The 71,815-nt window shown below is 37.7% G+C and overlaps 5 protein-coding genes and 1 pseudogene across 6 annotated transcripts in view; 1 reads left to right on the plus strand and 5 right to left on the minus strand.

Annotated features, from left to right (window-relative positions):
• Positions 1–1,441: 1,441 nt before the first annotated feature.
• On the minus strand, positions 1,442–7,857 carry LOC116260466 (transcription termination factor MTERF5, chloroplastic). Of its 2 annotated transcripts, none has more exons than XM_031638833.2 (4): positions 7,464–7,857; positions 4,355–4,404; positions 3,047–3,265; positions 1,442–2,960 (listed from the first exon to the last, which is right to left on the minus strand). In XM_031638833.2, the coding sequence occupies exons 1-4, from the start codon at positions 7,553–7,555 to the stop codon at positions 1,879–1,881; spliced, it is 1,443 nt and encodes a 480-aa protein (XP_031494693.1). In that variant the 5' UTR covers positions 7,556–7,857; the 3' UTR covers positions 1,442–1,878. The 2 variants fall into 2 exon arrangements, with proteins under 2 accessions (XP_031494693.1, XP_031494694.1); XM_031638834.2 differs by having other exon boundaries at positions 3,047–3,247; positions 7,464–7,856.
• Positions 7,858–9,043: 1,186 nt separating this feature from the next.
• Positions 9,044–15,115, minus strand: LOC116260465 (beta-galactosidase 15-like). The gene is made up of 19 exons (XM_031638832.2): positions 14,914–15,115; positions 14,203–14,298; positions 13,774–13,886; positions 13,497–13,563; positions 13,200–13,292; positions 12,960–13,103; positions 12,773–12,861; positions 12,573–12,678; positions 12,340–12,427; positions 12,142–12,260; positions 11,861–12,025; positions 11,556–11,743; positions 11,235–11,341; positions 11,042–11,142; positions 10,732–10,845; positions 10,531–10,629; positions 10,168–10,379; positions 9,766–10,060; positions 9,044–9,342 (listed from the first exon to the last, which is right to left on the minus strand). The coding sequence occupies exons 1-19, from the start codon at positions 15,088–15,090 to the stop codon at positions 9,238–9,240; spliced, it is 2,478 nt and encodes an 825-aa protein (XP_031494692.2). The 5' UTR covers positions 15,091–15,115; the 3' UTR covers positions 9,044–9,237.
• A 23,213-nt stretch (positions 15,116–38,328) lies between these two features.
• LOC116260322 (UPF0496 protein At1g20180-like) lies at positions 38,329–45,585 on the minus strand (annotated as a pseudogene).
• On the minus strand, positions 45,215–47,037 carry LOC126409203 (uncharacterized). The gene is made up of 3 exons (XM_050079468.1): positions 46,972–47,037; positions 45,532–46,314; positions 45,215–45,366 (listed from the first exon to the last, which is right to left on the minus strand). Exons 1-2 carry the CDS (start codon positions 47,035–47,037, stop codon positions 45,658–45,660), a joined length of 723 nt encoding a protein of 240 aa, XP_049935425.1. The 3' UTR covers positions 45,215–45,366; positions 45,532–45,657.
• Positions 47,038–52,394: 5,357 nt separating this feature from the next.
• On the minus strand, positions 52,395–57,984 carry LOC116260321 (nucleolar protein 56-like). The gene is made up of 8 exons (XM_031638567.2): positions 57,593–57,984; positions 56,736–56,950; positions 56,488–56,645; positions 55,752–55,939; positions 55,403–55,655; positions 54,143–54,291; positions 53,867–54,019; positions 52,395–52,887 (listed from the first exon to the last, which is right to left on the minus strand). The coding sequence occupies exons 1-8, from the start codon at positions 57,795–57,797 to the stop codon at positions 52,508–52,510; spliced, it is 1,701 nt and encodes a 566-aa protein (XP_031494427.1). The 5' UTR covers positions 57,798–57,984; the 3' UTR covers positions 52,395–52,507.
• A 7,576-nt stretch (positions 57,985–65,560) lies between these two features.
• Positions 65,561–71,815, plus strand: part of LOC116260991 (uncharacterized) — an 8,431-nt gene continuing 2,176 nt past the window's right edge. The window contains exons 1-2 of the mRNA XM_031639560.2: positions 65,561–65,806; positions 68,816–69,020. Of these exons, the coding sequence (XP_031495420.1) occupies positions 65,660–65,806; positions 68,816–69,020 (352 nt within the window). The 5' untranslated portion in view covers positions 65,561–65,659. The remainder of the gene's footprint in view (positions 65,807–68,815; positions 69,021–71,815) is intronic.

Consider the following 71,815-nt stretch of genomic DNA (forward strand, 5'->3'; position numbering starts at 1 on the left):
ATTCACGGGCTGGATACTCGGATTTACTGAATGTTAAGACCTCTTTTTAGTTGGGCATGGTAAAGAAACTAGGACGGCCCAAACAATAATCGGGTTCAGGCTCGGCATGCAATTTTGTTTCTGAGAAGCCTTAGCTTGAAACAAAGGCTCATGATATTTATGGAGCTCTGGCCTATAATAGCAATAGTTTGGGACTTTTTATTTCATTTGACTGTACATAAACTACTGCGTTTATGTAGGCTAAATATGCACCGACTAGTAATCCAAGCAGGTGTAACGTAGGCAACTTTTTAATTTTTGAGATTTTTTTCTTCAAAGTTTAACTCTAATCTAGAGCTAGTAGCGCATAATTATTTGCATTGTTGTGACTGACAGATCCATCCCTAACATAAGCTCTTCCAAGATATATTCATCATATGCTGCTTTAAGCAAAATTCACAGCGTACGATTTGAAAAGCATTCGGTTATCTTCCTATTATTAATTCACCACTTTTTTAAGGGCAATGTTATCACTTTAATTGATGTTACTCTCAATAATTAAATTGAAACACTTGAATGTTAAGGCAGGAACAGGCTTGTTAATAGCATACTTCTTCTACAGATCTGGAAGGGAGTTGGAACAATATCTTGTTCCTAAAACCTCTATTTTCTATTGGCTTCATAGACTGGTTGAAATGGGGATGTGGGTAGGCTGGATGTACCAGTGAATGTTCCTAAAAGTAAAATCGCCAAAAGAGCTCTAGTAAGTGAGAGATGGTCTATCAATAGCTAGACAAATGAAGATGCCATGATCTCAACTACCAAAACTTTTTTTGGAGGTTTCTTGCTTTTCCCTTCAACCTATCGCAAGAGAGGTAGTGTTTGGGCTCCATCCTTCTGCTTCAATCACCTTGCCAAAAGATTCTTGCACCAGTGGAAAGACTTCATTCGATTCGTGGGTACCAAACCTATCTCTCTGTATAGTAATCTTGTGTGGCTGGTTTACCCCCTTCTGCAATAAGTTCAACACTTTCTAAATCTTTTCATCCTTAGCTCCGAATCCTCCATCCTTTGATGAAAAGATACACACTGAGTGCATCGGTGCATTGGTCATTGCACCTTTCCACAAATTTGACCTCTTGCAGCACTTGCAGAAGAATAGAGCTGCGCTTCACCTTTCTGTCTTCCCCATCAAGACCAAGGACGGCCCTTAAATTGGTTGGACTAGGATAGGGAGTCCACTGTGGAACTGAAGGCTCCTTTTAGTCTAACCTCACACTCGGCAAGCATTATATCCTTCTCTCCGGCTCAAGACTTTTTCATGAAATAAGTGGATCCTTTTTTATCACTCAAACAAAGTTAGTCCGTTTGCCTCTAAATGCCATAAGAGACGAAGCACAGTCCAACACAGTCAAGGTTACAGCTTCGCTGACCATAATATTGCATGTACGAGAGACAAAGATTCAAACACAAGCAAAGGTGAATAGCTAATGTACCTCACAATCAATGCAAGAAAGTTTCTATACAGACAAAGAGTTCTAACACAAGAAAGAAAAATCAAAGATTCCAAAAACAAGATCCGGCTGCAAAATAATATCACCAAAAACTCAATTTGTTGCATATGTGATAAGGAGGGAGGAGGACCTCCAAGGAGCCTTGCACTTTTGAGTTTCTAAAATCATAAAGATATGAGGTTGTGCAAGTGCGCTAGCAGACCAGCCATAACAGATTTGCAAGTCTACGAATGCCTGGTACTCTGCCAGCATTGAAGGGAACGGACTACTGTTCCCAATTGTAGGGACCACTTTTTTAGGCTTGCAGGCATGTGTACATGAATATACAAACAACACAATAATGTTCCACCCATGCTTAATCCTTCATCCCAGTATCAACTCAAGGCTACCTTTCATCAACCAGCTTCTTCAACTTTTTCTGCACTATTTTCTCAAATTCAGCATCCGATGTTGAGAGCAGCTGATTAAGTAACAGTCTTACTCCTAACTCTTTCATGTGTTTATATCTTGGTTTAATCCTCTGTTCCAATCTGTAGCCAAAATACTGAGGAAACTTGACAAGATCGGATTTTTTATAATCTGTTGTCAGAAAGAATTCCCATTTTGGATGCAAATTCTCAGCCAAACTAAAGGTATATAATGTTCCGTATCTTGATACAATCGTTGTTACCTCCTCCATAGCAAAACCTTTCTCCAGAAAAAAATCAGTTACAGGTTTCAAGTTAGCCTCTATGCTTAGACCAAATGCCTGAGGTGCTCGTTGAAGCAAAACCGCAGCATTGACCCCCAAGGATTCAAAGTATTCGCCTGTGGGTCTCAGCTTATCTTCCACACTGTAACTGACAATATGTGGACACCTTGTCAATATCTTCCCAATGACTTCTGCTGAAATACCCAGTTCTGCTAGATAGTCTACCGATGCTTTTACTTTCTGTCTGCTATAAGTAAGCAATGCAGGGAACCTATATATAACCTTTGCCCATTGCCTTTTATCAACACCCAAGCTTTCTAAGTATTTCATCATAGGCATCAAGTTTTCTGAGAAGCTAATACCACACAGTTGAGGCCTTTTAAAAATAATGCTGGGTATGTCCGATTCCGGTACCCCAAGTTGAATAAGGAGCTCGACTACTGGCTTGATTTTTCCATCCAAGCTGTAGTATGCAAACGATGGAAACCTTCGAACCATATCCTTGATCTGGCCATGATCCAAGCCAATCCCCAGGAGGTAGCGCACTTGCATTGGGAGTTGGCCATCAGAGTCCAAGTTACTAACCTTGGAGAGGGCCTTTTTTTTCTTCATGTCAATCTTTACACTTGGAGGTGACAATTGGGATGATCTCTCTTTCCCAGGAGGATTTGGGAAGTTCTCAACAATGTCTACCAGAACCTCGCCATGTTCTTCAAGTAGGGATTCAAGGTAGGGAACTAGAGCTTCTCTGATTTCAAGAGTGGTCAATTCTCTTCCTGAAATGATGAGGATGTGGCAGTCATAAGCCATGATTACATCCACAAGAATAAGATAGAAAAAACCGAGTGAAGGAAATCCCAACCTACTAGATAGCGTGATTTATGGACTGAGTGCAGTCTAGAGATTAGATGCCGAATGAAACAATCTGATTTGTTAATTGTTCTTGCTGTAGTTGCATAGCTCAAACCCAATTTCCGCAAGAATAGGGATAAAACAGCCTTTGCCTCTTCTTTTTCTGCTGCCAGGAGACTTGAAGAGACTGCTGTAAAGGTGCTGGATCCATCTAAGTCATGATCAGCAACTATATCATACAAAATGCCATTGCATTATTGAATATGACAAGATGAAATTGCAAAAACCAATATGACTTGCATTTGATAGAAGCTAAAATAGGCAAGAATATGCATTAAACTTAATAGCTTCAATACCAAGTTTGCTGACATTAGTGGCCCCCAAGTTCATTGACTTCAGGCTAAACAAGTATCAGCGAGAAACACCATGATAATGTGAATGTCACGACATTTTGAAAATTTCAAAAAAAAAGTGCTATTTTCCTTTAAAAAATCATTCATGTCATCATGCGTGATGTAGAAAGAAAGGAAGAAAAGAACAGAGAGAAGAAAGCAAGAAATAAGACAGGAAAGAAAGAAAGAAATGAGCAAGGAAATAAAAGGAGATAAAAAAGAAAGAAAAGAAGGAGAAAAGAAGGAGAAAAGAAGAAAATAAATGAAGAGAAGAGAGAAAGGAAGAAAGGAGGAAAAGGGGAGAGGAATCAAGGAAGAAAGAAAGAAGAAAATAATGAAAGAGGAAAGAGAGACAGAAAGAACCAATTTTTAAGATTTGTCTCAATTTCTGTGAAAGTTATCAATATTTTCCCGAGAAAAAACACTTCTTTCAAAGGAACTCTTGACACAACCTTGCCAAGAAATTGCTGAGAAGTCAGAACTATACTTGTGACTATGATTCAGTTGACATTATTCATTAAAGTCACTACACATGCAATGAACATGTCTTCTGGCTGATAAACTCAAACAAAAGTTGATATGAAATGGCAGCTACAAGAATGCAGATGTAACGCAAGGAGTTCAGAAGCCAATCTAGCAGGTGGAAAACATGACTGCCATACAGAATGCTTAGGAAGTGATGTTAACAGAAGCATACGGAAGTGGGAAGCACCAAATAAGCAATGCAAAAAAGGAGAAGGAAATACATGTGGGACTTAAGAAATATCCATTTCTTCAGGTAAAAGAATAAAAGAAGCCAGAAAAGTATGTTTTTTTCAGAAAGTGATTTCAGTAATAATAAGTTTTTCCAGCATGCACAACCTTTTGAACTTTGTTTGTTGCTCAGTATAAAGCTAACGGCCAAAGTACTAAGTAAAGCCTAATACCTGATTTTGCTTGGCAGGCAGTGGGCTGCCTAAAAAATTTCACTCTCAACCTGCAAAACCAAAATAAAGTAGCATTAGATTTTCTTAAACTAAATACTGAAAATCCCAAAAATATGTTTGACATAATGGGAGAGACTCTAGAAAAACAATTTGTATTTTCTGCAGCACCACCTCCATGACAAGAATATGAATTGTGATACACGATAGAGTCACATACTGGATACTGTATTAAAATGCCTCCAAATATGAAGTCATAGGTATGGCATAGACATATGAACAATAACACCGAGGGATATAAGCATTTTTTCTACCTCCCATCAGTCTCTGATTCTGCTGTTACACTATAAGTTAAACATAGCATGCTGTCCGAAGCCCCTCATATTCACAAGGGCAAATGTAGATTTATCTTCCAGCTCTTAATTTAGTACCCATTGTATTTTTTCTGAAATGAGATGTTTCCGAAATATAACTCATGTTCTTAATTCAATAAAAGCTGAAAACAGACAAAGCAAAACACAGATAAGGTATAGTATACATCTATTATGTACAAACTACTTTTGGCTCCCTCTATACCATTACATACATGTATAAACATGAACTTTCAGAATTGTTATGTATTATCTACTTAGTAGAACATATATTTCAGGCATGTTGTAAAGCAATCAAAATCAACAGCTGACACAAACACATCAAAACTTGATAAGGAAAATAAAAAATTCCGTCATCATTGATTTGGTCCAAATTATCAGTTTCAGAAATTAACAACATTAATATATGGATATAGTGTAACACCCGAGAAGTTTAGTCCTGTATCGAAGATTGTGAGGGATCTTCAAAGGCTTATAAAGGGAGGCCATTAATGAGATGATTGTCCTGGTTCCTAGCCTTTTTAGGATTGAAACCGAAACTGCTAGGAGGCGGTTTGGGATCCGTCGAACCAGGGGCCCGAGCCCGAGAGTGGGTTGGGTTGTTACAGTGGTATCAGAGCCGGTTCAACACTCGGACCTAGGATCCCACACGCGCGGACGCATGTGCCTTAAGGGGGGTGGATTGTAACACCCGGGAAGTTTAGTCCTGTATCGAAGATTGTGAAGGATCTTCAAGGGCTTATAAAGGGAGACCATTAATGAGACAATTGTCCTGGTTCGGAACCGAAACTGCTAGGGGGCGGGTTGGGATCTGTCGAACCAGGGGCTCGAGCCCGGGAGTGGGTCGGGTTGTTACATATAGCTTTTCAATCAGGCAAAAAGTGCATGTAGCTTGCTTCTCTCATGCGAATAAGGTGTTTAAAGGAATTTTTTCCAGTGATAAAAAGGAGACAAAATCAGGCACAAATACTTGTGTCTATACACAGGGATATAGACCAAATATACCATGCCAAGCAATTTGTATCCTTTAGTTTCCACATGAGATGTGATCAACATGATTGATTTTGTAAGGATAGATCTTGGACTGTTCATAGGATGCATATAATGTCTATGTACAAAGGTCTGAAAAGCAAAGGTCAAACAACTTCATAAATATATTACTCTCAAATATCATGTTTTTCAGTTGAATAACATGGTTCAAGTATCTATTCTTAGCAAAAGGTTCACAATGAAAATGACTATGGTTCTAGATTTCTAAAGTAATTATTTGAAATTTCACTAAAATATGTGTATGTTTGTGCGCATGCATGAATGAGTTCAGCCACTCCTAACTTGGAACTGGTTTTTTCACCCCCTGTATTCTCTCTCACTCTCTCCCCTATTTTTCGTCTCCCCCTTCCCTTTCTTAATTTTTCCATCTACACAACTATCATCCCTGCCCTAGGATTGGTGGATCCTAGGGAAAGCAGGGGACCTGAGAAGCCAGTCGCATAATGGAACCGGTTTTAATCATTTTCCATCATGAGTGCTTTACTCAAGTGCCTGTAGCAATAACATAGTCTGAATGTCACATCTGTGAAAATCACATTAAGGTTATAGTTTCTGTTCATTTAGTTTGACATTGAAGCAGAATTTCTGAGACCAGTGATTAGGTTTAAAATTTTGGGGTTTAACTGTTGAGGTTGTAGAAGGTTTACAGCCATCTAAATAATTTTTCGAGGCAAAAGCTGTTGAATAGGTGGGTTCAGCAAAACAACATACACCCAATGAAGGTACTGGCATCTTTCCGCATGTGCCAGATGGGATGGGAACTTCCTAAGTGTTCTTTATGATACAGGAAATATTACAGCTTCCGATTTTATATAACCAGTTTTCCTCGTTGCAGTATTAAGGCACTTTGAGTAATGTTAGTCAGTGAATTTGAAGGCTCCGTGTGGAGTTGATCCATCAGATGTCAAGTTTGGCTGCCAGTATGAAGTGGATGCACGGATAACCGACAATGGCAATCTCTATAAGGCAAAACTCAGGTGATGCTAATTTCTATAAGACAAACAAGCAATTTACAGCGATCCACAGCCCCTTTCGGATCCCCAGATGACCAAACCATTTCCCCTACAGCACACTATTTATGGAATTAACTATGTATAGTAAGCTACATGTTTTTGCCTTTTCCGTTTCATAAATAGGTAACTGATAATGCAGCAGGAGAAAGGAGAATATCTATTGCTTAGTTGTACATCGTCAGGGCTTTCACAGTACGATTTTTAAATTCAGTTCCAGAGATTCTCTTGTTCTCCCCCTGCATCACACTCAACCAATCAACCTTCACTAACCACGAAAACTCATCACAAAGAAAAGAATCCCTATAGTGCCCATAAACTAATCACCGACCAGCAAATGAAACCGGCACCTAGAGCTTTCAGCACAAACACATATCGCAACTTGCAACTATTTCTCTTCGAACTCAACAGTAACAACATTGGTGTCATTATAAACTGAAAAAAGAATCACCCAGCTCTTCAATTCGACGCCAATTGCATGTCTCAACTAAAATGGTGCTCCCCAAACCCCCAAAGTTGAAAAATAAAGGAAAGGAGATAAACCCAATTAGGCTAACAGCTTAAAGCACAAGCTAACAGAGAGATATTTCCTTAGAATAAACGGCAGACAGGAAAACAAAAAAAAACTAAAAAACTAAAAGAAGAGAAGGAGGGGGTTGTGAAAAAAAGGTGGGAAAGCACCTTATCACGGAAGTGGGGGGAACCAGTATAGGCATGGTTGGGAGCTCAAACACTAGTTGCTTTGGAGCATGAAGTACAGAGAAAGCTTCCATCTCTTCTTCTTCTTCTTCTCCACTCTTTGGCTGCCTCTAATCGACAAGTATAAAAAAGGCACAAAGGGAAGGGTGGGGTTCTTCCCGTCGCTCGCTCCTATTGGACTGCGTTACCGCGCCTTCTCTGACATATTGACATCCAAGATTCTAGTTCTTCTGCAAATAGATAGGCCTGTTCTGCTACCCCTCTCCATGCTCTCGGGCGGGATCGGATATTTGAAAAGACCCGATCGATCGCACAAATCCAGATTCAGCAGCAGCCCATGCTTCCGTTGTGGACGAGCGGCCGAGCCCGTGGGACTATCCTTCAACATGCCGACCACTCTTTTTTTTTTTTATCTCCCTTGCATTGTCCGGTGGAGATTCTACCGGGCAAATTTGATCGTGTTGTTTCATCATACTGTGGAGATTTTATTAGGGTAAGTTTAATTGTCAAGAAATTTACTTTTTAGTGGGTTAATTTGAAATTAGAAGTTCTGGGTTTTCAGTTGGATGCTTTCCCATAATCTTGAGAGCCAGTATAACTCAACCTAGTCTCTAGGGTCTCTAGGTGTATAGCATAGTTGGTTGATAGGTTAGTGAGAGCTAGTTGTTAGTTTGATTTCTATAAGTTTTACTCCTTTCATTCCTTAGTAACCTAACAAGGCTGTCAAGTCAAAGTATTCAAATGAATGACAAAGTTCCTTGTTGGCCCAAAAGAAAGCACATTGAACGGGCCCAACCGACCCTAGAGTGCTTCTATTTTGGTGCTCAGGCTTAAAGCAGGACTCATGATAGTGATCCATGAACCTCAAGTATACATTGATCATCAATCTTTTTTTTAAGATTTCAGATGTATCCATGTTCCCAAATCATTGCTAGTTTGAACCTCACTCAACAGACTGGTATCGGATTGAGAGGATCACTGCTCATGCATTTGCTCAAGCTCATTCAGATAACTAAGCCATTTCAAGCATGATATTGCTAATTAGGTAGTCTTGGTTCAAATAGAGAAAATATTTGAACATGTGGCAAGTAAACTTAAGAATGTAATCAAATATTCCCATTCATCTCTTAGTCAAGCCCAGACTACTTCGACTAGTTTTCTCTCTTATCCTCCAAATTTCCTTCAAACATATTTGAAGTATGAGTAAAATCAAGTTGGTTCCGTTTAGGCTCGTGCAAAGATTGGTTCATTGAAGCTCGATCCACGCGCAAGTCAAATGAAGAAGCCATGCTTAAGCCGTGCTTCAGTTTAATGTGTATAAAGATGGCCATGGAAACATGTATTGTACCAAGACGGACCATGAGCTGACTTTTAAGACCATTGGCCTTAAACCAGGCTAAAAACAAGCTGCCCAATAAGTGTTTGTATTGCAGCGGCCCTTCTTATCCCCAAACCAAATTGTCAGAAACTCAAAAGAATGCCAAAATGGAAAAGGATCACATGGAAGTGCAAAGATTGGAACTTGATTTCAAAAATGCGTCTTACATTTCTCAACAGTTTTATGACATGCGTTTCCTGATCTACAAACTTGAATTAGACATCAGAAAACACTACTGAATCAAACTGAACCAAGCGTCAACTATGACCAATCCTGCTAACAAGTGGGTGTGCAAAATTTAGAAATATAAACAGCAGCTAACTTTAAATAAAACTAGCCTAGACTAATGGAGCTCCTCCATTGCTTTTCGCCCTCTGGTTAACACAGAGCTTCAACGGCCAAACTCATTGTGGGGAGACGGCAACTGCTCTTAAAATCTTCTTCAGAGACGGATACCGAGCAGCTCTCACGACCCAGGCATGCCTGCATAAACAGCAATAGTACTTCCTCTTAGTCTCTGACATACTATAGGCATCGGGTTGTCATTAAGGTGCAGACTCAGTGGATTCGGAGCCTACTCCATTAACACCTTATACAAATTCAAAGACAAAACTCTAGCGGAATCTTGTTCATGCTACCAATCCGCTAGGAGCTACTAGAAAGGATCTAACAGAAAGTTGCAAGAGTTTGCAGCCTGATGTATACTCGAGTTTGAATCCAGTCTGCTCTCAATTATATCCAATATTTCAATTTTGAATTCAATCTGAACTCTGAAGTGCATTCAGAATTCAGATCGTATTTTAATCATCCGAATGTTGAGATAGATGGATTGAACAGTTTCATTTTTAATTAAAACAAAAATGAGTTCAGGCCCCTCGTTAAAAGAGGGAGAGGGAGACAGCATACCTTCTCCAAGATTGATTGGGAGTCGGGGGCATGGCAGCTTCCGATTTTAAAGGCACCACAAGACCCTTGCGGGTCACCAAAGGATGCGAATTTGATGGATGATATGGTTCTTCCAGATGGGCATTGCAGGTGCACCAACTGCTTATCATCCCCACTTCCCTTAGAAGAAGCAGAGGAACACAATCTGTCATTGTGAACTGTCTTGAAAGACACACCAGAGGGTTCCCCTCCCACTTCCTCGAACAGCACCAAAGTGTTGCTACCTTCTTGGAGCCATGATCTCGGAACATGGTACCTATCAAGCATAGGAACGGAAACATAAAATTTATACCAGATTCACAAAATGATTCACATTTATCCACGTAGGCTTGTGCTTTGAAACGTGATAAGATCAGAGCTTACCGTCTTTGAGTTGGTTCATCACAGCCAGTAGTGCACTTGCTTGGGCCATATGCTCCTTTGTAGTCACATGGCGTCGAGCACTCATTCTTAGGAGCCGTATACAGAGGCCAGTATCGACCAATGTTCTTCCCATTGACCCAAGCATACCCCTTCCCCATGCTTCCAAGATCAACAACTACAGCATCCTCACCTTCTGGTGCTTCAAACTCGGCCTGTCACAAATAAATGAAGTAAATCTGAGTCCCAGAAGTGCAGAAGGTTGGACATTTTCTCAACCACCAAAACCCATTTTGCGGACTGACATGTGAGAAAAGCAATAACATTTATGTATAGCAGTAAAGTGACAGCGGGAAAGCATATGACCTTGTACCAAGTTAGAGAGCTATTCCTTGGGAGGCCCTTTGTTCTCCATCTGAAAGTTTCAGGAGAGTTGGAGAGATCTTCTAGGCCTTTTAAGCCGGTCTGTTTAGCCAAAAACAGTTATCATTAGAAGTCTAGAGGCAAAATAATTTGCTATTATGGTCATTTTCAAGTGATAGTTACAAAATGACAAAACAAGGCTACCTTGTACATCCATAACTTTGAGGTCAAGTCCTTTGTGGCATTGTTTTGGCCCACAATTTCAACAGGTCCGCTGCTGATTCCAGCAGGGGCCAAGTCAAAGAAAGCTCCATAGTTCTATTCAAGAAGATCAAAAGAGCAGTAGACTTTAGCATAAGTTTGATGGTCTATGAATATTTTTATACATAAACATTTGCATATGTACTATTTGTGTTGTATAGTGACTGCACGTGCATTAGGTTATGTGTTAGAAGTCTATCTATATGTAGGTGCCTGCTGCAATTATTGAATTGTGTGGAGATGAATTTGTTACCTGGAGGCCAACGGTAACACTGAGAAGTGTTATGTAGTTCTTCCCTGGTTTGAGTTCAACTGGTTGCTCAACCACAAAGGTACCACGTCCATATCCAAATCCTGAGTTCCGAGCATAATAATAATAAGTCAACATTATGATGTCAGTCTAACTGGTTCGTCCATGCAGTGAGAGAGCGAGAGAGATCTCTTACCAACATGCACATGATTGACAAAAATATGGAGTGCGTGTCCAGATGTATTCACCCTCAAAACAACTTGGCCATTGTTCCAGAAAGGATCCTCCTCTGAGACATGAACACTGAATGCAGACAGTGAGCCATATTAGCAACAACTCATTGCTTTTAAACTAGCTTTTTAGGCCCAGGGCGAGGTACTGACTGGAAGATTTATGATGATAGAAACGAGTTTTATCAAACAGGAGGCCCTCATTCAGATCAATATATAGAATACCTCTACAGTTGAATACCATGACTGGAGCAGGACATAAATCATGGAGATCAAGATAGGCTTACCCAGTTGAATACCACAAGTAGTCACTGTGGTCTACTGTTGTAGAGATTTGTTCCAAAAGTTTCTGTGCAGGGAAGACATCTGGAGCCCTCAAGTTATAAAAAACCAGCTCCTTATGCCATTGCCAGTTTCTGAGTGCGTGGCCACTTGCATCTTCCTTTACACTGATGAGAGACGTGGGTACATTTACCTGAACCCAAAAACAAGGTCAAAATAACAATGGTAATTAGGAATATACTAGGTCAGGTGCTACCATGTGGTTCCATTAAAATTCATAGTGGACAATTACATTTCTCTAGGAACTAACCTTTGCACTGTTGAAAACAGCATTCTTGCAATCAGGCAATATACTAACAGACCAAGCAGGTAAAAAGTATTTGATCCCATTGAATGTAACTGTGGCATCAACAGAATCATTGGTATTACTCAAGAAACATCCAGATGTTCCGTCCTCTGTTTTGTAGATTGATGCCTGCAATGCCATCACGTTGAAGTTTTAGGTCATTTATTACGGACAACCTGAATTTGAACGAAGAAGCTTTACTAGAAGAGGAAGAAAAGAGAAACGAAGAAAAACTCAGGGGCTACCACTAGCTGATCTCCGAGGGTGATGTTCTGTCTTGTACCATAAGTAAGAGCCTTCTCCATCATCTTAAGAGAAGAATGAAGATCCTTCAAGTGCCCCCACTTTGGTTGTCTAGCATATCCTGCAAAGGCAGCACATATTGAGGATCTGATTTTGGCCATATCATGGTCATGGACGCACTTTTAATCTTTTTAAAGTACCATATTCATCAAGAGGTGCATCATAGTCATATGATGTAGTGATGAATGGGCCACCTGCACTTCTGTCAAAATTGGTTCCTCCATGATACTGCCATAATTAAAGTAGAAAAGAATCAGTTTCTTAGCATTTAACTTTGGAATAGAATGGATGAAAGCCTCTTTATGGTCTCAAAACGAACTTGGATGACATAATAAAACCTTAAATACACACTTAAAAAATGCAGTATACCGACCATGTAATAGTTTTGCAAGGTTCCGCCAGTTTGGAAAAATCTTGCCACAGCATAAGCAATATCTTCAACAGGTCTATGAGGATGAGTACCTCCATAGTTCTTGAACCTGAATGAGTAATTCAGAAAATTTTTCAAATTTACCAAGATTAGAGGGGAAATAAAAGTACGAAATAGTTAACACATGGAGATCCAAAACCAACCATCCAGTCCAATTCTCAGTCCACATCTTTGGGCTCGTTGAAGAGTTGGGCTCAAACTGGTCGCAGTAGAATCCATTACATGTGTTAATCTGTTTTGAATTGTTGGTTAATTCAATGTTCCGAATTAATATAAAGCCCAAGAAAAGGTTACAGAGAAACAAAACATTAAAAAAAAAAGAGAAATCACCATTGGTGGTGGTGCATCTGATTCTTGACACATGATCCATGGAACAGAAACATTCATAGAAAGAGCCAACTTCGCAGCCCAATTTAGATAAGCCTTTCCAGCATTGCCATAAGGTGAAATCACATTTCCATACTCATTTTCGATCTGAATTACCATCATTTGGTTAGAACTACTGCAATCAAGATAAAACTCCTGCAATCAAGAAGAAACACAATCATGCAGAGCTTTTTCTCTAAACACCTGGAGTAGGATGATGGGACCTCCTTGGGATGCCAACAGTCCAGCTTCCTTGATCATGTACACAATCTTCCTTGTGAAAGTAGCCATTTCATACTGGGAGAAAAAAAAAAAGGAAACGGAATGTCAATCATTCTCTCTCTCTCCCCCTGTGTGTGTGTGTGTGAGTGTGTGTGATGGCATTGAATGGCCTTTCTTACGTTTCCCATTCCGAGGTTCGAGGTTTGAGATTCTTGGTCAAGTAACAGTTGTGGCACCACCACCACTGAGAGAAATAACTTGCATGATTAGACTACTAACCTCAAACGCTGCATTGTTTGTTCTCATCTGCAGCCCGGGAATGTTATGAAGCCAAACGGGTAATCCCCTAAAAAATGCAGAAAATAAGATGGATTGCTATCTTCCGGCTCAAGTATCTTTTGAAACCGTAAGGAAGAACAATAATAATAAAAAAAAAAATCAAAATGTCATTGTCTGCCATCTATGAAATTCTCTGCAAGTAAGAAGATGTAAAACCAATGGGTTTTTATATACAAACCAATTATGTGATTTATCAGTTAATGAGAAGAAAACTCACCCATAATTCCATTCAGCACAGACATAGGGACCAATCCGAATTATTGCATATAACCCTGCTTGCTGGACAGCCTTCACGAACTTAATGAAATCCAGCCTGCCTTCAAAATTATACTGCACCATTCACATAATATTATTGTCATAAAATGTTGCTCCAAGTGAAAGGCGAGACAGTCATGGCTGAACATGAGCCAAGATTGAGAATGTTAGTTCGTGTTCATCAACGGGCTCAGAAGGTATATATGAGCTTGAAAAATTGACAGCTCAAACAAAAACAAGCGGAGCTCAAGTTCTGTTGACTGCTTTCTACTCCTCAGGAATGAGATGGAGCTTAATGAGGTTGGCTCAATCCAGCCAGCTCACTCAACCTCCTGGTGCACCAACATTAAGTAGTACCAAAGGAAGTTTGTTAAAGATCAAGGTTGCATACCTGACGACGTTCAGGCTCATGTGCATTCCAAAAAATGTACGTCTCGATAGCATCCAACCCTCCTTCCTTGGCCTTCTGGAACAACCCGGGCCACATCTGAAACAAAGATTAATGTTTGAACAAGTGAATCCTCATGCTAAATTTGAGATAACCTACAAACTATGTAAGAGGAACTCTCTCTCTCTCTCTCTCTCTCTCTCTCTATATATATATATATATAAGCTGACATCCGAATGACGGACGTCCGTAGGATTTCAATAAACCCGCACACTATGTAAGACATGCTTGGAAGACTTATGAGTAGACATGTTGGTGGATGGCTAAACATTTAAAAACTGTCACTATACCATAAACCGCTGTTAGTGTGTCCTCTATCTAAAAACTTTTAGAGAGGGATTTTAAATATTTAACCTTCTGGCATCATCTAGCGGCCGATCAGCTGGTTTCATTTCATTTACTTTATGCGTGTATTTTATGTGTATGTGTGGCAAGAACAACCTTTTCAAACTGAAAGTATTGATTTTCAAGCAGTAATAATATAGACACAAGTAGTAGTGGCTTCATGTTCGTGAGGGGAACGAAGACCACGCTTTGGCAATCAAACAGCACCGGCGAACATAAAAAGGCATGCACAAAACTAAGCACGATAGTAACGCGCGGGCTGCCATTAATGGCGCGCCTGCGGGAGAGACAGCTCACTGATCATCCTACCTCCGGCGTGCTGCGCGGGTAATGAATGGATCCCGAGATAATAATCCGGCGCCGGCCGTCGAGCAGGAGGCTCCTCCCGTCATGGCTAACCACGAGAGGCTTCCCCCCAGCGGCTACCCCAAAGAATACAGCTACAGAAAGAAGAACTATGGCGACCCTTAGTACTGAAGACGCCATTGTTCTCCTAAGAAAAAAGAGAAATCTAGCTTCTTCTTCTTCTATTCAAAGAAGAAAGACGAGCGGCACTCAGTGTAATACACCCTCCTAATTTATACAGAGAATTATAGTAGCGTTGTTGGTTTATGGAGACGCTGATTATCGTAAGCGGTAAAAGGTAGTTTTGATTTGGTCTTCCCTTGAAGTTCTGGATACGTGCGCAATAAAAGGTGAAGGATAAGGAGCCTGTATCCAATTGTTTACCAGCAAATTTGTGATCAGAGACCACTCTTTAGGCTGTAATGCCAAAGCAGGGCTTGATTTTCTCATTTTGCTGATACCCTTCTCGGATTTGCTGACAACCGCTAAGCAAACCCTCAACTTAAACTCACTTTGTGGTGGATTCGTATAATGACAATTTATGCATTTCAACATTCTCTTTGCAGAAAAAAGATTCTGCAGTACTGATAAAAAAGACAGGCCCGTCGCTTCCAAAATTAAAAAATGGAAGATGCATATTTGAAAAGGTAGCCAAAAGTTGGTGTTTAAATGAAAAAAAGAAATTCCTATACTTTATGTTTGCCGACGCACTGCCTATTTATTAGTTACCAACTTTCTTGACTTGCCTTATGCGTGGAAACTGATATGTAAATTGATTTCATTAATGACTGAGCTGGAGAGCGGCTGGAGTTGGGAGTGAAAATTAGGAATGTCAATATTGATCAAATTGATGCCAAAAAATTGGATATGAAAAAAATAATTAATATCGATTAAGAAATCAGAATGGATTCGGATCCAATAAATGGAATCATTTGGATTCAGATATACATAAATAGCGGATTCAAATCGAATTTATTTTACATTTTGAAAATTGGTAAAATATGGTTCAAAATTCAGATTCCGATATGAATATAAAAATCAAATTCGGATCGGATTCTAATGGTAAAATCCGAGTTTAAATTCGAATTCGAATATGGCTTTTATTTATTTGTATTACAATACAAATTTGAATCGTCAATATCTAAAAAAACCAGATATAATTAAGGGTATAACCTATCCAAATCTAATGAGGTGACATCCCTACCTAAAATAAACTCATTAAATTCAAGAAATCCTGTCATTTTTTTTACCATGTTTTGACATTTTCAACGGTTTGGTAAGTTTTTGTCAGCCGTTGTGCTATGGTATCTTTTCAATAAATTACTGCAGAGCTGGACTTTTAGTTCATATTCCCTATAAAGTTCCAATAGCTGACAGACACAGAAATTTAATGTTAAGGCATTAAAGTTCCACTTAAACAAGTGAAATTTCAATGCTGGTAGAAATTTTTTGTCTATTAACTTCTTATGTCAAGAACAAAAGTTTCATGAAAATCAAACATGCGGTAAATAAAGGTGAAACAAAAATTTCACAAACAAAAATTACATTGTACTAAATATCCAACGGTTTTAAGCCAGGGTACTTAGTTGCATGTATTCAAACGAGCTCCAAAGATTTTAACGCATTAAATTCAAGAAAAAATCCTAACTTTTTTTTACCATGTTTTGAAATTTTCAACTGTTCGTTAAGTTGCACTATGATCATTTCTTCAGTTTAATTTTCAGAAAACGGGATCGCGTACGTATTTATCCGATAAGCATTAAAAGAGATATTATATATCCTAATGCGCAAACAACTTGGAGGCTGGAGCCGATGTTGTCGGTCCCGGAAAAAGTTTTCAAGGACATTTTGTATGATAAAAAGAAAAGTAGCAAACAGCCTCAGCTTTGCATTAATTAGGGTTGGGAACTGACCCGCATCCGGCTTTGAGGGATGATGTCGTGTTAGCCCCAAAACGGAACATTTTGGATCATCGATTCACTCTGTTAATGAAATCTTGATTACCAATAAATCAGAAGAGTAGAAGAAGCAACAATTAGCAAATGGAACAATTTTATATGAATTTACTTTAAAAAGTCAAGAAGCATCATAAAGTATCTTATAAATTTGTCTTAATCTTTGAAATAAATTCATTAAACAGTAACAAATGAATTACGGCCATATCAGGCAAGCACTGCATAATGAGTCGAGCCAAGTCGGGTTTGACTCAAACTCATGCATAAAAATTGGACTTATACTTGACTCATTTACAAATGAGTCGTGCTCAAGTTTAAACTTATGGTCAGAATGTTAAACGAGTCGAGTTTAAGTCGTAAGAAGTTACCTTGTTTAAACTTGGCTCAGCTCGACTGACTATATTAATGTGTCATGAATGAGAGATTTTCTGTTGCTAAGTTTTTCCTTAGGAGATATTTGGATGCAGAATACGTGCTTTCTTTTTTTGGATTTTCGATTAGATGATCTTTCGTAAATCAATTAGTTAAAAAAAATGAGTTCAAAGAAAAAAGATAGGTAAATTAATAGAAACGATTTAAACAAATTAAGAAAGTCGAGCTGGAGCTGAGCTTGAGCCTGTTCTATGAAACTCAATTTTGAGTTTGAGTCGAGCTGGCTATGTAGGTTTAGATTTGGGTTCTGATTCAATTTCGAAAGCCAATTCAAATCCCAACTAGTCTAGAACTTCATTAATTGTGTCTTTTTCCTTCCAACTTGTTGTTGGATTTCCGATTCATTTGGGATCCAAGAAAAGATATGGGTTGAAAATCAAACACCATATCCAAAAGTGTTGCCTCATCAGGTCTATTTTTTTCTTACTATTAGAATTTTGATTTTGTTTGGATGAATGCCAATCAATGGGTGAACACGAGCCTGAGTACAGTCAGCTCGACTAGTGAAACCTCGAGCTCGAGAATAGGTCGACAGAAGCAGCTCGAGCTCGACTTGGTAGTTACGTATTGAGCTCGAGCTTGACTCGATTAAGGCTCGACAAACTCGTTTGAATAGAATTGATATTCATAATTACATATTGAGCTTGAGCTCGACTCGATTAAGGCTTGACAAACTTGTTTGAATAGAATTGATATTCATCATTACGTATTGAGTTCGAACTCGACTCGATTAAGGCTCGACAAACTCGTTTGAATAAAATTAATATTCACTATTACTTAGTGAGCTCGAGCTCGACTCGATTAATATAAAGACTTGATTAAGGCTTGACAAACTCGATTAAGGCTCGAGCTCGATTCAGCAGTTACGTGTTGATCTCAAACTCAACTCGATTATTTGAATGAGTCGACTCGTTAAACAAATGACTCAGTTCGAACTCATTCATGAGTCGAGCTTTAACGAGTCGAGCTCGAGTAGCTCGGCCCATTGTACGCCCCTGCAAGCCATTCACATCCCTAATGAAGAAACACACTCACTGAAGGGCATTGACTGCAGAGTTATAGCGATCTCTTTCAATCTTAGCCAACAATTTGTGGAGCGTTTGATTACTCCAGTTTTGAAATTCATGAATCTCACATGACATAATCTTACTTGTGTGGTAAAATTCATGGTTCATCAAACTAAGGATCTCAGGTCACACCTAAGTTCAACACTTTTAAGATTCTTAGTGGCATTTGATAGCCTTGAATTTGAGATCCACAATGATTTGGGATCACTGAAAATCTCAAACAAATATATGGATTTAAGGTCCGATCCCCTCCCATCCAACCTTAAAATTTGAGGTTTTGACCATAAAATGGAGACCTCAATTCCTTGTTTCATATGGTAGTAAAATTGTGTTTGTTCACAATGGGGGATCTTGAATTATCCTCAGATTTGAAATCTGAAACTATCAAACACGCCCTTATTTTACCTTTTTGTATTGAGAAAAGATTGGATTTAAGATCGGATAAGGGAGATTCTGATCTTAAATCAATGGTTTACAAATCCTAAGGATTTTATATGAAAGGCAATCAAACGCACTCTTGAGATTTGGTAGCGGACCAGATGAGAATGGAAACAGATAGATCAGGTTTGACTGTATTTTTCAAAAAAAAATTTAAGGACCAAATTAGAATTAATGCAAAAGTAAAACGGAGCAGGTTATTGGTTATGTTATTTCACTGTCACAGCACAAAACCAGTTTCAAAATTTTTTTTATAAAGACCAAATTAGAATTAATGAATAAAGCAGAGCAGGCTAGGCTATTTGTTATGACATTTCACTTTCGCAAGACAACTAAGAACAGTTTCCGAAAAATGGCATAACAGGTAAAGCGCACAAATTTGAATTTTTCTAAACCTTAGCACCCCCATCCAATTTAGCAATTTATTACAGAAAATTAACTTTGTGATCTAAGAAACAGAGACATGGTGCAGTAGGCACGTATTCTTGGTGACGGGAACCGGCGTTCTCTGGGGAAGTCTACAAAGATTAGTTAACCTTGTCACATTGGATTCTTAATACTTCACAGAAAATGATAAATTGATTGTTGAAATCAAAAGCGTTTTACTAAATAAATTTAGAGGAGTACAAAAGATTGGCGTTCATTTCTCCCACTTTAAAAAGAGGAAAAAATAAAAACAGATTTTTCAGTTGAACGGAACGACACGTCCTTCCCGTTTACGTGACCAAAACCAGAGCCAGAAAACAGGAAGCGAGTTCACACGTTCTGTAACCGTCGGACAAACCGTTGCTGGTCGTAGTAGAGATCGACTGGTCTTTGGGCACAGAACGCCATTCTATTATGTTGTTCATCATCTTGTAACAACCATCTCTTAGGTGCCGTGAAAGGATCGTCAATCCCTAGTGCACCATAGTGGCGAAAGGCCACAAAGCACAATATAATCAACTCCAATTGTTGAAAAAAGAAACACCATGTATGAACTATCAGGTAGTTATCTGTACCATATGCAAGGATGTGAATCATTTGCCTGTCCATTGTGTAAGCCAATCAGCGGGATACATTCTTCATCCACCTTCTTCTTCTTTTTCTTTTTCTCGCTCTTCGCCTCCGGGGTGTGTTCATTGGCTTCCTCCTTTTCACCTCCCTTCTTTTTCGTCTTCTTCTTGGCCTCTGCTCCAATTCAACCTGACCATCAGCAACTCCGTTCAATGTTACCGCTTCATCTGCCCCCCATTTGCGCTTTTCATCCTTTTTCTTTTTCTGTGATTCTGGCTCCCCTGAAACAACCCCATCAGCTAAATTCATTGCCTCCTGCACTTGAACATCCTCCTCACCCCTAGTCTCCTTCTTATTCTTCCTCTTACTTTTCTTTTCTGCAACTTCAGCGGATTTCTCAGAGAGATCATTCATCCCTTCCCCATCTGAAAGTACGATCAACAAAATGTAATTACCATGATCCAAAGAGATTAGAGCAGAAGCATACCATTGCAACAGCACATGAAGGAAATTATCCATAATTTCATTTTGAAAAGGGTGTCCTGATGGCTCGTGAAAATGCATGATTTGAGGTAGACTTTAGTTTTTTGTTTCTTTTAAGTTTTAACCTATGCTACACTGGGATCAAAGCTACGTTGTTCAACATGCACTTACACGGCCTAGGTGCGACAGAAAATCCCAATATTAAGGCTCAACGGTTCCACACAATCAGACTAAAATTGTCAGACAAGCCTAGGCAACTCGATGCCGTGCTAAAAACCTACTTTTTCGAAAACAAAAGAGATTACCATTAAGTCAACCAAAAAATATATATATTGTGAAGCACCGGCCAAACCTAATGTAATTCATATGAAAGAATGAAAACAAAGCAGTGCTCTGCCTATGTAATTCATGTGTTTGTGATATTGTTCATTTGAATTGTTTTACTGCTATAAGTTGACCGAAAAAGGTTTTTCATTGAGAAATATTTCAGTTTCTTTATTAATTTTTATTGCATTTTATTAGTTTATTTCCTAGGGTGCCGGTTCGCTTAATGCACCCAGTCATGTCCGGCTGCAGCCTGCACCTAATACAACACTTTTCTTTCTACCTCTCTCTCTCTCTATATATATATATATATATATCTCACTTTATGCCCAGGCTGCCTAGACCTTCATATGTGTTTGCAAGTGAATTGAAAAAACTATAGCAATGTTTATTGTCATCAAATGCAAATGCAAATGAAAGCATAAGCAAATAATTAAGATACTGCAAAACCAGAAAGGAAAAAAACGGTAATTTCCCATTGGAGAACTTCTAGCACGTAAAGTAGATGAGTACCTTCTAAATCTTGAGTCTTTTTGTTGAGCATGTCGTCAATAGCAGCTTTCATTACATCATCATTCTTTCCTGGAGAAAGTCCCTTGTCATAAAAGTCTAATCTCTCCTCAACCTGTTCCCGGAGCTTCTCACCAAAGATATTGCTGTTTGTATCTGTTCACAAGTAATTGACATTTGCTAGTTCTATAGATAGAGCAACTGGGTGCAGATCCATACAGAAGGAGAAACAAAAAAAGCACAACTGGCTACAAATATAAATAAACAAATTCTTACCTGAAGAGCAATCTATACGTGATGCAATGGAACACTTGTTTGCAAGGTATCGAGCCAACCGACCCTTGTTCCGAGAGCAGATGCACGACCAATAAAGGAGGAATGAAAGATAAGACCATACTTGGGGGTATTTCCTCGGGTTTTCAATGCCCTAAAAGGAGTAAAAAGAAATGCTATTCATTAGGGTCTACTAGATGGAGCACAAGAATTTGGCTTTTGCATGCTTACTGACTCAGATGAGAAAATTTCCTTTTGGTAGCAGCTAACATTCCCCAAAAGATGGAAACATTTATCTCAACCTAAGCTTAATGAGGTTGACTCAACCCAGCGAGCTCACTCAACCTCCTGGTGCACCAACATTAAGTAGTACCGAAGGAAGTCAGTTAAAGATTGAGGTTGCATACCTGACGACGTTCGGGCTCATGTGCATTCCAAAAAATGTACGTCTCTATAGCATCCAAACCTCCTTCCTTGGCCTTCTGGAACAAAGATTAATGTTTGAACATGTGAATCCTCATGCTAAATTTGAGATAACCTACAAACTCTCCCTCTCTGGCTCTCTCTCTCTCTCTCTCTTTTTATATATATATATATATATAAGCCGATATCCTCCGACCACCCATCTATCCAGGCTGCATGTACGTGACATCCGAATGGACGGACGTCCGTAGGATTTCAATAATCCGTCACACTATTTAAGACATGTTTGGAAGACTTATGAGTAGACATGTACAAAGTAGGTTTTCAAAAATATTCCTACTACTAGTTATATATAGGAGGATGGGCGGAGCCAGGATTTCATTTAGGGACGGGCCAAATAATCCAACCTCAAATTTGGGTACGGCCAAACTGAACCTAAATAAAAAAAAAATACATTGAACTAATTTTTTTTTATTTTTTTAATGTAATTTTTTTTTTCCAACTAGTTTGAGGCGAGCCATATCCTAGGCGGGCCCCCTTCCCTCCGCCCCTGTAGGAGCACTAACATGTACGTACTAATCTTAACGATTTTGATCGACATGCTCGGATGAGTCGTGTAAAAATCAACTAATAACCATTTCTGTGAGTTGGTAATTTTCTTTTGGCATTCTTTATAACGATAGATTTTGGCACAATGTAAAGTAAAGATGATAATGCAACTAGTACTCATTTAAAAAAAATAAACTTTAATGGTTAAAGAAAATCCACTTCGTGAGTCTCCCCTCAGTCCTCACGAAAAAATTCGGGGATTGTGAGTTGAAGCTCTGTCAGAACTTTGAGTCCAAATATCATTATCTCTGCATGAGGAAAGAAGAGGGAGCCGGTTTTAGAAGCCACATTCGCAGTTTGGGCCCTTCTGTAAACCATGACTAAGAAGTTTGGGGACAAACTTGCAAACTTCAACCCAGACTAAGAAATTGAATGTAAATTGAGCTCATGTCCACACAGGGGCTGAACCACAAATTTCTGGTTATTGGGCACTTAGTAATAAATTTTAAATTTTTAAGAAGAAGTGAATTTTTTTTTCTGAGGTGTTAATATAAAAGTAAATATTTTCTGTAGGTCCGTGTGGGCAATTATAGATCTTGGGATCGGTCCACCGATTAAAGTAATTTTCATGACACTATGAATACTCAATGAAATAGAAACGAATCCAATACAATCTAATACATATATATATGCCCACACGTGTGTGTGTGTGTGTGTGAAAAAAAGAAATAAGCCCAGATGATGTTGGATGACTAAACATTTAAAAATTGTCATTAAAAGCACCAAAATTCATCTGCACACCATGAACCATTGTTAATGTGTCCTCTATCTAAAAATTTTTAGAGAGAGATTTTAAATATTTAACAATCCGGCAACAACTAGCTGTCAATTAACTGTTTTCATTTCATTTACTTTATGTGTGTGTATGTGTGGCAAGAACAACATGTTCAAACTGAAACTATTGATTTTCAAACAGTAATAATATGGACATTGGCCTCTCCTTAAGTAGTAGTGGTTTCATGTTCATGAGGGGAACGATGACCACGCTTTGGCAATCAAACAGCACTGGTGAACAGAAAAAGCATGCACAAAACTAAGCACCATAGCAACCGCGTGGGCTGCCATTAATGGCGCGCTTGCAGCAGAGAGAACTCACTGATCAACTTGAAGACGAGCGACACTCAGTGTGGTACACCCTCCTAATTTATACAGAGAATTATAGTAGCATTGTTGGTTTATGGAGACGCTGATTATCGTAAGCAGTACAGGTAGTTTTGATTTGGTCTTCCCTTGAAGTTTTGGATACGTGCGAAATAAAAGGTGAACGATAAGGAGTCTGTATCCAATTGTTTACCAGGAAATTTGTGATCAGTGACCACCTTTTAAGCTATAATCCCAAAGCAGAACTTGGCAAATTTCTTGTTTTGCTGATACCCTTCTCGGATTTATTGACAACCGCTAAGCAAACCCTCAACTTAAACTCACTTCGTGGTGGATTCTTATGCATTTCAACATTCTCTTTTTTGTGTTTCTAGAAAAAAGATTCTGCAGTACTGATAAAAAAGACAGACCATCACTGCAATTTTGCCATTTCTTCCTCTTAATATACTCTTACTAATTTTTATTCACTACGGTTTAGAAGCAAATTGTGGAGATGAACTTGATCTATTTGATAGTTATGAGCAAAAAGTGAGGTCAGCTTATTGCCCGATTTAATTATACAACATAGGATTACTAATTCTTTTTTAACTATTCAAATTAGTTATTTTTTATTAACATTAAAATTAGTTAGGTAACTACATAAGCAATTTTTATGTCCTATATTACTAGGTTAATGATAAAAACCAGACTACTGAAATGCAATGATTAGAGTACTTTTCCTTTTCTGCGATCTAAACTCACTTACTGCTATGGTCTATTGAATAAATTGATGAGAAACATACATAAAGTTAATTATTTTTTGAATTTAATCATGTATTGATAACACATAAAATTGATTGGCTAATATAACATCCAAAATTTAACCATGGAAAAATCTTCATTGTTTGTAAAAACAACTAAAAATAAAACACGTTTTATATCAAATTATTTTTTATAAACATATTATGATGGTTTTAGTTTAGCAAAAAATTAGAGGGTCTGGTTTTTATCCCTAACCTATCAGCCTATAATCTACCAATTCCCCTTATGTTTTATATTGCATCTATAAATTTGCGAAAGGACATTTTAGGTGCATTTAGAATGTAGATATTTTAATTTTTTCGTGTTCTTTTTAAATTATGAAACACTTGCAATTTTTGACTATCTTCTCAATCGATTTAACAAAAAAAAAAATTAAGAATAATATTTATATGGAACTTCCCAAGACGGTGAAAGGAGGCATGGTGGAAAGGATCAACAAGGACGTGCTCGTGGATCAGGTGGTAATGAGCCCGATGGCGACGATCCTGATGGAATTGATCTCCACCAACGGCCTCAGGGTCCTATGTAGCTTGATCCTCGCCATTAAAAGCCCCTTTGTCGATGAGGTCCACCAAAGCAGGGAGCTCCCCAAGATCATAAAGGCCTTGGATTCGGAAGACCAGGGGTTAAAATCGGCTGCTTTCAATCAAGGCCATGATGGAGGAGGATCTGGTGAGGAAGGTGGTGCTCTTGCAGAGGTCAAAATCTCGCGGGCATGGTGAAGAGAAAGAACTAGACAGTACGAGTGGTGAGGAAATGTAGGATTTTTCCACTCCTTGTGGAGATGGTGGCGATGGAGGGTCCCCTTCTGTGAAGGAGGAAGAGGAGGAGAGGTGGTTGGAGAGACACCCATTTGATGGGTGCATGGCCAAGTTTGCTATACAGTTGGAGGTGGGGTAGGGACTGAGGCTAGGGAGAAGAGGACCTTCAAGCTAGAAGTGTTGAGGAGGGTGAGAAAGGCGGTGGACTCCAAAGCCGAGGCTGCTACCATTATTGTTGAGGTCTTGCGGGCTTGGTGGTGGTGGTGGAGAAGGAGGTATCCAATCGCTGGCAGCCGATGGGTGGTTCTAGTCATTTTTTTCTGCATATATGCCAAAGGGAGACTGTTGTGTAATTGTAGCTTCGGAATTGTCGAGATCTGTAAAATGATTTTAATTATTAGAGGAATCTGCATTTGTTTTTTCAAGTTGAATTGCATCTTGGACATGTGCAGCAGTGAAGAAGTCGTCTCTCCTCTTGCTTTTCGTACATATAAGGTTCTTTTAGAAAGACACTTTTTGTTTTCTTTAGACATGAACTATGGAAGCTAATGCTTTTGGGGATCCAGAAGGTCACTTCCAAAATATGATTATAAACAGTGTGTTGCGCTCTTTAACATTCTATACCCTTTCGTACAAAATGTGGACATGAATCTCGGTCATCAAAACAATAAAATATATCTAGCTAAAGTGGCGTTGCGATGCAGAAATAAGATCTTAAAAGTCAATAACATCATTTTAAGCATATAAAACTTACTTTTGTGTTGATTTCCATAGTGTAAAACATATAGATTAATAAAGTTTGAGTTAAAATAATAAGTGGTAGTTATGTATATATATGCCTTGTTAATTTTTTTTGTCTTTCATATTGATACAGACCTAGACCCATTTGTACAGGATTTGTATTATTACTGAATTAATTTTTTGTTCAAGTTACCAAACAAGAACACCATTCATCTAAATCCAATCAGTTCTAGTGATAGTAAAGGTGAAATTGGAAGTACGCACGCAAACAAATTATGACTGTGTCCATACATGTGTGCGTGAGAGAGAGAGAGAGAGAGTACTGAATTTAATGTATTAATGTACATATTTTATTATAAGATGATAATAGCATGATAAGTAGAATCCAGTTAGTGGGCATAAACATGGTTGAAAGTGGGAAACAGCGATTGGTGGTTTGCTTAGGCAGTCTGGATGGGTTCGGCAATGAGAGAGTAGACACGGTCCATGGACTCATGCTCCAAGACTACAACACCATATTCATAGTCGTACATGCACTGGGTGACCCTCGCAATATTGAGAGCCACGTTCATGAAGGAACAAGAGAAGGGAGTCTGTTGTTGCTGCTGTTGAGCCGAGAGCAGCTCCCTGTATAGCCTCCTCCAAGCATCCCTTAGCAAGTTCCTTATGTGTTGCGTGCTTGCTCCTCTGCTGCCCTCGTCTCGTTCTATTTTGAAAGACAACCGTTTTAGAGAGATTTAAGGAAAGAATCCCCGCAAGATCAATCAAAATTAATGATAAAGGAAAAATGAAATCTTTACACAAAGATTAGATTTAGTTTCTCATATTTATCGTTGCCAATATTATAGTGTTAATGACCGGGTTGAAAGACAACCGTTCTAGAGAAATTGAAGGAAAGAATCCCAGCAAGATCAATTAAAATTAATGATAAAGGAAAAAAATCTTTCTACAAAAATCAGATTTAGTTTCTCATGTTTGTCGTTGCCAAAATTGTAGGAACTTCAACTATTTAAGCTTGTTCTATGCATTGTGTAACCAAGGCTCATGGTGGCCTTCCATGGTGAAAAACCATGTACGTTTAATGAAAAGAATCTTTTCATTGCTGGTTTTTATTTGTTTTACTTCTTTTTTATTTGTTAACTTGGTTTCATAGCAAGATGTTTGACGAAAAATAATGAAGCCCATAGGTGGCCTATAGAAGACCAAATACATCTTGCCTTCTTCACCAAATCATGTGAAGAAAATCTTAAGGAATCAAAGTTGGCTTTTCTAAATCGCTGCCAAAGCACGATCTATCTTGACAAAAAACTTCATGAAGCAAATTTGGGCTCGCCGAATCACTGTCAAAGAGATGCCATGATCACCTTTTACAAAGTTCTACAGCAAACTTGGACTTTTAGATTCATTGTTAAGTTTGAGAGAGGATGTTAAGAATAAGGTTGAAAGTCAACAATTCTAAAGAGATCCAAGGAAAGAATCCCAGCAAGATCAATCAAAATTAATGATAAATGAAAAAAATTCTTTTCGCAAAAATCAAATTTAGTTTCCATGTTTATCGTTGCCAAGATTATAGGAACTTCAACTATTTAAGCTTGTTCTATACATCGTGTGACCAATGCTCATGGTGGCCTTCCATGGTGAAAACCAAGTACGTTTAATCAAAAGAATTTTTTCATTGCTGGTTTTTATTTGTTTTGCTTCTTTTTTATTTGTTAACTTGGTATCAGAGCATGATGTTTGACGAAAAATAATGAAGCCCATAGGTAGCCTACAAATGATCAAATACAACATTGTCTTGTTCACCAAAGCGAAGACTCGATCCTGTGAAGAAAATCTTGAGGAATCAAACTCGATCACCAAAGCCAACTATCTTCTCAACTGAACGTCAATATATTTACAAACAGAAAGGATTAAGAATTTCTGCCGTTTCAATGCCATGATGGACGAAGATTTCATTCACCATTCTAGGAAGGACGAGCTAGCCCTAGAGTCTAGCCAAATCAGTGGATTGATTCGTTCTATTTTTTGAACCACCCTCATGTCACATTAACAAAGTGTCAAGTAGTGTTGACATCAGTCTAGATTAGGCTTTGGCCAGCCTACAAGCCTATGCCATGGCCGAACCCCAGGCCTGATCATCAAGATCCAAACCCAAGTCCAGCTTGACTCGATCCAATTTTAATGAAGAAAATAAAATATTTATGTTTAATATATAAATACGGTATTTGTAACCAAGAGCATCCATCAACACATGAATGGTTAAGAGAAAAAACATGGAGAAAAAGGTTGAAATTAATCTCCTTGTTTTTCTATTAACCATTCAACACGATGAATCAAATGACCTTAATTAGATGGGTGGTTAATTATATAACTATATATATATATATATATATATATATATATATATATATATATATATATATATATATATATATATATATATATATATATATAAAAGAATGGTCACTATACAAACATCATTAGCAAGCCTTTTGATTAGTAAAGACATGTGTGGTCCCTTATGTTGCTAACTTCAACCTTTTGGCAAGAGAAGCACGACTGTAGGATTGCATTTACTTTAAGATGTATTTGCTCCATCTGTAAATAATAATAGTATGTCATTATAAATGTTTTTACGTATTTCTCTCGTTATTTTGCAGTTTTTAGTTACCAGATTTTTGTTTCCCATGAACATGATTCCTCTTGCAGTCTTTCAGTTTGCAGGTAAAGCTGATGAATAAATAGCAAGCTCATAGCTAACCAACAATTTTCTTTTGTAAGGAGAGCTGTGCAATTAGCAGCTCATTATGCATAAATGGGAGATCAGCGCAAACACCGAGCATCAAGTCGGCTTGTTTTGCACTGCCAATGCTCAGCTAACATGTAATATGAAGGTTACAGACTTACATTAAGCTTGATAATGTTTTGCTGGTTATTCAATCTAATATGCAATGAGGCAACGGACAATTAAGTTGCCACATTGAAGTTGGTGATATAACTAGTACCTGGATGACTACATTACTTACTAGTCTGAATGTCATGACTTCCTTACACGCAGGGGCGGAGGCAGGTGTGGGCAATTGTCCACACAAGTTCATAAAAAGTACTTTATTTTTATATTGAAAATTCGATACAAGTAATTTTGATTAGTGCTATAGCATGAACTGGACATCCCGAGGGATGGGCGGGTCTGCCATTTACAGTGTAAAATTTCAAATCAGATATTTTGAAAACAGATATATATATATATATATATGAAAGAAATTCTGGGTCAGCTTAAATTCACATTTATATATATTATGGGTCAGCTTAAATTCACATCTCTAAGTCCTATGTGGATCTACAATACACTATTATACTATATATCTCAAGTATTGTACCTGCTAATATTTGCAACCCATAGGAGTAATATACCGTAATGGGTCAATTCAAACCACTGTCCCCTTATACGGAACTACCATACCACCCAATTGTGCCAGCGGTACCCTTCTTGAGGCAAACCTACTACCTATTTCACCTCTTTTCCCTTTCTACTAGAGCTACCTCTTCTATGTATTATTTTTTTTCCCTTTTTCTACCATGAACTGACCATTTCTGATCTTACTTTTTCTAATTTTTAAAGGTTTATAATCAAAGCTCATTTGAGCATCTTCCATCTTCTTCCCTTATTTTTTTTGTCTCCAACTCTCAATCAGCTGTGTAAATTTCTCAGTAGAGCTCTGGATGTGTAGGAAGTCATATGTACATTTTTCTGCGTCAACAAGCTAAGTGGTGTTTTAACCAAGATATTCTTGCAAAACTTACAATCATCTTTTAACAAAATGTTGCATGTTTGAACTGAACATGGTAAGAACGATTTTTTTTTTTCTTTTTGAAACTATTAGTCAAGAAAGTTTTTTTTTTTTAAATATTAGTCAAAACGTAGGGAGCTGTAAATGTAAAATTTCCCAGCATAAACTTTAAAGTTTGGAGGGCAAGAGTTGCATACACCACAATAGCGGCCCGAAAAAGGGCAGCTGGGCTGAGTCCGGACCAAACAAGGTCTCAATTTATCATCGTTGATCGCTGAGTTTTTGAATTTGAGAACTTTGAGTTCTTTGTTCCAATTTTATCGGATGTCTTATTATCAAATAAAACTTAAAAGGTGTAAGCTTTGATAAGGTTTTTAGGAACACGAGAAGAAAATATGACTCTTATTTTAAGGGTATTCTAGTCATTTGTATTCAATTTCTCTATCTGAACTGTGAAGCTGTTTAAAATATGTTTTTGAGACATTAGATGCCCTTTCCTCATTATTGCCAAAAATCTAAAGTGTGTTTATGAAAAATTTCCTCAAACATAATAAAAAGGAAAAAAAATTAAGAGAGATAACGAAGGGATAAAAGGGTAACGGACGTTATGTAGAAGCATTAACCTTGGTCAAGTGAATTCAGTGCAGAGAGAGAAGAATCTAACCTCGGTTAAGTAACACAGTGGAAGGCTGCCTTTTTTTTAAAGAAATTTTGGAAAGGCGGTCAACTTCTATAATTCAAAAGGAATTCAAGGCACTTAACTTAAAATTTCCTTTTTCTTTTTTTGCCTTTCAAAAGTTTGTTTTCAGTTTTGGGGTCCAAACTTTTGAACCCAATTTGAACTCGAATACTTTTCCTTAAAGCTTCCAGAAATGAAACTTGAATTTTAAACTTTTTTTTTTTTTACTGTAGTTCGCACCCTTGAATTTGTAATGTGAAAAGGCATGGAACAGATCGCATTACTGGTTGACTAAGAAAAGCCAAAAGGCGTTTCTGGATTTTTTGTGGGGAAGTTGCGCTACAGTGGAACTTATTATTTTTATGCATAACTTTCTCACTAAAAAGTAAGACATAATAGAAAAATCCTTGAACAACCAAAATAGGTGATGATTCCCACAAGTCACAATGCAGCTTATCAAATTGTTCAGCACATGAAACACTAGAATGAGAAATTGACAACCGGTTAGAGTTAGCCAAAGCACATCCTAAACAAACAACATAACCAGTATTTTTTTTAACATAGAAATGAAAGTTCCACGAAGTTATGATTTTTATGCATAAATTCCCCACTAAAAAATAAGACATAATAGGAAAATCCTTGAACAACCGAGTTGGGTGATGGTTGACACAAGTCACGATGCATCTTATCAAATTGTTCAGCACATGAAGCACTAGAAAGAGAAATTGGCAACATGTTAGATGTAGCCAAAGCACATCCTAAAAAAAAAACATAACCAGTATTTTTTTGTGAACATATAAATGAAAGTTCCACGAAGTTATGATTTTTATGCATAACTTTCCCACTAAAAAATAAGTCATAATAGGAAAATCCTTGAACAGCCGAGATGGGTGATGGTTCACACAAGTCGCAATGCACCTTATCAAATTGTTCAGCACATGGAGCACTAGAAAGAGAAATTGGCAACCGGTTAGAGGTAGCCAAAGCACATCCTAATGAAAGTTCCACGAAGTTATGATTTTCATGCATAACTTCCCCACTAAAAAATAAGACATAATAGGAAAATCCTTGAACAGCCGGAATGGATGATGGTTCCCACAAGTCACAATGCTCCTTATCTGATTAATTAGTCATTCTTGCAGGTATTATAAGTTTTGAGTTATTTCTTTTGCATGCACAAAATTTGCCATGATCATAGTTAGCATGGCCACATTCTACTCTTTTTGCATCAATGGTTCTGAACTGTATTTTCTTTTTATTTGTATTTGTTTGCCCAATTTAGAGGCTTGTCATTCCAACTCCAAGGGTCTGATGTCATAACCCCTTTCATCGGACCTGAAATGGAAGGTTTTAGTCATATATATATTGAAGAAATCAAATCATCATTTTTCTATAGAAATGAAATTCAGTGTTTGTTCACTATGTGAACCTCGTGGAAAAGGGGAGGTCGGATCAACTTTATATTTAAGACCTGAGGCTATCAAACACACCCTAAAGTTTATAATTTTCACGAACTGCTAACTCTCACCCATGATCAAAGTTCCGCACCCAATTTTCTAGTTTACATCAAATATTATAATGTTTTTAAAAAATTGAACATGATATTGGGATCTACAGATGAGCTAAAGGACTAAAAAAGTGCAGCTTAATCAAAGAGTAGGCATGAAAGGTACAAAGTGTCGGCTAACTATGGCACCTCATTGGTGATATTTTGTTTGTCCAAGAGTATTGTCACTACAATTTAGTCAATATATTTTAACTTTTGGACGGTATGGCATAATTTTATATGCTATCATAGATTAAATGCTTTGTTTTTACTTTACATACCGAAACCACAACCTTATTCAAGAGGAATATATTGTTGCATGGAAATTACTCGACATTTAATCAACTTATAGTCTACTTTTCTATTGTTATTATTGTAATTCCTCGGGTCACAACAATTGGTGATGTGAGCAGCCATTCAGCATATATCTAAGGAGAGCTAAGGCCCGTTTGATGGGTAGGATATTTCTTATATCTTCAAATTTCTGAAAAATTTTCTTGCCCATCAAACTTAAGATGAAAAAGTAACTGTTATGTTGGTTTTCAGATTTTTTGTTCCTCCCCAAAATATTCATGATGAAAAAAAGTAACCGTTGGGCTCTCAAAGCATTCCTTAATCCAATGATTTTTTTTTTCATCTTTCATTTTTATCAAACTGAGAAATTTATTTCCTGAAACATAAACTTAAGTCGAGCAAAGACAAAGGAGTCTTTAAAATTAGGATTTTGTTTCGATTTCTTTAATTTCTAAAATAAGTTTCTAGACGCTTCTTTTTAACTCCATATTTTCAATGCATCAAACAGCCCCTAAGAGATTAGGGAGAGATACCCCAAAGAAACCAAAGTTTGTCCCTCTTTTCCTATACCTGTAGGGTCAAATGCAGCTTCGAAACGTAGATGAGAAGCGAGATACAGGTCATCTAAGCGTTTAAGCATCACACATCCACCATTTTACAACCTAAAAGAGTAGTGCCCATGAGAATCAACCTTACACTCCTTTGCAGCCCGATCAGCTATAGTATGCCCCTGTAGCCAGACTAATTAGTGGAAGGTTTTAACTTATTTAGTCAATTATTCAATGGGTTTTTAAATTTTTTAATTCAATTAAAAAGAGCCATATATTCTAATAACTATTGTCAGGTGTAACTAGAATCGCAAAAACAAATCATGAATTAATAAAAATTCTTCATGTGCACATGCAAAATAAGGAATATGCATTTGGCATAAAAAAAGGGTCAACTTTCATAGGACGCCTATAAAGTATCGTTGGTAATCAAAACCACACTTTGTTTTGATTTCTGAAGTTGCTAAAAATGCACCTCATTTTGCACCGTCAATCTAAGTCAACTTCTGTTTAAATAAAGCCTAGGTGACTACATGTAACGACATTTTTTTTGTAACTGTTTTGTATGTGCGACATTCAAATAGGGCATTTGGGGGCTTTAAATTCCTTGGTAATTTAAGTAACTTTTAACAAGCATGTCCACGCAGATGAGATCGGCGTGGATTTCAGAGCCATACATTTCAAATAAAATCCCTCCCCTTTTCTCCCCTAAAAAAAAAAAATCGATTTCAGATTCACACTTTTAACATTAAAGTGTGGATCTGAAATCCACGTTAAGATTAAAAGCTGAAATTCACAGTTTGACACAACTGGATTTAAGTTATCACAGATTTGAGATTCCCTTGAATTTGAGATTAGTGGGAAATCAAACGCACCAGGCCCCATTGGGGTCTAGTCCCAAGTCTCCACACATAAAAAGAATATTCATAATTCGACAAAATAAGTTTAATTAAAGTTGGGCCAGGCATAGGATGAGACACATGGTGTTGTTTTGATTAGTTCTAAAAAATTTTCAACAAAGAGGTTAGCCCCTACAAACTTCATAGGACAAAACATGCACATTTATGTAATGGTTAAACAATAAAAACATTTCAATTGCTTGGAACTATTAAATTCGCCAAAATTTTTAACGCAAAAAACTTACAAACTCTTCAAATACACTTGGTCGAGCAACATGCAGAAGCACGATTGGTTAGAGCAGCATTTTTAAATAAAAAGGACAGCCCTCGGGAACAGCCCCCACCTTAAAACTTTAAAAAAGAAAATCATAAAAAATTTTATTTAGCCCTATATAAAACTTTCGAAAAATTGTATTTTGATTCGTGTTAAAATTTTTGAAACTACAGTTGGGCCCCTAATAGAAAATTCCTGGTTTCACCCCTGCTCCAGGATTTCGTTTCATTAATTCAGGTCCACCTGTCTAAATTTGGTTTTCATCCTAAAACCAATTTCACATCGACTACAAAATATTGCACAAATTTTGCATACTGCTAATTGGATAAGACAAGGCCATCCTATCATTCCCCTTCCTCAGGTGAGCGCTCTTCCCCTTACCTTCCCTTCCTTCATTACTTTCAACCAGATTTCTTATAATTTTTATTGCGCTAGAGCTTGATTTCCTTCTAGGACCAGGCAGGTTAGTTGCAAGACAGGCATTCCATGCATACCATACCATGGATTGGTGGAAGATTTAGCAGCAAGGCATCCATTTACCAATGATGGCGGCTGGTGTAATCGGTTGTCCACACCAACACCACAAAATATATTTAGTTTTACATTATTATTTTGAAATATATATATATATATATATATATATATATATATATATATCTTTGAAAATTTTGAATTAATGCCTCCTTCAACCAAAAGTAAATGGAGCAGTGAATCGTGAGAGATTCTTCATTCTAACTAGACCCTGAAGAAGGAATTAATATTCATGATCGCCTATGAGTGTTGGATGATGAAATAGTGAAAAAAATGTTTCTAGAGTCCCAATATTGCACTATTGATCCATGACGCAACAGAGATGTATCAGGATGCCAAACATAATTTTTGGTGGCCATGTATGAAGAATGGCAGTAGTAACTATGTAACTAGATGTCTAACATGGCAACAGGTGAACGTGGAACAAGAATGGTAGCCATTACATCCGCTCTAGAATCATCCCCATCCCCATCTCCAAACTAGCAATCCAATCGATGAAAAAGAACAAAATTAAACATGTCAGAGATACACTCTGAATATAGCCTAATTTCAGACCTCTAGCTTGCCAACTCGGGGACTCTGTGAACTCATCGAGAGTGATGACCCGGATATATGTGCAAGCAACTTACAGTAGACAACAAGGCAGAGAATCATAACCACAAAGTCATCAACATACCACATCTACAGTTCATAAGTGTCATGTCAATCATCATAGAGCATCATCAAGTAACCTTTAATTAGCATCAACAATATCTTATATAAGACTTGGTCATCAGAGAACAAGCTGTTGTACAGAGTAGCCCCTGTCGTGACCACACAACTTTGCACTGACCTCAGTGACAAGTTGCTGCAGGTAGTCCATGCTCCAGTACTGTACGAGAGGGACTGACTCCAATAACAACTGATGCTATAGCTAGTTATTTCCTGATAAATTTCTGCATCAAGATCAACAAATTTTATTCTGGAAAAATCTCAAATGTTCAGAAAATTTGGAAGGCAGACCTTCACATTGAGTTTGAATGATCCAAAGATTCCAAACACAGATCGGAAATGTTGGTGCAACGTAACAGCAAACCATAGAACTAAAGGCAACATCAGATTCCCATTTTTAGCATTTTTTTTTTCATTAGCCTTGGCTGTAAGAAGAGTAGTAATATTAAGTTAACATATGGCATGGCATGAGTAAAAGCTACTTCCTTCTTAAACTGTAAAATAGGATTAGGAGATGACATATGCCATTAAGCTATGAAACACAGAGAAGCTCTTAAACTCTAGTGATGCAATACCGTTGAACTAGAGAAGCTCTTTCATGTCTACATAGAAGACAGACTGTTCCTGCTGGTACAGATAGTTCATTACAATGATGACAATGACAGTAGAAACCTCAGCTATGGCACATCTTTCCCTACTCGCTGGTTGATCAGTGCCTGAAGTTTCAAAACCAAAATTGACTACATTTTTGTTTACCCTTCTTGCTCAATTTGCCGATCGGTTCATTGTTGATCATAACACTAAGCATTAACCTCTTACAGCTTAAATGTATGCTCTCTCTCTCGCTGCGTGTCTGTTGTTTTAATTACTTTAAGTGATAGCAATTTAACCGGGCCTGCAAAGAGTTCCTCCATTGACTAACATGGAGTGTTTATCAAGGTAAAATATTTAATTTTAATACCGTCATCTAAATGTGAGTTACATATGAAATCGCGCAGAAATGATGGATACCGGTCGCGGGTTGTTAATATAAAATGTTGAGCTGCTTATACGGTTATACCTGCGGTCATATCCATGAGGATGACCCATTTTTGTGTTTAGATCTGGGCATTGGGCCGGTCCCGGCTTGGCTCGAAACTTGAGCCTAAGTTAGGCTAAAATAAACAAATATTTTTAATAATACAATGTATATTGTTATTATATAAAAATAATAAAAAAATTGACCCCATCAAACGGACCTGAGCCGGTTTTTTCGGGCCCGAGCCTCGGCTCGATCGGATACCGTTGTCTGGCCTATAGTTAATTACGAGAACAAATAAGACTCACTAAAATGGACAAGTTGGTCATGGACCAATTAAAAGTGGGTCAGTTACCACATTAACCTCACTAACTTGCATTGCATGCATGGATACTAACAAGTCATTGTGTCGTGTCACATGTGGAGGTCATCTCACTTGTCCACTTCGTCATTCATGTTCCAATGGTGGCCATGCATTGCATCTCATTTAATTCATAAGTATGTTCATTGCATTCTAGATGCATCCATATTTCATTTGATGCAACATAGTTCTCGAACCCTCGACATTTTAAGGCACCATCATTCATCTAGGCATTTTATATATGCGTTCCCAATTCAGGTTTGGGTTGGCTCGGTATGTCCCCGACTCGTCCCTGGCTCGGCCCGACTTGGCCCTAACTCATCGTGATTGGTCCGATGCAGATCATTTTAAAACTCGACCAAATTGATGAATTAACTCACCAAGTCGATGAGTCAACTCACGGACCCAATGACCTGGTCATCTGTGATATGAGTTCGAGTCATAGGTTTGCCAATTATGTTTTTTACCCCGCTTTCTTATAAGAACTAATTTGAAGATCACAAAAGCGAAAAAATGGCTGCGAGGCACAGAGGGGTCATTCCATGTCAGGTTGTTAACAGGAGGGAGAAAACATGCTCAAGGTGTTTTGGCAAATTTCTAGGAAATTTTAGGGTTCCACTTTTGTGCATATAGGGAACATGGATGTACAAGGAGAGAGCAAGCAAGCTTGAATCAGACATTGTTTGGCTTGAGCTAAAATCAAGTTGTATGAGGCGAGTCGAACTCAACTTGTTTAAGCTCGTGTTGCTTGATTTATACATTTTTTTATTTAAATGTCAATGAGAAAAACAAAAACGATGTTAAAAGTAATTAAAAATTACCGACATACACCTAAAGATCAACAAACAATGAATATACAAATCAAATCGAGTTTAAACAAGTAAAGCTTGTGTAACTCAAACTTAACTAGTTTATAACTCGAGTTTTAACTCAAGCTTGAGCTCGAGCTTGCATGGGCAACTTCGAGTTGGGTTCGTGTTGACTCATCCCGTTGTATGTCTGATGGATAAGGATCATCCATTTCAAATTGATAAAACACGGTCCGCCCCTAAGATGTAAATAGTGCTTGTGATTGGGATAAATAGGAAAGATTGCATAGCGAAAGCGGCAAACGAGCAGTGAAGGAGGGAATATTTTCCCGCGGGAAGAACTTGAACATGGAAGGCCGAAGGGGCATCAAATTACCGAAGAATTAAAATTGCCGGCGGCTCCTCTCCAATTGTTCCCCGGCATGAAGTTAACTTCAAAACCAAGAAATTTGGCCGAACTGCCATAAATAGTAAAACGCCAGATCCATGAGTAATATATACAATGTTATAAATCAATTTACGAATATGATTTACATGCTTAAAAACATACAAGTGGACAAAAGTTCATGTTTTTAAAAGTGGACTGTACGTTTTAAAAACCCAAAAGTCACCATAAAGTAGACTGTAGTAAAACTGAGTTAGAATTATTAAAAACGAAAAGCTAGTGGAAGCGAAACCATTCTCAAAATGAGACTAGTTAAATGCATGAACAGTCATGCCCATCACTTGTTTTCTTTCATAAAGAATCATAGATCCATCTTCAAAAAGTAATAATGATAATAACTGATACATATAGCGCAAGATTAATTCACAGTTTAAATCTCCAAACTTGATCACTCACTGCTTGCACAGAGTCCCATTTTTTAAAGAAAACACACTCTAATTTATGAAATTTCAACATTCGATATGTTTTTAATAATCGATTATATACAATGTTCCATGTCAACACACTTGAGATACTCAACAACTTGTGTTGTAAAACATGTATAAATGCTGGAACGGCGTAAGTCAACACTATATTTACATAGCTGCAAAAATAGAGGTCTGACTAATCAAATATTCAGTCACTATAAAGTAGAACCATTAGATTACAGCTCGTTTACATGTGCCTCTGTTTCCATAGCAAGTCATATCTAGATTGAAGCACTGGGAACATAAACAATTGGTTCAGTCCAAATTTTGTTCAACACACAAATCTATTCATCCTAATAGAATAATATTATAGACACAAGAGGGATACTTTGGTAGTCGATACATGTATGGCCTTAGTGCTGAATGCATTTGCCCCTCCAGTAGCTCAGAAGCACGATAGTGGAAGCTTTGTGCCATTAAATCAACACTCTTCTCGCATCAAAAGTATGATTTGCTTGATCAACCAGCTGGTACACTTGTAGCACTGGTCTTCCTTACCTTGGTGGGTGGCCCTGTATCGAGATAATACCAAAGACGTGTAAAGTTAGAACTCATACATGCGAACACACTGGAGTAAAATCAAGCAACCTTCAGCACAGATGATGTCCCCAACAATCAGGCTAGGCAACCCCAAAATTCCAAAGCATGATATGAAAGATATGGGGATCAACAGCTGGATGCAACAATTTCAAACTTTAGAAATGCAGGGAAATGAGAACGATGGAATGAGAGCAGCAAACTCCATTTGTCAAGCAAAAGAGTGTTCGCGTACATTTGTGAGAATAAAAAAGAAACAATCACTTTCATAAAGATACATAATCCATATGCAACAACTTTTAAGAGACTCTTACTTGGGAAAAACAAGAAACTAAATACAAAACCTTCAGGAAAGAAAATATCCAAAACCTGAGATAAGATGACATTGCCGATAAAATTTACTTCTTATATCAAGGAATTAATATTTAAAGAAAAAAACATATGTAACAATTAAGGTGTTCTTACATGACTTGTGTCAGGTACTAATGAAAGTCAATAAGCATTAAATACTGATGCAATACTTGATATCAAAAGGAAAGAAAACCAAATTCACAAAACAATCCCTTTGCTCTATATAAACCACGATTATTCCACATAGGCAATTGCTATTGGTGCATAACAGGAACCAAAATTCCTAAATGATTCTTTCTGGTCTTGAAGAGAGAGAGCTCATTAGTCCCATGACTTCCTAAACATTGGGGATTTCAATATCTCATTATCCAAGTGCTTCCATTAACCAGGGATTGCCGTTATAGCTACAATGCTTTTTTTCATGTTCATGGCACTAAGCAGTGTATAAGCCAAACCCCTATGCTTGCAAGTCACAATAAGATTTTATTCCTCCCAAGACCAAATTAAATTGGAGACCTAGATATTGGCCTGGTAACCAACCCTCTAAGCTAAAATGCATTGTTAAAATTCACCAAGCTAAAGTTGCCAGCAATTTCTTGTCACAGTAGTTATTGCCATCAAAAGAGAACAGAGTTACCTGGATCATTGAAACAAGGGCGACCGTCATCTAGCATAATGAATAAAGCCTATTGGAGATCCTGGGTGAGATGAAAAGAACATGACTAGGACAAAGTTGATGTCAAACAGTTCCTTGTTTTTCAGTTGGAACAGGTCACTCAAATTTCTGAAGTCTCCAAACACTCAAGCCCATGCACCAGCTATGCTATAAAGGCATATGAGAAATCCCAATCTGTTGTACTTCAACAATAACAAACTTGGACGGGGGCCATATCCATATGGGAATGCAGACAAAAGTTACAGATTTAACATAGGAACTAGAAAGGTCATGCACTCATGCTGAAATATGTATGTATGTATGTATATATATATATATATATATATAGTACAGCTTGCCTTCTGGTCCTCTCAACCAAGCCTCAAGTGTTTATACACACACACACACACACACACACACACACATCTATATATATATATATATATATATATATATATATATATATATATATATATATATATATATATATATATATATATATATATATATATATATATATATATGCTTTGTGTACATTTTTCTCTATAATGTATTTCTGTTGAGGGTTGTAGACAATTTTTCTGTTCCTGTTTTTCATTTTCTCTCTCTCGTCTAGCCATTGGGCAGTCCGAGTGCTAGAATTATAATCTATAGGAACTAGTCAATGTCCAGCTCTCTCCTCTTTGTGGTGATATCTCATTTCATGGTATGCTCTTTGCGCACTACTATTAGAAAATATTATTTTAGTGCAGTAGTGCACCATTACTTTCTTTTTGGTGATTGTTCCATGGTGCACTACTTTATGTATAGTGCCTGTGGTGGTAATCCAAGCTATCCTATGAGGTTTTTCACCTCAATTAGTGCTGACTTTACATGTTATCAGAACAAGGTTTCTGCCATTTTGAGGAAAATTAGCTTTGCCTCAGCACACGTGCTCATGGAAGGAAACTATGTGTTGAGCTCCTCTTCAGTGGCTGAATTCAACACCAACTTCAACCCCATGTTCAATCTTGATAGAACAAATTATAAAGTGTTGGCCACCCATTTGAATACATACATCAGGGGTCAAGGTCTTAAAGGTTTCTCAAGAGATTCCAATCCCAGACCAAACCCAAAACTTATTGAAATTAGAAGGTGTTGAGCAAATTCTTGGAAAGAGATGAACTAACAAAAGGAATGAATTTCACCAAAAGTTAGACGATTTTGGAAAAGAAAAATTTTAAGATTATACTATAGATTATTAGTCGAGTAGATAGATAAAAAAATGCTGATATTTGAGTTCTAAGAGTGCTTCTGAAACTTAACTAGATCATGGTTATGTTTAACCAAGACTATGGCTCATCAGTACTACCAACAGGGAAAAAATTATTTTGAATTGTGTGTGCTTAATCGCATTCTCTGTGTTCAACCCAGTCTGACCTCTTTAGGGAATCCAGCTTTTATTGTTTTGTGTTTGGTTTACACATCTTACTTAGAAAAATATTTTTTTCCAAACTCAATTCTTCCAAAAGAACACTTGAGGGCTTCTTTGCTGCTTCACTCCTCCATTGACTGCATTTCTTTCTCTCCTGTTCTCTTTTTCTGATCTAACACCATGATTATTCAATCAAGATCTGATATTCATAACACTTGCAATTTTTTCCTAGATTTAGAGTTTAGTTTATTGCCATCTATTCTTATTTTGAAGTTTGAAACTTTGAACCCATTCCATGCAATGAAGCTGAGGACTTAAATAAAGGGAAAGAAGCAAGGAAAGTTGAACTAGACAACTTTAAGAAAGCTAAATTTTGGAAGCTACAAAATTTATCTCTAAAAAAATAACTATTGGGTGCAAAAGGGTCTATAAGGTAAAATAAAACCTTAATAAGATACTAGGCTAGATTTATACCAAAAGGGTATCCATAGGAGTATGAAATTGTTCGTGAAGAAACCTTTTAACTTCTATACAAAATAACCATAGTTTTTGTTGTTGTTGTTGTCTCTATTAGGGGATGGAAAATATATTAATAAATGTAAAAATTGAATTTCTTGATGAAAATTTATATGAAAATGCATCTACGAAAGGCCCACCAGCATAACATTTCTTCTACTAAAGTTATTCATCGGCAATAAGAAAGCTCCTAAAGAATGGTTTGATGGCTTACAGGACTAATAAGTTGATTGACTTCACACTCAACCTTTATTATATGACATAATGTTACCTATTAAGAAATCTGAGACACGTTTGTTCTTCTGTTGCATGTGGATGAGATAATTATCACCGAAAGTAAACAAAAGGGGTAAATAAGATTGAAAAATATTTGCAAAACTCAGAACGGAAATGTCCATCCAAGTTCCATAATCTATGTTTTAGGAACTGAGATAGCTTGTTTCTTCAAAAGATTACTTTTTGTCTCATATTAACCACAGATAGTATGACTAAATCAAAAACAGCCTATAAAGAAGTTAAAATACCAAAACTATTGGAGGTAAGATAAAGAACTTTCCCTTAACAATCACACCCCATATTGCCAAGCAATTGGAGCTCTCACACAACTCACTATAACAAGACCAGAAATTACACTTGCAGTTCATGTTGTCAGCTGATTCCAAAATGTTCCTACATGCATATATATGGCTGTGGTTCTGATTGTCATCCATTATATGAAACAATTCCATCATTGCCATCTTTGAAGTTAATTGTGTATACTGACTTTGATTGGGAGGTGATCACTTCACCACTCGTTTGTGCATTTCTTACATGAAAACTTAATTCCTTAGGGAAATAAGAAACAGAAAAAGAGTTTCACTTTCATCTTCCAAATCTGAATAAGTGAACATTAGGTTATGGCCACACTCCACAGCTATGAAGGAGGTGGTTTGGTTGAAAAAGTTAATTCAAGATATGAAGAGTTCTATTGAACAACTGACACAGTATGGTTTAGAGATGGATCGGATCATAGATTTGGATTCAGTTAGGCTTTTGGTTTGGTTTTTATTTGAGCATTGATATTATTTGGGTTTTGACTCTCTTGTTTAGTGGATCCGAGATCCAATTCGGATCCAAGAGTCAAGCCTCTTAAAACGGTCTCTTTTCTTTAGTTTAGAGTTAATTGATGATCAGAAAAACCCTTATTCACTGTAACCTTTTTTTATTGAGTTTCCTTTTTTTTTCCCGTGTTTACCCTTTTGTTCCTTGCTTTCTGGTGCTTTTTCCATGGGGATTATAGTGAGGGACTCTAATCACTGCATCATTGTGGCATATTATTTTTCATTTGGTGCTTGTTTGGTGTTAAACCAATCTCCTCTATGAGTCTCTATAGCTCCCCCTGGAGCTGACCTGGACAGGATTATAGCCAGTTAAATCTAAATCAACATCCCAATGATTAAGTAGACACATTTCTACAGGCACTCAATATAGACTCTGCAAACTAAAGCTGAGACACAACTCAATCCAACTTGCTGGCTTTGGTTAGGAAATTTTTCTCAATAAGGGAGTGCCCTGGATGCATCATGCATGCACAGAATGCAACGAGAAGCAAGGTTTTCAAGTAGAAGAGACATACTAGATATCAAGGCCTTCGGTCTGGTCTTGAAAAGAATGCGATGCCTGATAATGCCTATGACTTCCAATTCTGCCCCTGCATGACTACAGCTCGTGCTATCGTAAGCTTGCTTATCTTGAGTTTTCTTCATCACTAGCACTGGCTTCTTTAGAGGCACTTTTGTCCCAGAGAGTTCATGATAACCCAGTGTGAAAGTATCTGTCCCCTGAGGCAAGTAATAACATTAAGAAAAAAAGGCAGAAAGGAAGTCAAGATAACCATTTATCTGGACTTAGCATTTACATTTTGTGCAACTTAATTTAGCATGTATATGGTTGATGGAGTTCATATTTTTTTACATTTATTTCCAGAATGGTGTGAGACATTACTTTACATAAAAAAGACACATGGACAATGTCACTGCAGGAAAAAGTAGTTCAAAATTCCACTTCCAAACGAGCATGAACAAATAATGTAACAAGAGCTAGGCAGCTTCATTTGAGAAGACAATCCTTTCTTTGCATCAGACTATGGTCAGAAGTACCATCATTGATTTAGGGGAATTGTGATATTTGTCAACGCATTTTCACAATCAGGTATTTTTTTCAGAATACTGCTGTGAGTTTCAAATTTATTTTACCATATATTGCAACAATAGCAATGTTTTTATATGTATACATCATCGAAAATGCACAAGTTTTTTCTTCAAGCAAATGAACAGATCTGATTAATCATTAAAATAAGAAATTGCCCACAAATGTACACGTACGTAAACAAAGATAAGTAAATAGATTCGGGTCCCAATTTTATAGTTTTCTACCCTGGTAGCTGAACGCACTCATTTCAGGGTTGTGCCTTCATGCCTCTATCTGAGGCAATCTAATTGCTTGCCTTTCTTCCTTCCCATCCATACAAGTCATAATGCTGCACTAGTTTCCACCGCACACTAGAAAAAATCCTAGGTGGGATCTCTTAGATGTATATGGTTGTAACCTGCTGTGATCTCTTCGATGACCAATCTCCTAGCCTTGTTGATAGTTAAGAAACACAAGTAGACGTGCTCCTCCAACTCCTTTAGCTGCTCTACAAATCCTCCTCCCCTCAGCCTCAGCTCTCTCAGGATCTCCTGTATGTCTCTCCCTGTTCCTCAAACAAATCTTGATGACTGCTCTGTTGTGCTCGATCTCATCATGCAGCCGAGTCACCAATCTGCTCACGGTGTCGAAGTCTCTGATCAAAATGTAGGCCCCCCGAGCGGCTGCATCCAATTGGGCACTCAGAGTACTCAGATAACCGGTTCTAAATGCTCTCGATCTCCTCAATTTCTTCACCATTTTCGTGCAGAAGCCAGGCAGTACTTCTACAACACCAACGCAGCCATGCAAGGCTAGGAAGACACCCACTGCCGTGCACGCCAGAATGAGGCCTGCGGATGAGAGCTTCTTGACGAGCCCTATCAGCTTCACTCTCTTCGTTATCTTCCACTTCCTCTTCGTCAGCTTCTTCTGCATCGAGCTGTAGAGGTCATGAATGGTTTGGAACTGGGTGGGAGGAGAGATGGAGAGAGGGTTGTCTAGTATGGAGAAGGAGGAAAGTTCTCCCATCACCAAATTGAGTTCTTCATTTGTGAAGTCCTCTGGATTGTGCGTCAGGCTCAGGATATTCTGTATCTTTCTATAATTCATCCTCGCCTGGTTGATGCACTGAAGGAGAATGGCGCATGTCCTGCCAGCCTCGGTGCTGCTGTCGAAGTAATCACGGACGAGATCGCGGAGCTCGGAGTTGGAGGCGGAGATTTGCTGCTGGAGAAGCAGTCTATGGTGTCTCGTCTAGGTTCTAAGAGGGACTCAGGCAAGGGGTTGTACAGGGAAGGCGACGATGGTGGTGGCAGTGAAAACGATGACGAAGAAGAAGAGGCTAATTAGGTCGGCTCGTCTCTCGGGTGCCGTATCTGACATTGGACCTTGCTCCATATCTCTATGTCTGATCTGGTTCTCAAAGCTTCCAGTACTCCTGATTAACACTTGGCTTGTGCAACAAGTTAGCCTCCCCTCTTTTTGTACCTAACAAAACAAAGCCATCAATCAGGAATAAGAACAGCAAGCAAGGGATTGAATTGAATGAAACCAATGAATACCAATAAGACAAAATCTTAATGCATGGGAGATCTCCAGCTAAAGTTGATAGAAGCGACGGGACGTTAGTGAGAAAGGGGTGTAGAAGTTTACCTCTTGGGGGTGGAGGGGGACCCGGGCGGTCTGTCCCTTCAATCTCCTCCACATGGTGATAATGGGGCTTGCATCTTCCTTCTCTTTGAAATATCTTTGTTCTTTTTCTGTATATCTTTGTTCTTTTTATGTGGGCGTGAGATATAAAGATGAAAGAAGCAGCCGAAGAAGGACGGGAAGGAGGCGGTGGTGGTGATCAGAATGAATAGGTAATTGAAGAGTAGCGAGAAGGGACTGAAGAGTAGCCAGAGTGGCAGCCACTGAGAATTTAAAGGAGGCGGTGGTGGTGATTAGAATAGGGGACTGAAGAGTAGCGAGAGTGACAGCCACTGAGAATAAGGAGGCGGTGGTGGTGATCAGAACAGGGAACTGAAGAGTAGCGAGAGGGGACTGAAGAGTAGCGAGAGTGGCAGCCACTGAGAATAAGGAGGCGGTGGTGGTGATCAGAACAGGGAACTGAAGAGTAGCGAGAGGGGACTGAAGAGTAGCGAGAGTGGCAGCCACTGAGAATAAGGAGGCGGTGGTGGTGATCAGAACAGGGAACTGAAGAGTAGCGAGAGTTGCAGCCACTGAGAATAAGGAGGCTGTGGTGGTGATCAGAACAGGGAACTGAAGAGTAGCGAGAGTGGCAGCCACTGAGAATAAGGAGGCGGTGGTGGTGATCAAAACAGGGAACTGAAGAGTAGCGAGAGGGGACTGAAGAGTAGTGAGAGTGGCAGCCACTGAGAATAAGGAGGCGGTGGTGGTGATCAGAACAGGGAACTGAAGAGTAGCGAGAGGGGACTGAAGAGTAGCGAGAGGGGATTGAAGTGTAACGAGAGTAGCAACCACTGAGAATTTAAAGGCGGATGGAGGGAGGGGGAGAGGAGGGGCCCATTGTCAACTCAACTAAGTTACGAAGCACTTGAAAGAGAAATGACAACGGGTTAAATTAGCCAAAGCACATCCTAAGCAAATAATATAACCCGTATTTAGCACTAAAAAGACAATAAAACGACAATCGATTAGATTTAACCAAAACAGATCCTAAACAAATAACATAATCAGTATTTTTTTTTTAAGATAGAAATGAAAGTTCCATGAAGTTTTAATTTCTATACATAACTCCACTAAAAAATAAGACATAATAAGAAAATTCTTAAACAACCTAGATGGGTGATGGTTCCCACAAGTCACAATGCACCTTATCAATAACATAACCAGAATTTTTTTTAAGATAGAAACTAAAGTTTCACGAAATTATGATTTCTATACATAACCCCATTAAAAAATAAGACATAATAGAAAAATCCTTGAACAACCGAGATCGGTGATGGTTCACAATGCACCTTATCAATAACATAACCAGTATATTTTTTAAGATAGAAATGAACGTTCCACAAAGTTATGATTTCTATACATAACTCAGATGGGTGATGGTTCTCACAAGTCACAATGCACCTTATCAAATTGTTCAGCACATGAAGCATTAGAAAGAGACATTGACAACCGGTTAGAGTTAACCATAGCACATCCTAAACAAATAACATAAGTAGTATTTTTTTTTAACATAGAAATGAAAGTTCCACGAAGTTATGATTTTTATAAATAACTTTTCCACTAAAAAATATGACATAATAGGAAAATCCTTGAAGAAGGCTAAATGGGTGATGTTCCTACAAGTCACAATGCACCTTACCAAAGGTTAGAGTTGTATTTTGAAATGAGAATTGAAAGTAACGCGTTTCTGCATTTGGCATCTCTAGAACCCTTCAGAAGTTTGTTACGTTTAGTGTTTTCTACAGGCTTAAAACTTTTGGCATCGTTTCACTATTATTCTTAATTTTCTTGAGAAAAGATATGAAATTTACGTTTACCACGATTTTGCTTTAGAGCATCGTTTCAAAATACAAGTTTTTTTTCTCTGTTTATTTAAAATGAAAAAAAAAGAAAGTTCTTGTCATTTTTGTTTGTAATAAAAACGAACAAAGGCAAGAATTTTCCAGGTTCCGTCTTTTATAAAGGCGATCAACTGTACTTAAATTTTAAGTTCGTCTAATATTACAAAGATATAATATGAATATATAAAAATATAAACAAAACGTACAAATAAAATACATGTGGTAATTGGTAGAAACCAGACCGTTTGAGGGACAACTTTATTTGACAAAAAATGAATTATATAATTAATTGGTAGTAATTGGACAAAAAATGAATTATACATGGAGTAATTGGTAGAAGAAACATGTCTATTAGATTAGATGTTCTCATGATATTGTATAAATATCTATGAGTGATTTTTAATTTTTAATTTACCGACAAACAAGTATTCTCTATGAGTGAAACATATATATATAATTTCGTTACTTTCACTTTTTAATTTCATTTTTCAGCATAGTAACTAATAAATTCTTTTGCCTAAGTTTACGGTTTCTTGACTGCTAAAGTATATTTGGAAGGTTGCACATGGACGTCCATAATATGTTTTGCTTGATAAAATCACATCGGGAAATTAAATTACGAAGACAAAGAAAAACACTTGAAATTATGTGGTGGAGGTGCCTGGATCAATCCAAGGTACTCCCTGGGCCTACCAATTCCTCATTTTTTAGGGTAATCTCGGTAGAGGCCAGGGGCGGAGGGAGAGGGGGCCCCAGACCATGGCCCCACCCTGGCAAAAAAAAAAAAAAAAAAAAAAAAAAAAAACTTTTACATTGGAAAAATAATTATTTTTTAATCACTATTTAAATTTAGTTTGGCCCTACCCAGATCCAGAGGTTCTGACTCTGCCACTGGTAGAGGCCAACTTGCGGAAAGGTTAATCCAAGACAATTAAACTAAGCACGAAAATTTTTTATATATAGGTGTCAAGCATCGTGGTCGCGGCCAGAAACTCGGTATTTTGGAATAACCTGTTTTCTGTCCAATATCATAAAAAAAGATCTCGAATCATTACTTTATTTTGTTTTAGATTTTTCTTTCTAAATTGATAGCTAGATTCCCATGCACCAGGAATCATTTAATTTACTGATCTGATCTTTTTAAGATAGAATGATTCAAAACATGTATTAAGTTGATCATATAGTATAAAATCCATATGCTATTTTTAAGTTGATCTGATCGTTTTATTGTCTTTTTAGTGCTGAATAATTTGATAAGGTGTTTTGTGACTTGCGGGAACATCACCCATTTTGACATCCCTACCCAAAATAACCTTGAACTTGAACTTCAACTCATTGAATTCAAGGACGAGTCCTATCATTTTTTTTTTTACCATGTTTTGACATTTTCAACGGTTTGGTAAGTTTTCGTCAGCCGCTATGCTGTGGTATCTTTTCAATAAATTACTGCAGAGCTGGAATTTTTGTTCAAATTCCCTACAAAGTTTCAATAGCTGACAGACAGAGGAATTTAATGTTGAGGCATTAAAGCTCTACTTAAACAAGTGAAATTTCAATGCTGCTAGAAATTTTTTGTTTATTAAATTCTCATGTCAAGAACAAAAGTTTCATGAAATCAAACATGCGGTAATAAAAGGCCAAACAAAAATTTCACCAAAAAAAAATTACATTGCACTAAATGTCCAACAGGTTTAAGCCAGGGCATTTAGTTCTATGTATTCAAACGACCTCTGAAGATTTGAACGCAGTAAATTCAAGGAAAAATCTTAACTTTTTTTTTTTTACCATGTTTTGAAATTTTCAACTGTTCGTTAAGTTACACTATGATCATTTCTTCAATTTAAAACGGGATTGCGTACGGATTTATCGGATAAGCATTAGAAGAGATATTATATATCCGCATGTGCAAACAATTTGGAGCCGATCTTGTCGGTCCCGGAAAAAGGTTTTCAAAGACATTTTGTATGATAAAAAAAAAAAAAGTAGCAAACAGCCTCAGCTTTGCATTAATTAGGGTTGGGAACTGACCGGCATCCGGCTTTGAGGGATGATGTCGTGTTAGCCCCAGAACGGAACATTTTGGATCATCCATTCACTCTGTCAATGAAATCTTGATTACCAATCAATCCGATGAGTAGAAGAAGCAACAATTGCGGGGCTGTTTAGCAATTCAAGAAACATTGTAAAGTATCTTATAAATTTGTCTTAATCTTTGAGAAAAATTCATTCAACTGTAACAAATTGATAATTATTTCCAAACAGTTGCTTTGTGACACTATGTTTTCCACTCATCCAAATGCACTTCTAAACTAGAGCAAGCAAACCAACCATAAAAAAAGAAAATTAGATGCAGCAGAATGTCGTATCTTAAGCTTGATAGGTATGGCTGTAAAAAGCATGTGCCCCCCACCCCGCCCCCACGCGCCCCTCCCCAACGGGCAAGCGCGGCTGCACAATGAGTTGAGCCAACTCAGGTTTGATTCAAACTCACACTTAAAAACTGGACTTGTACTTGACTCATTTAAGCTTAAGTTTAAACTTACATGCTCAAAATGTTGAATGAGTCCAGTTTAAGTTGCAAGAACTTAACTCGTTTAAACTTGGCTCAGTTTGAGTCGGCTATATAAAGGTGTCGTGAATGAGACATTTTCTGTTGCTAAGTTTTTCTTTAAGAGATATTTAGATGCAGAATACGTGTTTTCTTTTTTTTGGATTTTTTGTTAGATGATCTTTCTTAAATGAATTAGTTTTAAAAAATCAGTTAAATGAGTTAAAAAGAAACAAGAGAGGTAAATTAATAGAAACGATTTAAACGAGTTAAGAAAGTTGAGCTGGAGCTTGAGCTCAATGCTACAGCTTGACTTGACTACTGGAGCTCGGCTTGACTAGTGAAACCTCGAACTCAACTCGGCTCGAGCTTGAGAATAGCTCGATGGAAGCAACTTGAATCCGACTTGGCAGTCATGTGTTGAGCTCCAGCTCGAGCTTGACTCTATTAAGGCTCGACAAACTCGTTTAAATAGAATTGATATTTGTGGTTACATGTTGAGCTCGAGCTCGAGCTCGATTAAGGCTAGACAAACTCGTAAACTTGTTTCAATATATCGACTTGATTAAGGCTCAACAACCTCGATTAAGGCTCGAGCTCGACTCGGTAGTTACGTGTTGAGCTTGAACTCAACTCAATTATTTGAACGTGTCCACTTGTGAACTCAAGGTCGAGCTCAAATCATTAAACAAATGACTCGGGTCGAACTTGTACATGAGCTGGGCTTTAACGAGTCGAGTTCGTTGTTCACCCCTGCAAGTCATTCACATCCCTAATGGAGAAACCCACCTCACTAAAGGGCATTTACTGCATAGGTATAGCGATCTCTTCTAATCTTAGCCAACAATTAGGATGACGTTTGCTTACTCCAGTTTTGAAATTCATGATTATGACATGGATATCACATGACTTAATTTTACTTGTGGTAAAATTCATGGTTAATCAAACTCAGGATCTCGGATCACACCTAAGTTCAACAATTTTAAGATCCTTACTGGAATTTGATAGCCTTGAATTTGAGATCGGTAGTGATTTGAGATCACTGGAAATCTCAAATATACGGATTTAAGGTCTGACCCCTCCTATCCAACCTTAAATTTGAGGTTTTGACCATAAAATGGGGATCTCAATTCCTTTTTTCATGTAGTAGTAAAATCTGTGTTTGTTTGCAATGGGGGATCTTGAATTATCCTCGGATTTGAAATCTGATACTATCAAACACACCCTTATTTTACCTTTTTGTACTGAGAAATGATTGGATTTAAGATCGGATAAGGGAGGTTCTGATCGTAAATCAATGGTTTACAAATCCTAAGGATTTTATGTCAAAGTCAATCAAACACACTCTTGAGATTTGGTTGCCGACCAGATGAGAATGGAAATAGATAGATCAGGCTTGACTGTATTTTCCAAAAATTTTTGAAGAACCAAATTAGAATTAATGCATAAGTAAAGCGGAGCAGGTTATTCGTTATGTTATTTCACTGGCACAGGACAAAACCAGTTTCAAAATTTTTTTTATACAGACCAAATTAGAATTAATGAACAAGTAAAGCAGAGCAGGTTATTTGTTATGACATTTCACGGCCGGAAAACAACTAAGAGCAGTTTCCAAAAACGGCACAACACGTAAAGCGCTCAAATTTGATTTTTTTAAATCTTAGCGCCCCCATCCAATTTATCAATTCAATACAGAAAATTAACTTTGTGATCTAAGAAACAAAGACATGGTGCCGTAAGCTTGTATTCTTGGTGACGGGAACCGGCGTTCTCTGGGGAAGTCTACAAAGATTATTTAGAATTGTCACATTGGATTCTTAATACTTCTTATGTTTCACAGAAAACGATAAATTGATTGTTGAAATTAAAAACATTTTACTAAATAAATTTAGAAAAGTACAAAAAATTCGCGTTCATTTCTCCCACTTTAAAAAGAGAAAAAAATAAAAACAAATTTTTCAGTTGAACCGGACGACGACACGTCCCCCCGATTACGTGACCAAAACCAGAGCAAGAAAACAGGAAGCGTGTTTACACGTTCTGTAACCATCGGACAAACCGTTGCAATAATTCGTCGGTGCCATCAAATAACGCAACCACCTTCGATCGTTTAATGGTGGCTGCTCGTGGTAGAGATCGACCTGTCTCTGGGCACAGAACACCATTCTATTATGTTGTTCATCTCTTGTAATAGCCATCTCTCAGGTGCCGTGCAAAAACGACATCCTTGATGGAATCAAAGAGGCGAAAGGTCACAGAGGACAACAACTCCAATTGTTGAAAAAAGAAACGCCATGTATATCAAGTAGTTTGCTATTATTTCTATATACCATATGCAAGGATGTGAATCATTTGCCTGTTCATTGTGTAAGCAAAGCAGCGGGCACGCAAAGATACATCCTCACCAATCAAAATTTGAGGTGCAACAGAGAGTATTAGGACCCAATCAAAAATGCATTGCTTTGAACTTTGAAGTGCCAACCACTACAATTGAAATAATACCTATGTTTGAAACTTACATAACAAGATCTCAAGTTACACTTACGTGTCATTCTTCATCCACCTTCTTCTTCTTCTTTTTCTTTTTCTCGCTCTTCGCCTCCGGGGTGTGTTCATTGGCTTCCTCCTTTTCACCTCCCTTCTTTTTCGTCTTCTTCTTGGCGGTTCCATTCTGCTCCAATTCAACCTGACCATCAGCAACTCCGTTCAATGTGACCGCTTCATCTGCCCCCCTCTTGCGCTTTTCATCCTTTTTCTTTTTCTTTTTCTGTGATTCTGGCTCCCCTGAAACAACCCCATCAGCTAAATTCATTGCCTCCTGCACTTGAACATCCTCCTCACCCCTAGTCTCCTTCTTATTCTTCTTCTTACTTTTCTTTTCTGCAACTTTAGCGGATTTCTCAGAGAGATCATTCATCCCTTCCGCATCTGAAAGTACGATCAACAAAATATAATTACCATGATCCAAAGAGATTAGAGCAGAAGCATACATTGCAACAGCACATGAATGAAATTATCCATAATTTCATTTTGAAAAGGGTGTCCTGATGGCTTGTGAAAATGCATGATTTGAGGTTGCCCTTAGTTTTTGTTTCTTTTAAGTTTTAACCTATGCTACACTGGGATCAAAGCTATGTTGTTCAACATGCACTTACACGGCCTAGGTGCAACAGAAAATCCCAATATTAAGGCTCAACGGTTCCACGCAATCAGACTAAAATTGTCAGATAAGCCTAGGCAACTCGATGCCATGTTACAAACCTACTTTCTTGAAAACAAAAGAGATTAACATTAAGTCAACCAAAAAATATATATATTGTGAAGCACCGGCCAAACATAATGTAATTCATATGAAAGAATGAAAATAAAGCAGTGCTCTGCTCTACAACAACGAAAAACATTGATATTTTACTTGTAAGTTTTTTTGTGTCATATAGCTGGTAAACTTAAGTCAAAGTTTAATCTTTCGAACTTTTAACTATGTTAAATCTCATGTTATGAAATGGTTAATGTGTTTGTGATATTGTTCATTTGAATTGTTTTACTGCTATAAGTTGACGGAAAAAGGTTTTTGATTGAGAAATATTTCAGTTTCTTTATTAATTCTTATTGCATTTTATTAGTTTATTTCCGAGGGTGCTGGTTCGTTTAATGCACCCAGTCATGTTCAGCTGCACCCTGACACTTCTCTCTCTATCTCTCTCTGCCTCTCTTTATACCTCACTTTATGCCCAGGCTGCCTAGACCTTCATATGTTTTTGCAAATGAATTGAAAAACTATAGCAATGTTTATTGTCATCAAATGCAAATGAAAGCATAAGCAAATAATTAAGATACTGCAAAACCAGGAAGGAAAAAAACGATAATTTCCATTGGAGAACTTCTAGCACGTAAAGTAGATGAGTACCTTCTAAATCTTCAGTCTTTTTGTTGAGCATGTCGTCAATAGCAGCTTTCATTACATCAGCATTCTTTCGTGGAGCAACTCCCTTGTCATAAAAGTCTAATCTCTCCTCAACCTGTTCCCGGAGCTTCTCACCAAAGATATTGCTGTTTGTATCTGTTCACAAGTAATTGACATTTGCTAGTTCTATAGATAGAGCAACTAGGTGCAGATCCGTACAGAAGGAGAAACAAAAAAAAAAGCACAATTAGCTACAAATATAAATAAACAAATTCTTACCTGAAAAGCAATCTATACGGGATGCAATGGAACACTTGTTTGCAAGGTATCGAGCCAACCGACCCTTGTTCCGAGCAGATGCACGACCAATAAAGGAGGAATGAAAGATAAGACCATACTTGGGGGTATTTCCTCGGGTTTTCAATGCCCTAAAAGGAGCAAAAAGAAATGCTATTCATTAGGCTCTACTAGATGGAGAACAAATTAAGGACAGAACCCCAATAAGTTGGCACAAGAATTTGGGTTTTGCATGGTTACTGATTCAACTTCATCAAAACATGTACACTTCAACACAAAAGGCTCAGACAAGAAAATTTCCTTTTGGTAGCAGCTAACATTCCCCAAAAGATGGAAACATTTATCTCAACCTAAGTCCAAATATCATTGTATTTTTCAATAACTGTATTTCAGGGAGTACCTAACAATACTGTGAAACGGGGTACAAAAAATCACAAGCTTAAGGTGGGCACGTGAAAACAAGGTCAATGTGAGCCTGAGGCCCTGAACAGACTAGAATTCACCCCTGCTCTCAGAAGGAATGAGGTGGAGAAAAAGGGAGGGGGAGGGGAGAATGGAGAAATAAACACAAGCAAACCACTCATTAATGGGGAAAAAATGGTTAACTTCATGCAAGGACGGGACTCCTGCAAACACAATCCAGAAATAGTACAAAATTCAAGCTTGCCCTTACCATCAAACCAACTCTTACGCTGTCATACACCACGTTGTAACATTTGCCATCAGAGATGATTTCACTTACTCAAAAAATACCATTTTTCCATGAGATTAAAAATAATTGCCTTTTTAATATGAGGTAGGTTTCACATCTTATTTATGAAAAGCATTTTAAGGAATCATAGCAAGAAACCCAAAGGAAAAACATAGGTTGTAGCTTCCACAATTCAGAGAGTAAAAATATGGCATTAAAAGTAAAGATTGCTACGCGCTTAGTTAAAAACCAAAAAATAAAAAAGAAGGTTTTATTCACTTGGAAAAGGAGATCAAGAAAGAAAAGGAAAGAACTGTCATTGACACCATAATGGAAAGAAGTGATTATATACAAGAATCCTATTATGCATCTTTATGCTTTTCTTAGAACTCAACATTTTAACCTCTGCAGATATTTACTCACTGATAACCAAGCGATATATCAGCATATGAGACTGAACCAAAATTGTAAAAGAAGATTTTACAGAACTTTTTATGCCCTACTTAATTCACTTCACAAGAAAGAAATGAAGTTTTCATGTGTGTATATACCTAAAAAGTGCCTTTTCTGCACCAAGTATTTGAAGAGTAGACGCAGGACACTTGGCCAAATTTGTAAGGCTACCAGCATGAGAAATCAACCGGGCACCAACCATTTCACCAATTAAAGAAGCTAAATTTGGTGCAATATCCTTCATTTTGGTTACAAGATATTCATAAAGTTCCTTTCTGAATTCAGACAGGTCCATCACCTTTTGAGCAAATAGTTGAACATTCATCAGGTCGACAACAGATAATTCCTGCCCTGAACAAGTGAACACAAACATTGTTAGAAGAAAATGTTGCAGGGCCTGAAACATGTAAAAAGAGGAATAAGAAAGAACAGACTCAAAAAATCTACCCATAGACTGAGATGCTGCCACAAAAATCTCTTTGGCTTTGTCTTCATCGCCAATAGCATCAGCTAGCTCAGAAACAGAATCTTCTTTTAGGGAAGATTTGTCTTTTATGAGCTTTACAACTTTTGCATACAGATAATTATCATTGATGATCTTAGCAAGTTCCGGGAAGTGCCATGAATACCATTCCCTGTATGCAAATGGATAGCTTGAGTAAATGAGCAGAGAAATTGAATTTTCTTTGCAACATAAAAGTTGGAGATGCAGGAGGAAAAAGGATAAGAGTCATCAATCACTGATTAGACAATCCATCACGCAGGGATTCAACTAAACATATGCATAATCTCGTGAAATAACCATTCACATCATAAGAAATACTGAAGATGCTCCTCTGCTAGAAACTTCAGAGGTTTCATGCGATAAAGAAGACTTTGTTCCACATAAAAACCTTCTAGGAAACATTTCTGAAATATGAATACCACTTAACTCAAACTGTGCAGCTTAAATTAGATGAATGAAATGTAATAGTATCATAAGATTGTGATAATACTCTAAGAAAAAGAAGGATATCAATAAGACATTCTTAAGCTCTTATCTGCAACCGGAGATTATCCTGACTTGCTAAAAAATGTTGTCACAAGTACTCGCTCTCATTACAGATTAACACACGACAATGAAACAACTGTGTTACAAGAACATGGTCCACGAAGAAAGAGAGAGAGGGAGAGAGAGATCCACCTGATTCTCATGGAGAACAGGTTAATATCCTTGTCTAGAGTGTCTATGAGGAAAATTGCCTGAATGACCATATTGTCAATTCTATTGACGTTGAACTTGACCTTTGCTCGACTGTAACTATGTGCAAGACCCAGTTGAGCTTTCTCCAAGTCTGATTGCTAATTGATAGAAGAAATGAAAACAGTTACTGAATTATGACATAACAAATGAAACACATGAATGTACAAAACAGTGGAGGGGTAACAGACTTTAAGGGCCTTGATGAATCGCTCAAAGTGTAGGCGGATGCCGCGCAAGATTTCAAGCACAAAATCACTGGATTGGCAAGGGATGCCCGTAATTTCAAGAATCTGTGAACCGAGCTTTGCCTCATAAACACCTAAACTGAACTTCGCCTTCTTTCCCTCCTTAACTTTTGGCAGGTTAAGCTCCAGAAAGTTTCTTAGCTCGTCAGTTAACATGTCTGGTACCATAAAAGTATAAAAAACAAATCATTAAACCAAAAGCCATTGAACAAAATAGAGCAGGAACATAAACGACTAAATTTTACCCATATCAATTCATCCGAACTCCAATATTCATAAATATTTGGTTAAATAGTCAACAAAAAGACATTTATTGGAGAAAATGAAAAACCAAGATTCTCTCCTCAAAAGAAATCCCGTAACCTTGACCATCTGCAGCTTTTACATGTACACATTTTGCTTAGTATTGGTTCACTGCAGTAAGCTCAGTACTGTACTGAGTTGAAACCAACGACTGAAATACATGCAATATGTAACATTGTGAAGGAACTTCAAAGAATCATCCACTGGCCCCCGTAGAACAGAACGCCACAGGAAAATCCAGAGAGAAACCCACCACCAAACTCGTCTCCATATTTACCTCCTACCAGTCTAGAGAGCAAATGTTTGGCATATAACCAGAGAAACCATGAAAGAAACAAAACCTCCCAACAAAGGGGAAGAAAAACGATAACCCAAAAAATGGATCACATTAAAGCGCTTAAGATAAAAAGTCGCCACCACGAGGGGGAGAGAGACAGATAACACGTTTCAACTACAGATAAGACCCTTTTCCCTAGTTTGAGGCAAAAAATACCAACTTTCAGAGATTGAGTTGCACTGCTTCAGGGCGTCGGGGGCAGATGAGAATGGCTGGAAAGCTGTGAGCGTCACCACCTTGCCGAAGCGGTTGAGGTCCATAATGGACTCCCGGACGGCGTCCGTGTTGTGGCCTATTTCATCTATGCCCTGCGCATGGAAGAGAGAGAAACCGGAGGCCGACTCGTAGAGAAGGTAGAGCGCCATGGTTAGTTGCAGGAAGAAGGAGGGAGGGAGAGAGAGAGACTCTTCTTCTTCACTGCTCAGCCCTTAACCGATAACCAAAAACCGAACTTCAGAGAGAAATGGGCTGGCGCTCCCATTCGTTTGGTTATTAGGGTTTTAGCGAGAGGCAGAAGCAGAAGAGAGGGAGGGAAGTGCTAGGGTTTTAAGGCTCTGGAGACCACCGGCACACCAGTCAACATTTTCACTCAGCACGCCCTTTAGCAACATTCTCAAAACGCGTCCTGTATTTCTGATTTTTCTTAATACACTCCACAATTGCTACGCATGGTGATTTGGATCATATTGTACAAGTTTTTTTCTCTTTACAGTACGTATCTTTGTGATTTTATTCGACTTTGCCTAAACTTTTATGAGCAATATCTGCCCAAAAAAGAAAAAGTGAGACAACTATCAAGAAAATTGAAAACAGTGCTGGTTTCCAAGATTATAGCAAAAATATTGTCCACAAAAAAAATCCTAGTGTTAAATATTTAAGTACATGCATAATAGTTATGTATATTCCTAGTTATCCTTATTGGGGAAAATCTACTTTTAAACTTGATGCTGAATTGATTGTATTTATCTTTGGTTTTTTCAGTTCAAGTTTGAACGAAAAAATCCACCAGCTCTCACAATACACTGGCCATTATTATATACAGTATATAATATGTTTGATCATGCCCACTTGCATTGGATGGTCCTGATTGAAAGGCGGTTCGGATGGCCAAAGAATGTGACTTCATCTGATTAATTAGTCATTCTTGCAGGTATTCTTAACATGATTTAAGTTATAGCTTTTGCATGTAGAAAACTTGACCTAATCATAGTTACCATGGCCACATAGAATCTAGATTCTACGCCTTCTGCATCAATGGTTCTGATATGTGTTTTCTTTTCATTTGTATTTGTTTACCTAGTTTAGAGACTTGTACTTCCAAGTTCCAACTCCAAGGGTTTGAGTTCATAACCCTTTAATCGGACCTAAAATGCAAGGTTTTAGTCATATATATATATATATATATATATATATATATATATATATTGAAGAAATCAAATCCTCATTTTTCTATTGATATGAAATTCAGTGTTATGTGAACCTTATAGAAAAAGGGATGTAGGTATCTAAGACTTGAGGCTATCAAACACAGCCTAAGGTTGGGCCAACTTTCATGGGACGCCTATAAAGTATCCTTGATAATCCAAACCACACTTGGTTTTTGATTTTTCTCAAGTTGCTAAGAATGCACCTCATTTTGCACCATCAATCCAAATCAACATCTGTTTAAATAAAGCTTAGGTGACTATATGTAACAGCTTTTTTTTTTTTTTAAGGGTGAGTGATTCATTATACTTCATTATACTGCCTTAAAAGAGGTCACCCTCCCCCTCCTCTTTGTGTCTATCCCATTGAGTTTTCATAGAGCATGTTTCATGCCCTTTTACGGGTTAGAGGTAGAGCGTACTGAGACATAACAGTGATTACTCTAAGACTCGAACTTAAGTCCTTGGAAGAGTCGGACCACCTTGCCACCCAGTACGCTACCACCCCTTGAAGAAAAAAAAAACTATTTTTTTTTCATAGTTTTTTGTAACTTTTTGTACGAAAGAAACTCAAATAGGGCATTTGGGAGATTTAAATTCCTTGATAATGCAACGAACTTTTAACATGCATGTCGGCTGTCATCTCATCTCAGATGAGATCACCGTGAATTTAAGAGCCTCAGTTTTCACCCCACCAAAATCCTATTTCAAATCCACATTCTTTACAATAAACTGTGGATTTAAAATCCATGTTAGGAGTAGAAGTTGAAATTCACAGTTTGACACAAGTTTGGATTTCAGCTATCACATATCTGAGATTCCCTCGGATTTGAGATCCGTGGGGATCAAACGCACCAGGCTCCATTAGGGTCTAGTCCCAAGTCTCCACACATAAAAAGAGCATTCATAATTCAACAAAATAAGTCTATTTGAAGTTGGGCCAGCCCTAGCATGACACACAGAATGTTGTTTTGCTTAGTTCTAAAATATTTTCAACAAAGAGGTTAGCCCCTACAAACTTCATAAGACAAAACATGCATATTTATGTAATGGTTAACTTAAGATCTACACAATAAAAGCATTTCAATTGCTTAGAAACTATTAAATTTGCCAAAAAATTTAAAGCAAAAAGCTTACAAACTCTTGAAATACACTTGGTCGAGCATTCAAGCAAAAGCACGACTGGGTAGGGTCTTTATATATGTTATTCCTCAGTTTGATTTGATGCAGCTTATCTTGCACAAGCAAAAGAAGGGCCCTAGGCGCTTAACCATGCACAAATGGAGCACTGAATCGTGAGAGATTCTTCATTCTAACTAGACATTGAAGAGGAATTAAATTTCAAGATCGCCTATGAGTGTTGGATGATGAAATAGTGAAAAAAAGCTTCAAGGGGCGTAGCATAGTTGGTCTGGTTAGGGGCTTGTATAAAGGTAGGTCTTTAGTTCGATCCCGTGAGTACTATGTTCTTGTGTCTTAAGGTGGTAGAGCGTAGCATCCAAGTTGAAGGGTACACCATTGCATTGCTGACACCGATGCAGATCAGGACCCCGGAGGCAGGTGGAATAGGGAGGGGGTGCTTCAGGCCTTTTTCGGACGATGAGATTAACACTTCTCACTCACTCATAAATAGTGAAAAAATGTGTCTAGAACAATTTCACTGTTTATATCCATGAAGCAACAAAGATATATTAGGATGCCAAACATAATTTTTGGTGGCCATGTACGAAGAATGGCATTACTAACTACGTAACCAGATGGTGAACGTGGAACATCACAGGCCAGGTGCTATACGCTACCGAGCATAGATCCATGCTCATCATGACAAGCCATCCTAATTAGCACACACATGAACAGACCTACAACAACATTCATATTATCATATATACTAACAGACTAACAGTGGTATAGAACCATGTCACATTCAGAATCAACAGTATATATAACAACAGAGCACAAGAATGGTAGTCATTACATCCACTCTAGAATCATCGAGAGTGATGACCAGGATATATGTGCAAGTAACTTACAGTAGACAAGGCAGAGAATCATAACCACAAACACAGTCATCAACATACCACATTTACAGTTCATAAGTGTCCTGTCAATCATCATAGTGCATCATCAAGTAACCTTTTAATTAGCATCAACAAGATCTTATATAAGACTTGGTTATCAGAGAACAAGCTATACAGGGTAGCCCCTGTCGTGACCACACAACTTTGCACTGACCTCAGTGACAAGTTGCTGCAGGTAGTCCATGTTCCAGTATTTCAGAGAGGGACCGACTCCAATAACAGCTGATGCTACCACTAGTACTATGATGAGTAACTCATGGCTTTTTCCTGGGTCCTAAATTGTGATTAGTGAGTTCATCCATGGAATTGAGCTCATCAAGATGGCAAAGTCTTTGCAGCACTCACAATGAAGTCAAGTTTGTTAGTGTTCCTAAAGAGTCTGGCCCTGGGACCCTTCAAGTTATTTCCTGGCAAATTCCTGCATCAAGATCATAAATTTTAATCAGGAAAATCTCAAATTTGTAGAAAATATGAAAGGCAGACCTTCACATTGAGTTTGAATGATCCAAAGATTCCAAACACAGATCTGAAATGTTGGTGCAACGTAACAGCAAACCATAGAACTAAAGACAATATCAGATTCCCATTTTAGCATTTTTTTTTTCTTTTCATTAGTCTTGTCTGTAAGAAGAGCAGTAATATTAAATTAACATCTAGCATGGCATGAGTAAAAGCTACTTCCTTCTTAAACTGTAAAATAAGATTAGGAGAAGACACATGCCATTAAGCTATGAAACACAAAGAAGCTGTTAAAACTCTGGGGATGCAGTACCATAGAACTACAGAATCTCTTTTATGTCTACATAGAAGACAGACTGTTCTGCTGGTACAGATAGTTCTTTACAATGACAGTAGAAACCTCAGCTATGGCACATCTTTCCTTACTCACAGGTTGATTAGTGCTTGAAGTTTCAAAACCAAAATTGACTACATTTTTGTTTACCCTTCTTGCTCAACTTGCCGATCAGTTCATTGTTGATCATAACACTAAGCATTAACCTCTTACAGCTTAAATGTATGCTCTCTCTCTCGCTGCGTGTCTGTGTGTTGTTTTAATTACTTTAAGTGATAGCAATTTAACCGGGCCTGCAAAGAGTTCCTCCATTGACCAACAAGGAGTGGTTATCAAGGTAAAATATTTAATTTTAATACCATGAGTTGCATCTAAAATCGCGCAGAAATGATGGATACGGGTCGCGGGTTGTTAATATAAAATAAATTGTTCAGCTGCTTATACGCGGTCATATCCATGGGCGATGACTCTGAGTATTGCCCATTTTTTGTGGCTAGATCTCGTCATCCGGCCGGCTTGGCCCGGCTAGGCTCGGCCTGATTAAAATTTTAATATAAAAAATATTTTTAATAACAAAATATATATTATTATTTAATAAAATAATAATAATAATAACAATAATGTAATTGAGCCCCATCAAACCGACCTGGGCTGTTTTTTTTGGGCCCAAGCCCGAGCCCGATCGGGCAGGGTACCATTGCCAGGCTTAGGCTTATAGTTAATTATGATAACAAATAAGACTCACTAAAGTGGGCAAGTTGGTCGTGCACCAATTAAAAGTGGGTCAGTTATGCTCAGACCACATTAGCCTCACTAACTTGCATTGCATGCATGGACACTAACAAGTCAATGCGTGGAGGTCATGTCACTTGTCCACTTCGTCATTCATGTTCCATTGGTGGCCATGCGTTGCATCTCATTTCATTCATCACTGCATTCTAGATGCATACACATTTCATTTAATGCAATATAGTTCTCGAACCCTCGACATTCTAAGGCACCATCATCAAGGCATTTTATATGTGCATTCCCGAATCAGGTTTCGGTAGGGTCGGATTGGTCGTTTTCATTTGTAGTTTTTAATTTCACTTATTATTTTTTATTTAAGTGCATATTTCATGCAAACGTTGTATTCGTTGTCAGAACCTTCCACTGATCGTGATCAGCTTGATCATCATTGTGCTTGTTCTTCATTGATAATATAGTCTGTTCATTCTATCAGATGATATGGCTACCAATGCAAACGAAGAAGATAACATATGAAGGGATCTATAGTAAAAAAGTGCATGCACAAAAAAAAAAAAATATTTAAGAGGATAACAACTGAACAAAAATCATTAATATTGTAAAACCTACCATCCATATAACCATAGAGCTGCAGTTTACCAAATAAAACAAGGTTTAGTTATCAATGTGAGACAAATCATAGGATATTAATGAGCTGACAGTTATTTAGCAACTTAGGTTATATGTTGTTGTGAGAACGTATTAATGTATATGATGATAACGATATATGCATGTAAACACTATAATGATTTGTATATATATATATATAACAAATCAAAGAGCTGGATCTTACGAATTGACATCACCTCTTTTACTTGTTCGGATAACAACGCTAATATGTTAAAAAATTAGTAGAATACCATAAAGCTATGAGACCTCTTACCTGCAATAACAATATTAACTGACAGTTTTTGAGCTAAAGTACATGATATTTGAACGAAAGCATGACACGGAGAGGTACACACTTGGAAACGGCTCTCTTTGTTCTTTATTTATTTACTTTTCAATATTATTTCGAGTGATATGATTTGTTCCCTTTTTCATAGTTTTCTAATTTCTATACATGCCTCCTAATTTGATGAACTAACCTACGCCGTATTGTTTATGAAAATATACCATCTTCTCTCCCTCCCTGAGATCGACTCCTCAATCACTCTATCACGGGCCGACTTTTCCCAAGCCGTCTCTGGCCCGCGCGGCGCCGAAGGCATTCCCCAAAGCCTTCGGCCAGCCTGACTTTCTCTTAATTTAGCGGAAGCATTCATCAATATCCGGGAACTGTGGACTAAACGAGGAGTGCTATACACTCGGCACACCATCACCCAGGTTTTATCTCATAGTCGGCCATCGGCAAGTCGTGGCCATGAGGCCCTGTCAGAACTTGGTCATTCTTCCAAGTGCCTATCTACTACTAAATGAAATCTGGGTGGTAGACTTTCTTTTTGGGAGGAAGTCCCTATCCGAAGCCAGTTAACGACTAAATGTCATTAAGCAAGGCGGCCGACCATCGCCCTACTCGACGACGAGTATTCACTTACTCGCCCCCGCGTGACTTTACGCGGTTGTGGCACGCAGCATATGCGTCCACTGGGGGAATTGTCCCTAACCCACGTGCACCCCCTTGTGCGACCAAACACTACGCGTGGGGAACCCAACAGATTCCCCAACGATGGACATGCATTTCTAAAGGGACCGCTAATCTTGATGCATTATCACGCCTTATCGTCACACCACCGCGCTGCACATTCCACTTGCATTGCTTTTTGCTTGACTCGGCGCCCGATTGAATCCCACATACCAAGCTATGCCTAAACTGGCCAAGCATCATCACCTTTACTGTCTTGGCTGGGCCAGACACAATCGGCCGACAACACACTCAATGTAATGAATAATACGAACACATATATTTTATACAGTTCCACCCCACTGCACGACCGCCTGTTTTGGGGCGAACAGCCACACTCATTTTCACCATAGTTGGCTGACTCTGGCTAGGGAATCAGCTCCGATCGTTAAAAACCTAGCCACGAGTTAAATGTTGGCTCGGTTTGTCCTCCATTCACTCCTAGCTCGGCCTGATTAGGTCCTAATTCATCATGATTCGTTCGATGCATGTTATTTTAAAACTCTACTAAGTCGATGAATCTACTCGCTAGGTCGATGAGTCAACTCATCATCAACGGTGTACCGGTCATCAAGTCTGAGTGATGGGTTTGCCATCTATGGTTTTTACCCTATTTTCTTCTAAGAACTGATTGAAGTAAAAAGAAAAAAAAAGGCTGCTTAGGCACAGTGCGCTCATTCCATGTCAGCTTGTTAATACAAGAAACCATGTTGTTGGTAACGTTTTAGGGTTCCACTTTTGTGCCTATAGGGAGTATGGATGTAGAAAGAGTGAGCGAGCTAGCTTGAATCACATATTGTTTGGCTTGAGCTAAAATCAACTTGTCTAAGCTTGTGTTAGTTGATTCATACCGTTTTTTATTTAGATGATAATGAACAACAAAAAAATATGTTAAAATTAATTAAAAATTACCTACATGCCTATAAGTTTAACAAACAAAAAATATCTAAGTCAAATCGAGTTTAAACAAGTAAAGCACGTGTAACTCAAGCTCAACTAGTTTATAACTAGAGTTTTAACTCAAGCTCGACTAGTTTATAACTCATTTGTAACTCAAATCTTGAGCTTGCCTGGGCAATTTGGGGTTGAGTCATTGTTGACTCCACCCGTTGTACATTAGATCTTTTGTTTCAAATTGATAAAACACAGTCCCTTAACCTCTCGGCCCAAAAAATAAGGTTGGGCGCGGGCTCCAGGTACTTGGCTCGATCGGACATGAGCTCGGGCCCAAAAAACCAGCCCGCCCGTTTAGCTCAATCATTTTTTTAATTTTTATTATTTTTATTTAATAATAATATATATTTTGTTATTTTTTTTGGGGGTAAGATGTAAATAGTGTTTGTGATGAGGATAAATGCGAAAGATTGCATAGACAAAGAGACAAACGAGGAGGGAATATTTTCCCGCGGGAATTGGCGGGAAGGACTCGAACGTGGAAAGGACATCAAATTACCGAAGAATAAAATTGCCGGCGGCTCGTCTCGAATTGTTCCGAACTTGCGTGCCACTCGATCGACAAGCGATGCAGATACGGGTGAGATGCAACTGCGAGAAGGGGAACTGCCCGGAGTGGGCGATCTTTGAGTTGCAGGGAGTCGTCGAGACTCAACCTTCGTTCCAGGGCCAGCTCCAGAACCTCGAGATCGGACGCCTTTGTCGCCCTTCACAGGTAATTGTCTGAACCCTAGCTGTATCCTCAATCGACGTTACTATCTCGAGAATGCTGTTCGCGCTTCCCGATTCTTCTTCTTCTTCTTCTCTCAGTTCTCGCTTTTTTTTTTTTTCCTTCTTAATCTTTTTCCTCTTCAGGAGTGTGTTTCAGCAGCTTGTCTTAATTCGTTTGATGGTAGAAATCTGACAGAGAGTTGGTGTACATTGGGTTGGGGAATATCGCTGTACTTAAAGCCTAAATTAGGACAAGGACTTCAATTTTGAATGGTTTGGTCAAGTCTCTGCTTGGTACTGTTCTTGCGTTAAATATAGCTATATGTTAAGGATGATGAGGGAGAAGGAGAGTGTGCATCCGGATTTTGTCTTGAGCCTACTCGAAGATGATTCTTTCCTGTGAGTTTCCTTCATAGTCATTCTTTACATGGGCATTTACGTTCCATCCTACCCTTCTGACATCGGAACTTGTCTCCCATCCCTGACAGCTTGCCCTCTCCTTCCATCTCTTCCCCTCGCTCACTCTCAGCCTTGCGATACTTCAAGGCGATGATGGGTGCCAAACTTGGGCAATAAATAGCTGAAGCTTTGGACTAATAGGTGATAAAGATTAACTTTTGGATCATAAAATGTTTCCCTCATAGTATGCTGTTTCCTATTAGAGGAAATCTTATTGAAAAACTTTTGGAGAATATGAGGTGGTTGGTTTCTTTTTTCTCAAGGAACCTATAGAGCCAAATGATGAGTTGGTGCTTTTAAGATACTACAAACCAACCCATAATAGCGTCGTATTTTCTAGTTTCCCGAGGGATCTCCAACTTTGTTGTCTCCTGCGCAAATACGTCCACTCAGAATGAAGGTCTTCCGTGAGGCTAAATTATAGGAAATTTGGATCTTGTAATGGTTGTCAAAGATATTGTTGTGAAAAGTTCTCAGCTTCGAAGATTCAAAAATAAGTTCTAGGAATATTGCTGCCTATCTCAGATAGATTGAGATTTGGGAATGTATGAAATTTTAATACCATGCAATCAAATCAAAATATTATCGTGAAAAATCCCCATGAGCTAAACTCAAAAGGCAATTTCCGGAAACACTTTTACAGTTTACTAGTTGAAGTTCTTAAATAAATAAGTTCCTATTATCTTATGAAGGTTCATTTGCTTAATAAATAGCTTTTCCTCATGCTTCATTTTTCCATGAAGTTTTTAAATTTCAACATTTTCTTGACTTCTATTAGAAAATCTTTAATGACTCACTATCCTTCCTCAATCTCGCATAACTCTAAATTTGTGGTTAGCTGGTGGACTTGAAGAAAAAACAAAATATATGCTAGCAGTTGTTTCTTACATTTACAGAATGTAGGTGGGGGTTTTCAAAAGTACAGCATATGGAAAAAATCAATGAACATTTTTGGTTAAAATCTTCATAGTTTTGGTGAATAGACGGCACAGTATTCTTATGTTAAGATTGCTCTTAATATTTGGTGTAGATAAGGTTTCTTAACATTGGATCCTCAGCTTGTGCACACACACATTCAATGGTTAAATGAAAATGAGAAAGAAAGAGGAGCAATATCTTATTCCTGTCATGTAGTCCATGTGATCTTAACTACCTTTATGCAGTGTTTTTCTCTGTCCCCCCTCCCTTGTTTATTTGTTTTTAGTTTTTTGTATGATACCAGAGCAACTGTCTTCGTGGAAAATTTTTTCTGATCAATGTGGCGAACTTTTTATATTTGTGATCCGAAAACTTATTTTATTTACCCGTCAACTTGAGAGGGCGCTTTTAGAATCTACAAAATATGAAAAAGAAAAAGAAAAAGAACATTTACAGTTAAGACCTTCATAAATTTGATTGGAACATGCGGCCTTATTTTTATCGTTAGGGATTTTATCAATATTTGTTGTGGATTAAGTTTCTTAATGTCATGGGCTTTAGTTTGTTTGATGTGTACTCTATCATTGAATGAAAAAGAAAAATAAAAGAATGACCTTGATGTTTTTCCAGTGGATGTAGGTCCTCTCATCCGAATCATTTATGTGTGTCATCTTTCTCCATCTCTCCTCACTCATTGTAATGTGTAATTTTATTCAATCCCTTTTTGTTTACTTTCCACAAAGATGAGAGAACATACGTCGCTTTTCTTGCTCTGTCCTCCATTCAGGGTTTATCCAGCAAATGATAGACCGACCTTGACATGTCTTTAGCTGAATCCTGCATTGTGTTGTAGCTATTGGTCCACCTAGGATTTTTTCTAGTGTGCGGTGGAAACTAGTGCAGCATTATGACTTGTATGGATGGGAAGGAAGAAAGGCAAGCAATTAGATTGCCTTAGAGGCACAAAGACACAACCCTGAAATGACTGCGTGCAGCTACCAGGGTAGAAAACTATAAAATTGGGACCTGAATCTATTTGCTTATCTTTTTTTGCATACATGTATATTTGTTGGGCTTTTTTTGCATACATGTATATTTGTTGGGCAATTTCTTATTTTAATGATTAATCAGATCACTTCATTTGCTTTAAAAAAAAAAACTGTGCATTTTTTTATGTTTTTATGATGTAAAAACATTGCTATTGTTGTAATATATAGTAAAATAAATTTGAAACTCGCAGCAGTATTCTGAAAAATTACCTGCTTGTGATGCGTTGACAAAATATCACAATTCCTCTAAATCAATGATGGTACTTCTGACCATCGTCTGATGCAAAGAAAGTATCGTCTTCTCAAATGAAGCTGCCTAGGTCTTGTTACGTTGTTTGTTCCTGCTAGTTTAGTGGAAGTGGAATCTTGAACTACTTTTTCCTGCAGTGAGATTATCCATGTGTCTTTTGTATGTGAAGTAATGTCTCACACCATTCTGCAAAAAAATGTAGAAAAGTATCAACTCCATCAACCATATACATGATAAATTAAGTTGCATAAAATGTAAGTGCTGAGTCCAGATACATGGTTATCTTGACTTCCTTTCTTGGAAGCATTTTTCTTCTTAATGTTATTACTTGCCTCAGGGGACATATACTTTCACACTGGGTTATCATGAACTCTCTGGGACAAAAGTGCCTCTAAAGAAGCCAATGCTAGTGATGAAGAAAACCCAAGATAAGCAAGCTAATGATAGCACGGGCTGTAGTCACTCAGGAGCAGAATTGGAAGTCGTAGGCATTATCAGGCATCGCATTCTTTTCAAGACCAGACCGAAGGCCTTGATATCTAGTATGTCTCTTCTACTTGAAAACCTTCCTTCTCGTTGCATTCCATGCATGTATGATGCATCCATGGCACTTCCTTATTGAGAAAATTGCCTAACCAAAGCCGGCAAGTTGGATTGAGTTGTGCCTCAGCTTAGTTTTGCAGAGTCTATATTCAGTGCTTGTAGAAATGTGTCTACTTGATCATTGGGAATTTGATTTGGATTAACTGGCCATAAATCTTGTCCAGGTCAGCTCTAGGGGAGCTATAGAGGCTCATAGAGGGGATTAGTTTAACACCATGCAAGCACCAAATGCAAAATAACATGCCACAATAATGCAGTGATTAGAGTTCCTCACTATAATCCCCATGGGAAAAGCACCAGAAAGCAAGGAACAAAAGGGAAAACATGGGAAAAAAATCAATAAAAAAATGGTTTACACAGGAAAAAGGTTTTTTCTGATCATAAATTAGCCCTAGACTAAAGAAAAGAGGCCTTTAAGAAGCTTGACCCTTGGATCCGAATTGGATCTCGGATCCACTAAACAAGAGAGTCAAAACCCAAATAATATCAATGCTCAAATAAAACCAAATCAAAAGCCTAACTGAATCCAAATCTATGATCCAATCTATCTCTAAACCATACTGCGTCAGTTGTTCACTACTACTCTTCATATCTTGAATTAACTTTTTCAACCAAACCACCTGGTCCACCTCCTTCATAGTTGTGGAATGTGGTCATAACCCAATATTCAGATTTGGAAGATGAAAGTGAAACTCTTTTTTGTTTCTTATATCCCGCAAGGAATTAAGTTTTCATGCAAGAAATGCACAAATGAGTGGTGGAGTGATCACCTCCCAATCAAAGTCAGTATACACAATTAACTTCAAAGATTACAATGATGATAAGAAAAGTCTTTCCAAGATGGATTGTTTCATATAATGGATGACATTCAGAATCACAACCATATATACTCATTTTGGGAACATTTTGGAATCAGCTGACAACATGAACTGCATGTGCAATTTCCGGTCTTGTTATAGTGAGTTGTGTGAGAGCTTCAATTGGTTGGCAATATGGGGTGTGATTGTCAAGGGGAAGTTCTTCATCTTACCTCCAATAGTTTTGGTATTTTAACTTCTTTGTAGGCGATTTTTGATTTAGTCATACTATCTGTGGTTAATGTGAGACAAAAAGTAATCTTTTGAAGAAACAAGCTACCTCAATTCCTGAAACATAGAGCATGGGACTTGGATGGACATTTCCATCTGAGTTTTGGAAAGATTTTTCAATCTTATTTACCCTTTTTGTTCACTTTATCTCATCCACGTGCAACAGAAAAGAACAAACCTGTCTCAGATTTCTTAATAGGTAATATTATGTCATATGATAAAGGTTGAGTGTGAAGTCAACCTGTAAGCCATCAAACCATTCTTTAGGAGCTTTCTTATTACCGATGAATAATTTTACTAGACAAAATGTTATGTTGATGGGTCTTTTATAGATGCATTTTCATATAAATTTTCATTAAGAAATTCAATTTTTACATCTATTAGTATATATTCCATCCCTAATAGAGACAACAACAACAAAAACTATGGTCATTTTGTATAGAACTTAAAAGGTTTCTTCACAAACAACTTCATATTCCTATGGATACCCTTTTGGTATAAGTCTAGCCTAGTATCTTTCTAAGGTTTTATTTTACCTTATAGACCCTTTTGCACCCAATAGCCTTTTTTTTAGAGATAAATTTTTGTAGCTTCCAAAATTTAGTTTTGTTAAGGTTGTTACCCTTTTGGTATAAGTCTAGCCTAGTATCTTTCTAAGGTTTTATTTTACCTTATAGATCCTTTTGCACCCAATAGCCTTTTTTTTAGAGATAAATTTTTGTAGCTTCCAAAATTTAGCTTTGTTAAGGTTGTCTAGTTCAAATTTCCTTGCTTCTTTCCATTTATTAAAGTCCTCAGTTTCATTGCATGGAATGGGTTCAAACTTCAAAATAAGAATAGATGGCAATAAACTAAACTCTAAATCTAGGAAAAGATTGCAAATGTTATGAATATCAGATCTTGATTGAATAATCATGGTGTTAGATCAGAAAAAGAGAACAGGAGAGAAAGAAATTTGGTCAAGGGAGGAGTGAAGCAGCAAAGATGCCCTCAAGTGTTCTTTTTGGAAGAATTGATTTTGGAAAAAAATGTTTTTCTATGTAAGACATGTAAACCAAATACAAAATAGCAAAAGCTGGTTTCCCTAAAGAGGTCAGACTGGGTTGAACGCTGAGAATGCAATTAAGCACACACAATTCAAAATAATTTTTTCCCTGTAGATAGTGCTGATGAGCTACTAGGTTAAACATAACCATGATCTAGTTCAGTTTCAGAAGAACTCTTAGAACTCAAATATCAGCAGTTGTTTGTCTATCTACTCGACTAATAATCTATAGTATAATCTTAGAATTTTTCTTTTCCAAATTCATCTAACTTTTGGTGAAATTCATTGCTTTTGTTAGTTCATCTCTTTCAAGAATTTGCTTAACACCTTCTAATTTAATGGGTTTTGGGTTTGGGACTGGGATTAGAATCTCATGAGAAACCTTGAAGACCTTGACCCCTGATGTATTCAAATGGGTGGCCCACACTATATAGTTTGTTTTATCAAGATTGAACGTGGGGTTGAAGTTGGTGTTGAATTCAGCCACTGAAGAGGAGCTCAGCACATAGTTTCCTTCCATGAGCGCGCGTGCTGAGGCAAAGCTAATTTTCCTTAAAATGGCAGAAACCTTGTTCTGATAACATGTAAAATCAGCACTAAT

This window comes from Nymphaea colorata, chromosome 9 (genome assembly GCF_008831285.2).
Source record: "Nymphaea colorata isolate Beijing-Zhang1983 chromosome 9, ASM883128v2, whole genome shotgun sequence".
Classification (NCBI taxonomy): Eukaryota; Viridiplantae; Streptophyta; class Magnoliopsida; order Nymphaeales; family Nymphaeaceae; genus Nymphaea; species Nymphaea colorata.

Coding starts and splice junctions, on each gene's coding strand:
- LOC116260466 (XM_031638833.2), bottom strand. CDS start 7,555: ATGGAAGCTTTCTCTGTACTTCATGCTCCAAAGCAACTAGTGTTTGAG. Junction 4,405..7,463: donor CCCCCCACTTCCGTGATAAG/GTGCTTTCCCAC, acceptor TTGGTTTTGCAG/GTTGAGAGTGAAATTTTTTA. Junction 2,961..3,046: donor TAAATCACGCTATCTAGTAG/GTTGGGATTTCC, acceptor TCATCATTTCAG/GAAGAGAATTGACCACTCTT.
- LOC116260465 (XM_031638832.2), bottom strand. CDS start 15,090: ATGGCGTCTTCAGTACTAAGGGTCGCCATAGTTCTTCTTTCTGTAGCT. Junction 13,887..14,202: donor ATGAGCCTGAACGTCGTCAG/GTATGCAACCTT, acceptor TGAATGGTGCAG/TATAATTTTGAAGGCAGGCT. Junction 11,342..11,555: donor TACTTGTGGTATTCAACTGG/GTAAGCCTATCT, acceptor GTCTGCATTCAG/TGTTCATGTCTCAGAGGAGG.
- LOC126409203 (XM_050079468.1), bottom strand. CDS start 47,037: ATGGTTAACTCTAACCGGTTGTCAATGTCTCTTTCTAATGCTTCATGT. Junction 46,315..46,971: donor GTGCTGAACAATTTGATAAG/GTGCATTGTGAC, acceptor GCTACTCTTCAG/TCCCCTCTCGCTACTCTTCA.
- LOC116260321 (XM_031638567.2), bottom strand. CDS start 57,797: ATGGCGCTCTACCTTCTCTACGAGTCGGCCTCCGGTTTCTCTCTCTTC. Junction 56,646..56,735: donor GATTCATCAAGGCCCTTAAA/GTCTGTTACCCC, acceptor TCTATCAATTAG/CAATCAGACTTGGAGAAAGC. Junction 54,020..54,142: donor CCGTATAGATTGCTTTTCAG/GTAAGAATTTGT, acceptor ACTTGTGAACAG/ATACAAACAGCAATATCTTT.